Source organism: Elaeis guineensis, chromosome 8, assembly GCF_000442705.2.
Source record: "Elaeis guineensis isolate ETL-2024a chromosome 8, EG11, whole genome shotgun sequence".
NCBI classification, from domain to species: domain Eukaryota; kingdom Viridiplantae; phylum Streptophyta; class Magnoliopsida; order Arecales; family Arecaceae; genus Elaeis; species Elaeis guineensis.
The window spans coordinates 132241796-132313884 of NC_026000.2; the positions used below are offsets into that span (position 1 = coordinate 132241796).

Sequence of the window (72089 nt, forward strand, 5' to 3'; positions counted from 1 at the left end):
TGGATTGTGTTACAAAAATAAGAATGACAAATGCTATTGCCTCGCCTAGGACAGTGGTGCCTCAGTATGAATTGGCTTAGGTGGGAGTGTAGGTCATATGTCTTTTAGTTTCATGGTTAACAGTTGGATGAGGTCTCCTGGTCTTCTGTTGGGTCCTTATTCTGTTTGTTGGTTTGGTGTTTTTTATTTAATGAGACTTTAGAGTTTGTGTGGTTGGATGTACCTTTCTGCAGGTGGTTATGATGGTTTAATCCCTGTTGTGTCATGTTAGTTTGGAACTGGTAGAGGTATTCCATGTGGTTTAAAGCTTTTGCTGTCTCATGGTGGTGATTTGGGGTGTAGAGGTGTGTTTGCAGCATCAGCTTGGTGATTCTCTTGTCATGGATTGTTAGAGGCCTGGATACACTCATGTAGGGGGTTTGATGGCCCATATATGTATGGGCTTGGTGAGGGGATATTGTACTTGGATCTAATGATTAGAGTTTCGTATTTCTGAAGTGTTGTCTTTCTTTTGGTTTCTTTCCCTTGCTTTGTTATTTCACTACCTCAATCAAATACTTAAGCCTTTGGACCTAACACACACACACACACACACTCTCTCTCTCTCTCTGAAAAAAAAAAAAAGAAAATAAAAAGACCAACACTGGGGATATTATTTAGGACTTTAGGACTTTCAGATCCACTTTTTACCAAAAATATGAAGAATCATTGGAGTACATTCTCACTCACTATGCATGAATCTAGCATTTTGATATTAACATGATAATTTGAGTTTCTTGTAGGGAAGGTTGTTAGAAATAAAGATTGCTTCAAGGGAAAGTTGTTTACAAGTAAAACAGAGGAGCTTTCACCTTGTGCAAATATATCCTCAATTTTTAGTTAGCAGTCATGTTCAATCATACTGGCATGGATTCTTTATAGACATGTTTTTGCAGCTGCATTTCCCATAGATGGTGGGATGTTTGGTAGACCTACTATTTTCATGTCTACATTGTTAAAAGGTCCTTCCCTTTCCACTTTTGGATAATTTTTGTTTTACGTTAACGTGCTCTCTTACTATTTCCCTTATTTGTTAGGTTTTTGGTGGACTTGGTTAATCCTGCAACTGGGCCTCCTTGTTGTAATCAGTTGAGGCTTTGGGTCATGACCTCTGATTGGGCTCCATCTCTCCTCCAAGTAACTCTTTGCAGGGGAAATTCTTTGTGCACCATGGGTGGTGTAGAAAATCTGACGTCAAGTATACCATCTTGCCCGATTGGTCTACACAGACACTGCTTTTTAACGTATATTTAATATCTACAGTTCTGCTTTTTTATTTGAAATTTTGAATGATGAAATGCCCATCTTTTTGAAAAAAATTATGATCCTATGGTATATTATAACATCTTGCGTCAAATTATGACTTCTTGCATGCAGGATATATTATAATATAATGCAGAATATCATAATATGAGAAGGATATTTTTGTGTAACCACTTTTTAAAACGTATTTAATGTCTGCAGTTTTGCTTTTTCGTTTAAAAATTTTGAATGACGAAAATGCCCCATTTTTTGGAAAAAATTATGACATCTTATATCAAATTATGACTTCTTGTATGCAGGATGTCATAATATGGACATAAAATATCATAAATTTTTTTAAAAAATGAAGATATTTTTATCATTCAAAATTTTATACGAAAAAGTAAAACTGTAGGTATTAAATACGCATTGAAAAATGATGGTTATGTGGACTAATCAGATAAGATGGTGTGCTTCACATCGAATTTTCTACACCATCTCCCATGGTGCACAAAGAATTCCTCCTCGTTGCAGTTGTCTTTTTTTCTTCACCATTTCATAATGTAAATTGTGGCAACCTCTGGGCACTATTTTCTTGTTGAAGAAAAAAAAAAAGAAAAAGGAAATCTACATAGCAATCATTGCATTAGAAAAAGCTCTAGGTTCTAAGAATAATGGTGAAGCACCACCAGTCATTTAAAATAAAATGATGGGAGAATTGTCCCAATCAAACTCTTGGGGAAACACTTCCCTTGTTTGGTTGAAGAAGAAAAAAAATGGAAAACAAGAAAATATAGATAGCAACCATTGCATTAAAATCTCCAGGTTGTAAGAATAATGTTGAAGCACCACTAGTCATTTGAAAAACAATGAAGGGAGAATTATCCCAATCAAACATTTGGGGAAACACTTTCCCAATTTGAATATAGAACATCCTCTAATTGCAAAAAGGGTGCACTTGCTAGGCTATCACCTAATTTTCCAACCATTTTCATAAAGGAATGGCTGATAGCAGTATTGATCTATATAGAACTTGCATATAGCTTTGTCACGCTCCAAATCCGGGACATAACACGGCCATGCTACCGAAGGATGGATCCACGATAATACGAAGCTAAAATTTATCTTCTTAATATAATAACAGGTGTATCACAAATAAATGTAATAATAAAGTTTAATTCAAATATTTAATTAAACCAAAACTGGTTCAGAGCATCTAAATCCAAAGATGAATTAATCCAAGCCTAAAAATTCATAATGACTACAATCCATAAACATAAACTGAATTTCTAGTGCAAAATTTCCAAGTTTGCTTTGCTGATCTCGAAGCCTGGATTCTTTTTCCATCAGTCCTAGCCTTGTTTCTCTGTACATGAAAAAAAAATAAAAAGAATATGAGCTACACCAGCTCAGTAAGTAGACTTCCATTTTCTTACCGGATCAAGCATAAGTTTTCTATGATAATGCATCATTTAGCAAATAACAATTATTGTAAAAATAAATATTTCATAGAGCATATAATAAAACAAGTTATAAGCTCATCATGTGCTGTCTTGAGTCTTCTCTTGATTAGATAAATTTTATCTCTAGCATCTTGAACTAACTCGGACCATTAATTCTTTCACCTACTTCATCCCAATACAGAGGGAATCTACACTTCTTCCATATAAGGCTCATAGGATGCCATTCGGATACTAGAATGAAAACTGTGTTATATGCAAATTCAATCAATTCACATGATTATCCCAATGTCCTCCGAAATCAAAAGCACAGCTCTTAACATGTCCTCAAGAGTTTGAATTGTCCTTTCAGATTGGGCATCGGTCTGGGGATGGATGCAGTACTAAGCCTCAATCTGTCTCCAAAGCATCTTGAAAATTTTCAAAAATCTAGATACGAATCGTGATCTCGATCAGACACAATACTTATTGGAACACCGTGCAGGCGTACGATTCCATCAATATACATCGGGCTAACTTATCAAGTGGGAGTGCCAACTCGAAAAGGTAGAAAGTGACTGATTAGGTAAGTCGATCAACAATCACCCACACTGCATCATTTTTTCTTGTTGTCCTTGAAAGTCTAGTAACGAAATCCATCGTGATATGCCCCATTTCCATTCTGGTATCTCTAATGGTCTTAACAAACCAGCGGATCTTTGATGTTCGGCTTTCACTGCTGACATACCAAGCATTGAGATACAAACCGAGCTATCTCCTGCTTCATTCCATTCCACCAGAAGATTGTTTTAAATCTCTATACATCTTTTACTACCGGGATGAAAGAGAACAAGATTATGGGCTTTTCCAAAATTTCTTTTTAAGTTCAGGATCTCCTGTATACATAATCTGTTCCCAAAATAAAGAGTTCTATCTGTAGTAGCCTAAACTCAGTTCGTAGCCCTTTCTCCATGTCCTTCTTAAACTGACAAAATGAATATCACTTTGTTGGCCGCTTTTATCTGTTCGATCAATGCTGGTTGTACCATTAAATTTGCAACACATTCTTAACATCAGACAAGTCACTTCAATTGTAAATCTTCAAGATCCCTCAGAATTTGTTGCTGAAAGATAGCAGAGTCATCATATCACTGAAGATTTTCTGCTAAGTGCATCTGCCACCTCATTAGCTTTTCAAGTGATATTTAATATTTAAATCATAATCTTTTAATAGTTCAAGCCACCTTCTTTGCCTCATGTTCAGCTCTTTTTGAGTAATAATATTTCAAGCTTTTATGATCAGTAAAGATTCACATGATTCTCCATATAAATAGTGTTGCCAAATCTTAAAGTAAAAATAATAGCTGCTAACTCCAAATCATGTATCGGATAATTCTGCTCATAGATTTTAGTTGTCAAAAAGCATAAGCTATATCTTATCGTTCTGCATCATACACAACCTAATCCCTTCTTGAAGCATCACTATAAATGGACAAATCCTCCTTATTAGATGGTAAAGTAAGAACTAGGGCAGATATCAATTGTTGCTTCAGATCTTGAAAACTCTGCTCACATTCATTGCTCCATTCAAATTTATTCGTTTCTGAATAAGCGAGTTAGAGAAATTACAATTTGAGAAATCCCTCGACGAATCTTCTATAATAACCAGCCAAACCTAAGAAGCTTCTGACTTCCGTCACATTAGTCAACGAGGCCAATTCACCACGGCTTCTATCTTCTTTGGATCGACTGAGATTCCTTCCTTAGATATTACATGTCGAGGAAGACGACACTATCCAACTAGAACTCACACTTGCTAAGCTTGGTGAAGAGCTTCTCTTTCTAAAGTCTGAAACACGATCCTCAAATGTCTCTCATGTTTCTCTATATTTTAGAATAAACTAGATATCATCAATAAAAACAACAACGAATTGATCCAGATACAGCTTGAAAATCCTGTTCATCATATCCATAAAAGTAGCCGGTGTATTGGTTAGTCCAAAAGACATTACTAAAAATTCATAATGGCCATACCTGGTTCTAAATGCAGTCTTAGGTATATCTTTATTTTAATTCTTAGTTATGATAGTCTGATCATAAATCAATTTTGAAGAAAAACTGTGCACCCTGAAGTTGATCAAATAAGTAATCTATTCGAGGAAGAGGATATTATTCTTATTTATCTTGTCAACTCCGATAGCAATGCATAATCGCATGCTCCCATCTTTCTTTTCACAAATAACACAGGAGCTCTCCAAGGTGATGTACTTGATCGGACAAACTTTTATTCAAAAGTTCTTGCAGTTGGTCCTTTAATTCTCGTAATTCTACGAGACCATCCGATAAGAGGTTTTGAAATAGGTCCGGTTCCTGGTGATATCAATTTTAAATTCAACCTCACGCTCTGGGGCAGTCCGGGTAGTTCATCTGGAAAAATATCAAAAAATTCTTGACAATTGGATATCATCCAACTTTATTTTTTCCTTCTCGACGTCTACTACATGGGCCAAAAATACTTTGCATCCTTTCCTTAAAGCTTTCTTGCGTTCATGATTGAGATAATACCCAAAGATTGTTAGGTTCCGTATTATGAACTTCGCCTTGAAAGAAGAATTACGGTTCATCCGAAATTTGAAATACTATTCTTTTTTCAAAACAATCAATATGTGCATGTACGAAGATAACCAGTTCATCCCAAGAATAACGTCAAAATCATATATATTTAGCTGAATCAAATCTGCTGCTAATTCTTTTTCTTCTATTTGGATTATGCAATTCTTGAAAATAATGTTAGCAACAACAATATTTTAAAAGATGTGCTAACATATAATGGTTTATTTAGTTTTTCAAGCACACAATTCAAAAAGTAGCAAACTTGAGAGATATAAAAGAGTGAGAAGATCGGAATCGAATAACACACGAGCATGAATAGAATTGACTGAGATAATACCTGTCACCATTTGATCATTTGTATTGCCTCCTGGTGGTTTAAAGTAAACACTCGTGCATTTTCCTTCTGTTTTTGATCAACTGGTTTGTTAGGTCTAGAGTCATCTCTTTTCTTATTTGGGCAATCACGAGCCATATGTCCTTTCTCACCACATAAGAAGCATGCTCCTATCTTCTTGAGACAAGATCCATTGTGATTTTTTCCATAATAGGAGTAGGATGAAGATTCTTTCTCTTATCAGAGTTATTATTTTTGAAATTTTTCTGCTGATCCTTTAAATTCTGCTGATCTCGATCTCTTCTTATCTCCTCTATCTAATCTGCTCTTTTCAATTCAGACTCCACTTTCAAAGCTTGCTCCAGTACATCCTTGTAGTTATTGAAAATATGATAAGACAGACGGGATCGAATTCCATATCTTAGACTTGTTCGAATCTGTTAGCTTTACTCCTTTCGAACTCCATAAGCTGGGGGCAGAAGCGGCCTAGCTCATTAAATTTGTTAGCATATTCTAATACCGTCATATCATCCTTTGCTTTAAGGCTAGAAACTCATTTTCTTTTACCAATCTCATTGTCCCCGAAAAGTACTGATCATAAAATATCTCTTTGAATTCTTCCCAAGTGAGCTAATCATCATTGTTCCCATAGGCAGCTTTTATGCAGTCCACCAGAACTCGGCATTCCCTTTTAACATAGGAACGGCTAATTGGACCTTCACATTCTCAGGTATTGCAGGGCATCAAACATCTTTTCCATCTCTCGAATCCATGTCTCTGTAGCCATAAGATCAGATCCACCCTCAAATAGAGATGGGTTGAGCCTTCTGAATCTCTCGTAGTATGACTCCATGATAATGTCGGTCGAGGAGCAGTTTGTGCCTGCTGCTGGATAAGTTGAGCCACCACTTGACATACACCAGCAATGTCCGTCTGAGTGGCTGGTGCGTCAGGAGCCCGCCCAACTGGTTGATTGGCAGCTCTCCCTGCAATGTCAATCTTGCTCCTCTTGCTCCTCTTGTCCTGGCAGCCATATTTGCCAAGGTCTCACCCTCCCTATCGCTCATCGCTTCCTATTCAAATGCCAACATTATTACATTATTTTATAACAAAGTTGCAGTACAGTTAATAATTTAAGTCAGAGTCTAACTATGCGTAACCTAACTACCCACTGTTAGTTTTAAGTTCTACTCTTGATTAAACCTATCGCTCTGATACCATAAAATGTCATGCTCCAAATCCGAAACATAACACGGCCATGCTACCGAGGGATGGACCCACGATAACACGAAGCCAAAATTCATCTTCTTAATATAATAACAGGTGTATCACAAATAAATGTAATAATAAAGTTCAATTCAAATATTTAATTAAACCAAAACTGGTTCAGAGCATCTAAAATCAAAGATGAATTAATCCAAGTCTAAAAATTTATAATGACTACAATCCATAAACATAAACTGAATTCCTAGTGCAAAATTTTCAAGCTTGCTTTGCTGATCCCCAAGCCTGGATTCCTTTTCATTAGTTCTAGCCTTGTTTCTCTATGCATGAAAAAGAAAATAAAAAGAATATGAGCTACACCAGCTCAGTAAGTAGACTTCCGCTTCCTTACTGGATCAAGCATAAGTTTTCTATGATAATGCATCATTTAGCAAATAACAATTATTATAAAATAAATATTTCATAGAGCATATAATAAAATAAATTATAAGCTCATCATGTATGCATAAATCATGTATATTCACAATTATGAATCGTAAATCATTTTAATCATGTATTTATGTCATGTTTCAAAATATTGCTCACAGATATTCGTGCTAAGGTCACTATTATACCCATGACAGGGCCATGTTTCTTAATCGACAGAGTTCTTAATTCATGTGCTAACTTTATACCCGTTGGCAGGGTCATGTTTCGTGTGGATGCTAGCTCCGGATATCGACCTTCCCGAAGAAATTCATTCATAGCCATCTGAGAGCCTTTGAAATCATTATATCTTTTTCTTAAAGCATACATATACATAGATGGAAAAATAATAAAATTAATGCTTCATAATCATGCTATTTTCATAAGACATATTCATGAAATCAATGCTCATAATAAAACATGCTTTTTCATATCACATATGCTGATCCTTATTTTATGAAAAATTATGATTTCATCAATAGCAATTCTTTGCATAAAAACATGATCATTTAAAAATAAATAAGGAACATAAAATCTACTTACCTCGATCGTCCTGGACTTTTTAATCTTCCTTAAAAGAATCGGACAGTCCTATTTAAAATATTAAATCATCAATAAATTTTATTTCATATATTTAATAAAATTACATAATATAAGAAAATCTCTCTTCGGCTCTAAATCGATTTAAGATCATAGGTCCCTAGGAGTAGAGAAGATGGCCTAATAGGAGATTCATAGGGCTTCTTAGAGAGAGAAATTTTTTAGAGAGAGAAAATAGATAGAGAAAGTAGAGAGAGAAAGAGTCCAATTCTAGAGAGAGAAAGACTTTAGAGAGAGATGAGAGAAACTTCCTTTCATGTGTATTATTATTATTATTTTTATTAATAATAATAATAATAATATTATTATTATATAAATATATATATATTTTCTTTTCTTTTTCTTTTTTTTTCCTTTTCTTTTCTTTTTCCTTTTCTTTTCTTTTCCTCTTCTTTTTCCTTTTCTTTTCTTTTTCCGTGGCCTTCTTTGGCCGAAACAGGGGACCTAGAGGTCCCCGTACCTTAGATCGGCCGTTCACGACCGTACTTTACCCGGCGGTGGCCGGCGGTAAGGGACGATCTTCCCCCGAGTTCGGAGAGGCCAGAGCCGGCGGTCGGCGTGGCCGTCGGCGCCTTAAAAATCAGAAAAAGAGAGAGGCCGAACAGGACTTCCTTTTTCGACGAAATCCGGTGACTCCTGTCGCCGGCAGTCATGCCCACAGGCACGGAAAAGAGGGGAGAGAAGGGAGGAAGAGGAGGAGGGACTTACCACAGCCTCCGATGACCCCCACCGGCGTGAAATCACGGCGAGCATGAGTCGAGAGGCCGCGGCTTCAATCGGAAAAATCGGAGAACTCCGGCGATCGTCGGTGACTGATGTATCTACTCTTAGAGGAGAGGAGGGGGGTTCTTATAGAGCTCGTCCTAGGGTCTTTTAATAGCCCTAGGACTCCGATTTCTGATCGGAACCGGGAAGGGGAAGACTCCGATCGGTAGTCTTTCTCCCTATTTTTTTTTTTTGTTTTTTTGGGCTTAGTGGGCTTTTGGCCCATCGGGCCGGGTTATCACAAGCTTTATATCTGCAAGGACATGCATAACATGTTTATGCGAAATCCTTCGAGACAAGGGAAGAAATTTCAGATGTGTTATGCATCAATGCACTATTACGAGAAAACTATTGAAGATTTTGAAAAGAGGAGCATAGGAAGCAAATGACATCAACTTGAATAGTGTGTGACATGTGATGAGTAGAAAAAATATTAGAAATCTCTGACTTCGTTGAGTTTTATGATGCAAGTCATTTATACTATGTATTTTTATTCATTTAATGCCTCTAACCATTTCCAGAGTCATTATTCATCCATAGACAATACCTACATGCCCTGCCTACCATTCATAGTCATCTCTTGTTTTTTATTTTATTTCTGATTTTTTTTTATTCTCGTTCTTGATTTTTTTTCCCCTTTTGTCAATGTCACAATTTCTGACTGTTTGAAGGACATCAACCAAAATCCATCTAAAGAGTTTGCATTGACTTCACTGCAGGATCCTACATGCTGTCACAGGAGAATGCTGAATTTTAAGAAAGTTATCCACAACACCACATACAAAATGGGTGTTGAATCTGTTACTAAAAACAGTATCAAGAACATGAGTTGATTAACATACACTCTTCTTCGCCTTCTTCATTTCATAGAGATTCTTCAAGGTCAGGTGTGATGAAAAGTTGAAGAGAATTGTACCATCAGGGACATCTTTGATCTATATACAGAATTCTCTTGCTGTTTGTTTCATGGCTTATTTGAATGCTCCCACCATTCACTGAGAATCTCACATCAAAACAAATGCTAGATGAGGGCGACGACGCAATTTTAAAGGTGAACCAACTTAAGTCAATTATTTCAAACATGATTCACCTTCAGGACTATTGAAGGCAATGACAAATTTCAATAATCTATGCTTAGAAAATCCTCTTTGGAAAATGAAAACAATCGAGAAGGAAGCCATGACATTGCATTAGAGTCCATTGCATTTGACAGTATGTATGAAGGATAACAAAGATGGTAATATTTTTGGACAAAAAGAGAGGGAATAGCTAAAGGATGTATATTTTGCGATATAGTTCTCTACCTAATTCCAATCTGACACTCATTTTTATCAAACACAACAAACCACCCAAACCAAGCATCAGACAAACAGCTTCATTAACATGAAGGCACTGTTTTGGCATGCGGAACCTATCATCATTTCCATCATCTGACTTTAAATGGTTCCATTTACTTGATTCCTTTATATTCTTGACTGGCAACTTATGAGTAAAATTTGTAGGTCTTCGCATCGAGTATGATTTGCCTTAATCCACCAATGGGTGCTAAAATCATCAGTAGGAACCCGAGTATGATGCAGACCTGAAGACCATGAAGGCAAAATAAGGTCAGCTTGATGTCCCTAAAGCAGGTGAAAATGAAACTGGCTAAAGTAAGTTAGCTTACCCAATTAGTGATCCAAGATAAGCTACCCACTTTAGGCTTGTAGATGGCAAGCCACATGACACAGGGGAGCTGCGTAAAAAGATTATAGGTCAAAATCAATAATTCTCCTGTGATAATGGAACATTAAAAACTTATTGTAATTTCTGCATTTGAAACACTCCTTGTGCTACCTTACTAGTTCAATGGTTCATAAAAAGTTATGTTCTGTTTCATGAGAAATATTCTACTACTTCACAGAGTTTTAGGGGCTTACAAAGTATGTAGTTGGGGCATATACCAATCCTCCAAAGAATCCAAGTAGCCCACTAAAGAAGGGGAAGGTAATAGCAATGAACATTGTCAATGCTGCACATGATGTATCACAATAAAAAATCAGTAAACATCCATCAAAAGAAAAAAAAAATGCTCATAGAAAAAAAAAATGCTGTAAGTATGAGCAGCGTAAAGGAAAGGGCCATTACCAACATATACACTACGCGCAATTAAGCGAAGCATAAGACCTGGAGGAAAATGAAGTCTCTTCACCAACATAGTTTCTAGCATGTCGAAGACAGGCATGGCATAAATCTGCATGATTAGATCAAACAGTAGTCAAACTACAAACCATTGTAGAGGATTATAAAAAAGAATGTAGGAGAGAAACAGCAAAATGTATACATGCAGATCCCCATAAAATGCTACCATTTTTTGCCGAGACTGTTCTTTAAATCTATTTCTGGAAAACATGATGAATAATAAGACATCAACAAAAAAGGATCATATATGATCACTGATCAAAAGGTATCCGGCGAAGAAAATATTTTTTCCCCTTATTTCCTTCGAGGGAGAAGAAGGATAACTTCTACTCGATATAATGACAACCATTTAGAGTTGTAGGTGACATACTAATACTTCCTTTTGAAAGACAGTGATTTTTATCATGTTAAAGATCATGTTAACATTGAAATGCATTAAATCACTCTCCTTTTCTCTTTTTTTCTTTCTTTCTTCTTTTTTTTTTTTTTGTGAAATTTATGGATTAAACAATTGTTTCTCAGGTTTTACTAAGATGTGACTCATTTGATTCTCTTATAAAGGCATTGAAAGTTCTTCCATCTCAAAGAATGCAATAGAAGCCAAATTTCCTTGATCAATAGAAGCCAAATTTCCTAGATCGTTTAATGTGAATCAAGTCTCTACAATATCCATTGCAAGCAGTCATACCTGATAGCTCCCAATGACATGGACGACGACCATCATGTTGGCCATGGCAATCAGCCACGTTGGCTTCTCCAGTGAAAGGAGGATGTTGTCCTGGACCGAATTGCCAAAGGCCCAGTAACCAATGAGAGCAACAGGGAAGTAGCAAAGAGCAACAATGATGTAGGCAACAACTACACCCTTCCACATAGGCTTCTTTGATGGCTTCTCAGGAGTGGAAGGAATGGTTGCTTGGATTTCCAAGACCACATTGTGACCGGCATATGCGAAAGCAACTTCTCCCAGTGCACTGAGGAAACCGAAGACGGTTCCTGCAGTGCTTGAAGATGGGTATCCATATTCAACATTTTCTTGCTTTCCTTTCTCCACAGAAGCGCTCCAAGCAATGGTGGAATAACTGATAAACAAATAGATGAATCAGTTATAAAGACAGTAATCCAATTGCAGATATTAATTGCACCCAAAACAAGAAAGAGTTGCAGATAACAAAGCTTTGGAAAAGCTAAAATTTTGCTCATTCATGCTATATTTCTCGGTTGTTTTGTCTTTGGTAAACCTCAAATGTTAAAGCAAATATTACTTTGGCTTTGATCTTTTTTATGTATTTTTGATTGCATATCCTTTTGTGTAAAATCTTAGGCTTCTTGAATTTAAATTACATGGAAATTAACATCAGGAATCTATAGGAATGCATACTTGCAAGCAAAAAAAAAAAAAAAAAAGAAGAAGAAGATGAAATGTCATGAACTTTGAAATTTCAAAAGGCAGACACATGTCTTTGTATGAGATCGTTCATGCCTTCTCTAAAAACATGAAGAAGCATATAATAATACATCTTTATTTTGATGTACAAAAACATAATCTTTGTTACTCAGAAGAAAAGAGAAAAAACTAGTAAACTTGCATTATCTAGTCATAATGCTTTCTAAGTTAATGCTACATAACTGGCAGCAATATAGGATACAGAGTGACACCAAAAAGAAGATTGTGTACCTGAGAGACATGACAGCAGCTGCCAAGGAGACACCTGAAATGGAGTTAAAGTTGGGCAGTTGCGAGAGCACGAAGTGCACCGAGGCAAAGATCATGATGAAATATGTTTGTTTGATGTGTTTGCAGTCAGGGCAGACAAGATCATGGAACTTCTTTAGAGATTGTCCACCTGTAACCATGTAGACAATGTTGACGCTCACCTCGACGACAAGCTGCTGAGGCACCACAATCCAAAGACCAAGCTTCTCTCCAAAGGCCTCCTGCCCCAGTTCATGGTACCGATTGAACCGCTTTCCGGGCACCATCTCATGCATCTCCACCATTTGCCAGAGAGTGTATAAGGTGATGATCCATGATAGAATTAGGATTGCAATGCCTGGGCCCCTGTTCAATTGCATGAAAGGAGCTCTTAAGCCATGAAGCTTGCACAGTGAACAAAGCTGCAGTTATGTAATTAGATACATCTAGCGGGTTAGGAAGATATGCAAGTATTGTTAGATCCTGTTTTAATAACATTGGATTGGCTGCAGAGGAGTCAAATAATTGCAACAATCATAGAGGCTGCAATGCTTTTCAACAGATTTAAATTTAACTCCTCCCCCTATTAAAGAAAATATTAGCAAGCAGATTTATCAGATTCTTTGTCTCATCAAGAGAGAGGTTATTGATGATTACCTTATTTTTGTAGGTAAAACTAGAAGGTGAAAAATGAAGCTGCTAGCAAAATATGCAAAAATTCTCAGCTGACAACTGGAACTGTCTTAATACGAGCCAAGAAATAGATTCTACTGAAAATTATTTTGATTTATGTTCTGTATTATTAAGGAAAAGTTTAAACACTTCTTTTAGCAAGACAAGGTCCATTGGCTTGAAAACTATTATTATCTCTCAACTGTAAGCCAATACAATTAACTTCTTCAAATTGAATAGCATACAACTTTCATCCTTTGTGTATGGAAGATATAAATCTCCTTCTATCAGAGACATTAGCTATATGGTAAATCATAACAGAAAGTTATGATACTTGAAAATTACAACAATCACAAATTTAAGAAAAAAGGGAGAAAGGAAAAGAAGGCCACAATATTAGCACTATAATAGAGAAAATTAAATATATATTATAAAAAGCCATTATCAAGCAGAACAAGAAAAAAAGGGAAAAGAAAATAAGATAGTAACTTAAAGCTACAGACTCACATACCTCAAATCATAATCCGAATGTCTAAAGCAAATTACTCATTCGAGAAGATTGCCAAAATTTTATATGATCACCAATAGTATGATCTTGTTCAGTATTCATAACCAAAGGAAATGAACCCCTTTTTATTGCAACATGAAAAATTGAGTTAGTACCCGAAAAAATTATGATCACCCATTAGGAAAAACTCTGAAACAGCCAATAGGTATTGGTTTGAGGATACCATTATATTATCCAAAATATCCCCGGAAAGACAATAATGTAACAAAATTAAAACATGAGAACCACAAAATAACAATCAAACATCAAAGTTTTAACACTATGATTTCAAGATAGCGCTTTGTTTTTTTTTTTTTTTCTTTTGTTCTTCTCACCATCCAAGTTCTGACATAGCATATGGCAAGCTGAGGACACCGGCTCCGACCATGGCCGTGACATTGTGGAATGTTGAGTACCACCACTTGGCATTCCGAGATGAGGTGATCGGAAGCCAATCATCGATGTTCTTCTCCTTCTCGGACTGCACGTTATTGCGTACAGTTGCATTCATCATGCCAAATTCAACAGTAAAATAAAAAATCAGAGGCCAGAGAAAAAGAGACTCAAATATACAAACACAATATGTAAACCAAGCAACCCTTTATGTTATTATTACTACCCTTCCTTTATGCCTGCATTAGGACGTATAAAAATCTTACCAAAAATAATGCAACAAAGAATGGTTTTCATATACTTTCAGTTACTGTTTATATGTATGGTTATTAATGGTTAGCTTTAATGTGAAGGTTTAGGAGGAGATGGATATGGATGAAATCTTTGGTGTGGATCTAAGCGAATTGGAGGAGGATAGAAGATTCAGTGAACCTGCTATGTTGCATGCCAAAGGCTATTGAAAGTAGAAGGTTTTCTTTCAATAAATCAGACATATGCATGTATAGATGCATCCATCAGAATTAGAAAATAAAATATTCAAAAATTGAGCTGGAAGATCACTTGTGGAACTTATGATATAATGTCGAAGGTTTCAACAAATTGGCCATCTTGGTGGATATGGGTGACTTATGATGGGATGAAATTGATCTCATTTTATCTCCCTCGGCCAACATTGAAAATGTAAATATCTTTAGAAAGAAATCATATTATTATCTCAAATCCTTTTTGATAATTTGATATAACATAACTTATATATCAAAATAATGGTCATAAAACAAAATTAAGAAAAAAAAATTGATTGATATATTGATACTTTATTAACTGGTATCCTATAGACATCCAAGATTTTACGCATATTGTATAACTAGCTATAGTTGATATGACTTGATATCTCACTTAAATGATAGTGCTTCTATCACTGATCAATACCTATCTGGCGAAAACATACATAATAATATTCTTAAAATACAAGATTCATTGTGCAATATTGTTTTGATTGGTGAAGAAAGATACAAAGGTCATCAAATACATTCTGGTACATATCTGGACCGGTACAAAGAGATAAAAGATCATGAGATGCATCTTAAAGAGAAGCAGAGGGTAAGATGTGTGAAGTGGATTGTTGACAGAGGAGAGAATAACATATGATATAGGTAGAGATATATTTCAGTTTCAGAAAAAGATACAAAAAGTAAACAAATAATGGAATGGATAGGACAAGGAGAGAGAACATGAGTGAGAATGGAGTTTTCTCTACATATTTTTTTTCTTTATTTCAAATTGACATGCATATATAGAAAGACAAGACCATTGGATTTTATGGAGATACATAGAGTAGTATATGGAGATGTTTCTAACCTTTTTATTTTATCAAAACATACAAAACTTCGGTAGATAGAATAAATTTGATAAACATTTTTAAACTTTTTGAACTAAGAACAGAAAAGAGGCTAATTATAGGAAGGGGAGGAGAAGATGCTAAATTTGGGAAGAAAAGAGAATTCATAAATTCATAATCCTAATTTTATATATCATTCTTTATCATTTTTAAAATTTATATATCATTCTTTTTTCTGAGAAATTGCTTACTCTTCTATTACATAAATAAATATTTATAATTGTATTATCCCTCCTGCTCATTACGCAGGTGTCATACATGTTTCAGCTATTCATCTGGTAACAAGCATTTCCAGCTATTATTTGATTACAGTAGCTGTTATATAATGGAAATAACAGCTACCATTTGATGTTTCCATTATTTATCTGATGAAGGTTTTAAGGATAAAGTTGGTAATGATGAAGGTTTTAATGATGAAGGTTTTAAGGATAAAGTTGGTAAAGTTCCTGCTTTTTTTTTCTTTTCTTTTCTTAGTATTTTTTTTTTTCCTGCCAATTCCTTCAACTATAACTACTCCATTGGATGTCATATAATTTAACCGTTTAATAGTAAAAATTTCGATCCAATTCCTTCCTTTGTATAATTAATATTATTTTGAATCCATCTCATAGTTTTACATATTATTTTAAATTGTAATATTTAAATTTTGTTTGAAGCTATAGAATCAATGCGGCCACGAAGTCAAGCTGAGGACCACGACATGCCATCAAGTCCTGGATCTTGACTTTTCAAGTCAAGAATGGCAGCAATAATGCTTGCAAGACGTTCATCATTTATCCATCCCTATGCAAGTATGATAAGCTGTTTCTTTAAAAAAATGGCAAGACCTAATAATCCACCTAAAAAGAAAAAAAAAAGCTAAAAGTTTTTTTACCGCACCTAAATTAATGATCACAATTCAATATTAAATTTCTCATATTACCAAAAAAAATTATATATCTCTCTAATTTTTATTCTAGGTCTTTGAATTTCCTTACCAAAGTTAACTAATTAATATGCATGTTACATGTACATATACTATCCATATATACAAGAATTATGAAATAATTTAGCAATGCAATTTAGGGTTATATCAAAGTTTTAGTAAAATATACTTGTCTTGAAAATATCTGAGAATAAAGTAATAATTGCTATAACCATTAAGCCAAAATTAATTATAAGTTGATAACCATATTATTTGCTGAAGTCACTATTTGCTATTTTTTAAAAAAAAAATCTGCCAATTAGTGGAACTTAAAAATTATTTTATTTAGATAAGATGAAGAAATCAAAAGGTAACCAGCTTATCATAACTATTAATTTAAATTTGGAGGGCAATTAATTAACTAGTACATACAAGTGGATAGCTTCTGCAATTTGCTAATTAATTATCTGAATAACTAATTGCTGAATCTGAGAGCATAGATCCAACTCCTCCCTATTGATTGGCACATGGCCGCGGCGGACCCTCCAAATACTTGGCCCCCCTCCATTGAAGCCCGGCCTTTAGAATTCTACTCTCTCTCTCTCTCTCTCTCTCTCTCTCTCTCTCTCTCTCTCTAAATCTGCTTTTTGTAAAGATAGGCCCCTTTGGAGCACTAAAAAGAGAAGACTAAAATAACTGAAGCACAAGATCTCAATACAAAGCTGAGTCCTGAACTCCTAATTGTAAGAGATGGACTTTTCTATTCTTCTCAAGAACCAGAAGAGAGACAGGAAGAGAGAAAGAGAGACAGAAAGAGAAAACGAGAGAAAGATTATGTGATTGTACATACCTTGCTTCTGATATCATATGATTCTGGGGGAGTAGGAGGAGCTTGCGTTCCCATGGCTGCAGAAATAATATCTAATTACAAGTTACGGTGACCAAAAGCTAGCACTAGGAATATTAGAGTGGAAGGAAAAAAGGGAGGGAGGAGAAATGAACAAGTGTTGGGAAGGGATGGTGGAGAGGAGAATGGATTTATAGAAAAGATGAGAGAGTGGAGGAGAGAATTTGATATATACAGAGAGAGGGGAGAAGAAGCCAGGAGGAAGATGCAGTTTGAACGCCACGTCTTTCCGTGAAAACATAGTTTTGGTTGTAATAACCCAGATTTAAAAAAAAAAAAAAAATAGAGGAGGAGGAAGACTCCTAATCGGAGTCTTCTTCCTCTCCGTTTTCGATGAAATCGGAATGATAGAGTCCGGCACGGGTTAAGAAAACTCCTCTATAAAACCTCCTTCCCCTCCCTTTAGGTCTTTATCATGGGATTTTGAGAGATTATTAAGAGTTTAGAGGGATTTTTTTTCAAGATTTTCTGCGAGTTCTTTGAACAGGAAGAAATGATTGCCGGAGTTTTTCTCGGCTGCCGGAGCTCGAGGTAAGCCCCTCCCATTCTTCCTCTCCCTCTTCCCTTTCTCCCCTGGCCCAAAGCCTCACCGCCGGCCACCGTCTTTGCTGAAAATCAGTCGCAAAAGAATCCTCTGTTTTCTGAATCTTCCTTTGATTTTGCCGGCCGAACCTTACCACCGGCCGTCCATTGCCCACCGCCGCCTCCACCTGCTGCCGGACATTCGACGAAGCCGCCGCCTTCGTCGGAGTCAAGCCTCTGAACCTTTTCCGGTCTTCCCCTGTTTCAGCCAAGGGAGGCCGTGGGAAGAAAAGAAAAGAAGAAGGAAGAAGAAGAAAAGAAAAAGGAAAAAGAAAAAGAAAAGAAAAAGGAAAAAGAAAAAGAAAAGAAAAAGGAAAAAGAAAAAGAAAAAAAAAGAAAAGAAAAGAAAAAGAGAAAGAGAAAAATAAAAATAAAAATAAAATAAAATAAAATAAAAAAAAAAGAGGAGAGAGAATTTTCCTCTCTCTCCTTTTTCTCTCCTTTCTCTCTCTTTTCTACCTTCTCTCTCTACATTTTCTCTCTCTGAATTCTCTCTCTAGACTTTTTTTCTTTTTATGGATTTTATCTCTCTAGAGTCTTTCTCTCTCTCTGATTTCATCACGGACCCTAGGATAAAATTGAGATGAAAATAAGATGATCTGGGTTGCTCCGAAATTCATGTGGTAGATCTGATCCCAGTTCGATCCTATTCGAAATTTGTAACACTTGATTCATATTGAGTCACCCTGATAGGATCTCTGATGATCTCGATTATGAGTGCCTCATCGAAAAGATACGAAGGTTTCTCTCTCCACTTTTCTCTCTCTATTTTCTCTCTCTAAAATTTTCTCTCTCTTCATGGATTTTTTTTCTCTAGAAGTCTTATGGATCAGTGGAGGATCCAGATACTTAGATCTTAATTTTGATTAATCCTAAGAGAGATACTCGATTTGTGTTATTAGGATCGATTATCGGTAATTTCTTCATATATGATTTTTATATTTGATCAGGGTCATGAAGAGATGATGGTCTGCATATGATATCGAGTGAAATATTTTGGTTAGAGAAATTCATAAATCAAAGAAGAACATTGATTTCTGTGCTTGGATCAGTCATCGGTAAAGGTAAGAATCTCTGTACATGATCACTATTATATATATGCTATTTTACTGTTGGTGTTGCATCATTAATTTTGTATCGTCGGATTTGAGATCGATGAATTTATTATATCTGAGATATTGTTATTTGATTTTGATCATGAGTATGTTATGTCAATATATATGTATCAGAGATTGATGGCATGATTATATGGATATGACACATATGAATTGATTGTAATGCAAGACAGAATTAATTTGATGAAATCAACACATACTGATTAAATGAAAAGAAAGAGATATATGGTATGGACTAGCCTTGTCATATGGATCAGCCCGCCAGGAGCTTATGCCTGGGACAGCCCCCACTGGCTTACAGGTGGATCAGCCAGCCAGAAGCTCATGCCTGGGACAGCCCGCCAGGAGCTTATGCTTGGGATAGCCTCTCACGGGCTTCCATACGTGGGACAGCCGGCCAGGAGCTCATCTTGGGACAGTCTTGAAAGACTTTTTAAGTGGATTCGATCTGGATGATGATTGAGGTATAAACTTGGATAGTCTAGAGCCAGAAAGAAAAGGTTAAAAATCATGTGATTATGAAAGGAGAAATGAAAGATAAGACATGAAATAATTTTTGAACAAAAATATTTTACCTGTTAACATATGATGATGCATCTATTTTAACAAGACAGAAAATTTATGAATATTTGTATTATTCTGGACATTGAACATGAGATTTTATCCTTATTTTCAGACTATAGTACTATATCAGTGTGATATGAAAATTCTTACTGGGCTGTAAAGCTCACACCCCTTCATCTTTCTTTTTCTTCTCAGAGTTACAGGATGCTTATGATTGGCTAAGGCTTGGATTTACGGATGAACAGAAGGATAAATAGAGTGTCATAGTATCTGATCAGAGAATTGAAGAAATTTAAATTTATAATTATGCAAGGTTTTATGAATTATATTTGAAATTAATTGTTATGGATGTTAAGGTTGTAATATTTATTTTGGCCTTGCATATTCTTTAGGACTTGCTCTGAGGAGTGTGCAGCCATCACGTATCCGACCCGGGTGTTGGGTTCGGGGCGTGACAGAATGGTATCAGAGCTCAGGTTATGATCATTAAGGATTATAATATAAGTGATTTAAATATTACAGAGTAATAATAGAGCTTAGGTTATGATCATTGGAGATTACGATATAAATAATTAGGATGTGATAGAATAATATCAGAGCTTAGGTTTAAGATCACTAAGATTATGAAGTGATATCAAAACTTTATGTAAGATCAATAGGATGTGACAGAGTGATATCTGAGCTTAGAGCTTAGGTTATGTTCATTTGGAGACAATGATACAAGTGATTAGGATATGACAGAACAGTACTAGAGCCCAAGTTTAAGGTCACTAGGGATTGTCATATAAGTGATATCAAAACTTTGGGATTATAATCACTAGAGTATGATTGATAATATCGGAGTTTAAGATTTTGATCATTAAAGGTATGATAGAATGATATTAGAGTTTAGGTTATGATCACTAGGAAATATGATTTAAGTGGTATTTGAGTTTAAGGTTATAATTATTCAGAATTGTAATTCTAGTAATATCTGAACTTAGGTTATGATCATGAGGAACATGATAGATATAAAAGAGAAGATTCAATATTTAGATTTCGAATCAATAGATATTAAGATAAAATTTATGTATAAGTGGCATATGATATCTATAATAGAATTGACGAGTTATATCTTAGATTTCAATTGGTAAGGTTGACCTAAGTATGAAAAGAGTTGACCTTGGAATGAAGTGGGCGGTATTGATAAGTTATGTTGAGTATACTAGAAGATTTTGGAATGTAAAACTTATATGATTGAAGATCATGATATTTTTTTTTAATCTTGATGATAATTGTCTGAGCATTATGAATTTTGGACTTATCAAAGAAAGTTAATTAGGATATGGTCCAAGAAGAAATTTCATCATATGAGAGAGAAATATTTTTGAGCATTGAACCTATAAGAGGATCATATATGAAACTCAATCTTAGAAAAAAAAATACTTGAATTTTATTATGAGAATATGAGATACACATTTTGGTGAAATCTTTGGTTACTCAAAATATCATATTTTGAATATGATTCCTTAATCTTTCAAGTTGTATTGAATTTCAAGTCAAAAGCTTACCTTTCTAAGTGGATCAAAAGTATTTTGATATTGTTGTTAAATTTAAAAAAAAAATTTATTTTATCAGAGTATGATATACAGGTTATGATGAAATCTTTAAATAATTTGTATTACTATCTTGGGATTAGATTTTTTTTAATTTTTCTTGTGATTGTTGAAGATGGTGAAGTGTATTAATTATTCAAGTCAAAGTTTGGATTTTTAAATTGAACTAAGACATCTTGCTAGTGCTAAATTTTGAATGACTTATACAAGAGACAAAATTTTGTATAGATTTATTGATTAATATTAAGGGTTGTGATGAAGAGAGCTCTATAAGAAATAATCAAGTTGATTCTACTCATAAGGATGTTGGCTTGAGTTCTTTTAGTTGTCAAGTTAGAATTAATTCTTTTAAAAAGGAAGATTGATTTAGAAATTATCTAAATGATTGTAAGGTAAATTTAAGATTAACTCCAATTAATTCTAGACATGTCGGATTTTTGAAGAGTGATGAAACTTATGGAATGATTTCAAACATAGAAAGTGGATCAAGATTTAATTTTTATATGCTATACCCGAAGGTAGTAAAGATAAAGAAACTTAAAATTTTGCCCTAAGTCTTATATAAAATTTGAAGGTTGGATCTATCTTGGATTGATCTAACATATAAGGATATTTTATCTTTGATAGACTTATATAATTTGGTAAGTTGAGATCAGAGTGCGTAGCAAAAGCGTGATGCTCTGAATTGATTAGAAATATTAATCCTTTAAATCAAAAGTTATGATGGAATACATTAGTTGCAAATAAGGAAAGATTTTATTGATAATGAAAGGATGCTATAAATTTTGATCTAATCTGATCATAGCCTGATAATTTTTGTCAGTAGGTTGTTTCATTGTAGATAATGCCAAGAAATTTTAGATATTTCAAGTTTATTAACAGCTTGATAATTCTGGTATTAGTTCAAACTTAGAATGTTTTGACATAGATCTCATAATTTTTTTTTAAAATTTAATATTGTTACTTGAACTGATATAGAAGATTGAGATTTTTCTTAAGATGAGAGTCTATATATAAAATTTGTTGGAAGATCAAGTGAAGAAAGAAATTGATGATTGTGAGGAGTGCCGATGTTTGATCTTTATTTATTTTCTATCAAGGGTAGTCTGAGATAATTATGAATTTTGAGTGAAATGTATTAGACAAATAAGGGTGGTATATTAATACAAGTCCAAAATATTACAGTTCTTCAAAAAAGTTGAGAAATCAATAAGAAAGGATGAGTTTGAAATTTCAAATAATTTTGTTATAACAAGATCATGAGAAATAAATAATATATATATGATATTATTGTAAGCTTGAGAATGATATGAAGAATGTATACTTTGAAAATAGGTATCTTGAACGACATAACTTAATTTCGAGGATGAAATTATTTTAAGGAGGGGAGAATGTAATAACCTAGATTTTTAAAAAAAAAAAATAGAGGAGGAGGAAGACTCCTAACCGGAGTCTTCTTCCTCTCCGTTTCCGACGAAATCGGAGTGATAGAGTCCGGCACGGATTAAGAAAACTCCTCTATAAAACCCCCTTCCCCTCCCTTTAGGTCTTTATCATGGGATTTTGAGAGATTATTAAGAGTTTAGAGGGATTTTTTTCCAAGATTTTCTGTGAGTTCTTTGAACAGGAAGAAAGGATTGCCAAAGTTCTTCTCGGCTGCCGGAGCTCATGGTAAGCCCCTCTCCTTCTTCCTCTCTCTCTTCCCTTTCTTCCCTGGCCCAAAGCCTCACCGCCGGCCACCATCTTTGTCGAAAATCAGTCGCAAAAGAATCCCCTGTTTTCTGAATCTTCCTTTGATTTTGCCGGCCGAACCTTGCCGCCGGCCGTCCATTGCCCACCGCCGCCTCCACCTGTTGCCGGACATCCGACGAAGCTGCCGCCTTCGTCGGAGTCAAGCCTCTGAACCCTTTCCGGTCTTCCCCTGTTTCAGCCAAGGGAGGCCACGGGAAGAAAAGAAAAGAAGAAGGAAGAAGAAGAAAAGAAAAAGGAAAAAGAAAAAGAAAAGAAAAAGGAAAAAGAAAAAGAAAAAGAAAAGAAAAGAAAAGAAAAAGAGAAAGAGAAAAATAAAAATAAAATAAAATAAAAAGAAGAAGAAGAGAGAGAATTTTCCTCTCTCTCCTTTTTCTCTCCTTTCTCTCTCTTTTCTACCTTCTCGCTCTATATTTTCTCTCTCTAGATTCTCTCTCAAGACTTTTTTCTCTTTTTATGGATTTTGTCTCTCTAGATTCTTCCTCTCTCTCTGATTTCATCACGGACCCTAGGATAAAATTGAGATGAAAATAAGATGATCTGAGGTTGCTTCGAAATTCGTGCGGTAGATCTGATCCCAATTCGATCCTATTCAAAATTTGTAACACTTGATTCATATTGAGTCACCCTGATAGGACCTCTGATGATCTCGATCATGAGTGCCTCATCGGAAGGATATGAAAGTTTCTCTCTCCACTTTTCTCTCTCTACTTTCTCTCTCTAGAATTTTCTCTCTCTTCATGGATTTTCTCTCTCTAGAAGTCTTATGGATCAGTGGAGGATCCAAATACTTAGATCCTAATTTTGATTAATCCTAAGAGAGATACTCATTTGTGTTATTACGATCGATTATCGATAATTTCTCCATATATGATTTTTATATTTGATCAGGATCATGAAGAGATGATGGTCTGCATATGATATCGAGTGGAATATTTTGGTTAGAGAAATTCATAAATCAAAGAAGAACATTGATTTCTATGCTTGGATCAGTCATCGGTAAAGGTAAGAATCCTTGTACATGATCACTATTATATATATGCTATTTTACTGTTGGTCTTGCATCATTGGTTTTGTATCGTCGGATTTGAGATCGATGAATTTATTATATCTGAGATATTATTATTTGATTTTGATTATGAGTATGTTATGTCAATATATATGTATCAGAGATTGATGGTATGATTATATGGATATGACATATCTGAATTGATCGTAATGCAAGACCGAATTGATTCGATGAAATCAATATATACTGATTAAATGAAAAGAAAGAGATATATGGTATGGACTAGCCTTGTCATATGGATCAGCCCGCCAGGAGCTTATGCCTGGGACAGCCCCCACTGGCTTACAGGTGGATCAGCCGGCCAGGAGCTCATGCCTGGGACAGCCCGCCAGGAGCTTATGCCTGGGACAGCCTCTTACGGGCTTCCGTACGTGGGACAGCTGGCCAGGAGCTCATCCTGGGACAGTTTTGAAAGACTTTTTAAGTGGATTCGATCCGGATGATGACTGAGGTATAAACTTGGATAGTCCAGAGCCAGAAAGAAAATGTTAAAAATCATGTGATTATGAAAGGAGAAATAAAAGATAAGACATGAAATAATTTTTGAACAAAAATATTTTACCTGTTAACATATGATGATGTATCTATTTTAACAAGACAGAAAATTTATGAATGTTTGCATTATTCTGGACATTGAACATGAGATTTTATCCTTATTTTTAGACTATAGTACTATATCAGTGTGATATGAAAATTTTTACTGGGCTGTAAAGCTCACACCCCTTCATCTTTCTTTTTCTTCTCAGAGTTACAGGATGCTTATGATTGGCTAAGGCTTGGATTTACGGATGAGCAGAAGGATAAATAGAGTGTCATAGTATCTGATCAGAGAATTGAAGAAATTTAAATTTGTAATTATGCAAGGTTTTATGAATTATATTTGAAATTAATTGTTATGGATGTTAAGATTGTAATATTTATTTTGGCTTTGCATATTCTTTAGGGCTTGCTCTAAGGAGTGTGCGGCCATCACGTATCCGACCCGGGTGTTGGGTTCGGAGCATGACATTGGTTGTCTCCGGACTCTAAAACTGATAAAAAACTCCTCGTACCATATGTCACAACTCTTATCAAAAAAATACTATATATCACAATATTTTTGTGAACCATATTTTTCTTGTTTTCAAATTTTTAATTTATCATATTTTTTTTTAGTCGATCAACTCTGTCATTAGCAGGATTAATTTTTTGGATTTCTAATTTATTTTTTTTTTAAAAATTATTATCTTTTATCTTTATTTGGTTGACAAAAAATATTTTTATTTTTTTTTAATCTAATATATGAAGTTTATCTTTATCCCATTAACGGTGTATCTTTTGCATGGTTGTCTTTTAGGGACATTTTGGGAAATCAAGCAGGGTTGAGTTGGATGGAATGGTATCCCGCTGGATTTGTCGTTGCATCATGGATAACATGGTGAATTTAAATAAGGCTGACATCAATACAATCCTTCCCAAACCTAAATCCTATGGGAACAAAAAAATAAAAAAAGATTTTTATAGATTTTTTTTATCCTATAATCCAACGTACCTATAGATGGGATGTAGGCCAAGACTAGGTTGGACTTTTAGGGGGCAAACTAACTGTTTTCTTTTAGATGTAATAAAAGTTTTCTTTCAGCTTCTCCTTCTTTGTAGTTTGCTTTCCATGTATTCGTGTGTTCATCCCAGTATCAATTATATTTCATAGAGTTTTATAAATGTAATTAAAAGTCAAAATAAGTTGTGTCCACATATTTAGGGGATTTTTTTTTTTTTTTTTTATCTTTAGCCAACTGCAAGACATAAGAGGCTCCGATGTGTATTTGTATTCATATGTATTTTGGGTGGGAGAAATTTAGAGAAATTAAGAAAGCATGAAAATGACTTTGAAGCTTTTAAGTGGCGGGGACCTTGGAATTCACGAGAGCAGCATGGTTGGTGGTAAGAATCATGAAGGATTGTAAAAAGAAAAGGTGAGTACTTGGCTGGAGATTCAAGGAATCCCAACCAACCAACTTTTCCGGAATTCCCAACCTTTATTAATTAGCAGTATCATACAAATAAAGAGAATCCAGAAAAGAAACTGGGTTCATGCTTGCTTATTTATGCTCGTATTATTAAATAAGATAGAAGTATGTCATAAATATTCCTACTACCAAAATTATTATCCATATTATTTTTTATTTTATTAAAAAAATCAATATATAATTTAAATTATTAAAAATATTTATATATTTCTATTTGTCAAATCACACCTACATATTATCCAACAAATTCTCACATGAATTCAAAATATTTTCTCCTAATTTGTTGCCCTTCACTTCTTCCCGCCTCTCCTCTCTACCATTTCTCATACACCCTTTTATCTATAAAATTCACATATAAATTTTATTTTTTGAAAATTTTTATATAATTTTTTGATGATATTTTGATATATCTTTTATATATCTTAAATCTTATTTTATTATATTTATATTTTATTTTTATTATTCTCATCTTATATTTTTGATATTTTAGTTTAATATTTACTTTTTAATATTTTTCATTATATGTCAATTCTATTTATGTCATATCATCTCTTGCAATTCTTTACATTTTTGATCTCATCATATTGTTATTTTATCATTTTATTTGTTTTATAATAATTACATATGCAATTGTAAGTTCTATATTTTTTTATTCAATTTTTTTATTTAATTTAGATTTTATTTTATTTTAATATTTCTTGCTTGAATCATTATCTTTTTATTATTGCCGCTCCACATTGGGTGTAGGTGTGGGTGCATGAGGGTGCTTAGTTAGGCGCCAATCCTTTCTCGTTTAGGACTCCTTTGATGAGTTATGGATTAATTCAAAGTCTGTTTGAATTAGAAATCCTAGTCTTATGGGTCATGGAGAATCATCTATAAATAGGAAGGACCTCTAACTATCATGGCATAACTATTAGATTGTGTGCAAAAGAGAGAAAGAGAGAGAGAGAGAGGAGGCGTGAAGGAGGAGTGGGCATCACCCTTCCTCTTGGGTGTTCCCCCTTGGGCATCCCATCTTCTCCAAGGCGTGGAGGCTCTTTGGACATCCCCTCTTGCTAGTGTGAGGCATCACATCAGAGATTCTCTCTCCTCTCTTATTGTCTTGTGAAGGTGCTTCAATCCGAGACTTCATCCTCCTTTCTTGTAAAGTTTGACGTGTATGCGAAGTAGAAAATTTATCGATTCAGACTTACGCGAGGCTTTGGATTCAGAATTTTTTGGGATTTGATCCCAATTTCATTGTGAATCAGGTAAAGATCCAATCTTTATCAAGTTGTTATAGAAAATTTTTAGATGCATCCTGGCTATTCATCTCATTCTCCCAAAGAAACATGTTTCTTTCCTTTCAGGCCACCACTAGGAATCTTCGTCAGAACATAGCCACTATCCATGATTAATAATTTCTAATTTATAGATTCTCTATCCTAACAGCCTAATAGATCATAATTTGGCCTATCGGCCTACGTAACGGCCTAAAACTCCAGTTCTATATAAAGAGGTGGTGAGAAAACCCTCGAGATATGCAACAGAACACTATCCTAAGCTCATACTTTCTTCTTCTACTGTTCTCAAGCTCCGACTATCTTAAACATTGGAGAGTCTCCCACCAGAGAACTCTGGTGAGTGTGAACTTCTCTTACAGATTCCTATTGGCATTTTGATGCTTGGATCGTCCATCATCCTCAGTCACATCAGCATTCGCCGAAGCCTTGATGCTAGGGCTGAGCACGGATCGGGTTCGATCAAATTAAGAGAAAAATTACATCCGACTAAATCCAATCGAATTGAAGAAAATTCAATCTGTTGCCGACCGTTTATCATGTATAAATCATTTGAAATTGAAATGAACGATTTGTAGCAGGTTCGAATGGGTTGTGTCGGTTGGCTTCAATGTCGACCTAATGTTGAATTTAAGTCCAATACGGCCAACTTAAGCTTATCTATTTTTTTATCAATTTAATGCAAAAAAAATCTAATCTTTATAAGTTATAAATTTTGAACTTATTTTTGAATATGTACAAAATAAAATAGAAAAAAAAAATTTATTCATTTGAAAGCAACTATATTTGAAAACTTTCACTTTAGAATTATCTCAAATTGATATACTTCTATCAACAATTCAATATTAATATTCCTATGAATTCAAATGGATGATGGGATATTTTTTAAAATAAAATATTGAAGTTTAAATGACGCCATCTTAGAATGAAAGTGAGTTTTTGAAATACTATTTCAGTTAGGTTCGATTTTATATGGGTTAAAAATATAGAAATTGAATCCGATCGTAAATAATCGATTTTTTATAAATCTCAATCTAATTTTATCTGATTTATGTCTTCCAACCGATCGAAAGCAATGTTTATTGGATCGCATTGGATGAATTTCTTCGGATTTTGATTATTTGGTTAGCCTTACTTGACACAACAAAGATGAAGTTAAAAGATCCATTTCTAAAAGTCCTAAGAGAAACCTTAAGTTTAGATCCTTCAACAAAATTTTCTTTTAAAAAGATATTCTCAAAAGATCGGTATCAAGAACCTATCTTGGATATGGAAACTGCAAATTGCCCCTCGGGTCCAACTATTTTGGAGGATGGTTTGCTGGGGGTGTCTCCCGAGCAAGGTTCTTTTGCATGAATGGGGCTTCCTCCCTTATCAACAACCTCTGTGTGCTCCTTGCCAAGATGCCATTGAGGGTTTTGAGCACTGCTTACTTTTCTATCCTCGTATTACAGGGATCTGGGAGATCTTACAGGCTGAGCACTTATCTGATCTTTATTTCAACACTTTGGAGGATCTTATTAAGCTAACCGTTGATTCCAGAATCCCTCATCTATAGAAATCAATTATTTGTGACACGGCGTGGATGATTTCTTCTTCGAGGAATGACTTCGTCTTCAATCATGTCGAACATAGAGCCTGTGAGATTCATTGCTCAGCTCTCAGGTATGCTCAGGAGTTTCTCCAAGCTGGTGACATTTCTTCCTTGACTAATGGATCATAGCGCTGGGATGCCGGTGGCTTAGTGAGCCCTTTATCTCTATCTCCAATGGTCTTGTGGGTACCCCCCTCCTTGTGATCGCGTCAAGATGAATTTTGATGCCTCTTGGTCTAATGGCAGAGTAGGTCTGGGATATATCATCAGGGATCATCTCAGAACAGTCCTGTTTGCTGAAACATTCAGGTCGGTGGCGCAGTGGGTTTCGAAGGCTGAGCTTATGGCAGCGTGGAAGGTTCTCACAACCGCAGTTTTCTGCCTAGGTCTCACTAGAATTTGCTGGAAGGCGATTCATCAACCGTAGTTAACTAGATCTCTAAACACCTCAAAACCTTCGCTCTGACGAATGTTCTCTCTTCCTTTCATCCGCAGTTGGTTGATATCACTCTCTGTGCATCATCTTTAGATTTATTTCAGGCATCGCACGCTTTCCAAAAAGCCAACCAACTGGCTGACAGCTTGGCTGGGAGAACCGCTAATGGGCCCTTCATGTCTTTCTGTACTCTTCCTTTTACCACTAGTTTGCTGGTATTGGTAGACCTGGCGGGTGTGTCTTTTTTCGGTCATTAGTCTTCATTGCTTCACGGGGTTGTCCCCTATCTTATGTACTAAAAAAAAAAAAAAAAGAAAAAAAGATCGGTAGTGTTGTGGACGGGTAAGCAGTTAATGTTTATGCCTATGGGTGTTTCGTTTTGGTTTTTGGCTAGCAATGGGTCAGGTAGGAAGAGGCATGAGGGTGTCTATAGGGTGCTGAAGATCGGGGCAACAGAAGGGTTTAATGTTGTTGTCGTCCATGTAATGTTACATTTGGATTGTGTTACAAAAATAAGAATGACAAATGCTATTGCCTCGCCTAGGACAGTGGTGCCTCAGTATGAATTGGCTTAGGTGGGAGTGTAGGTCATATGTCTTTTAGTTTCATGGTTAATAGTTGGATGAGGTCTCCTGGTGTCACGCCCCGAACCCAACACCCGGGTCGGATACGTGATGGCCGCACACTCCTTAGAGCAAGCCCTAAAGAATATGCAAGGTCAAATTAAATCATTACAATCTTATCAACCATAATATTTAATTTCAACAATAATTCATAAAACTTGCATAATTACAATTAACATTCCTTCAATTCTCTGATCAGATACTATGACACTCTATTTATCCTTCTGCTCACCCGTAAATCCAAGCCATAGCCAATCTAAGTCATCCTGCAACTCTGAGAAGAAAAAGAAAGATGAAGGGGTGTGAGCTTTACAGCCCAGTAAGAATTTCCATATCACACTGATATAGTAATATAGTCTGAAAATAAGGATAAGCAATAAAATATAAAATCTCATGTTCAATGTCCAGAATAATGCAAACATTCATAAATTTTCTGTCTTGTCAAAATAGATGTATCATCATATGTTAACCGGTGAAACACTTTTGTTCAACAATTATTTCATATCTTATCTTTCATTTCTCCTTTCATAATCATATGATTTTAACATTTTCTTTCTGGCTCTGGACTATCCAAGTCTATACCTCAGTCATCATCCGGATCGAATCCACTTTAAAAAGTCTTTCAAGACTGTCCCAGGATGAGCTCCTGACCGGCTGTCCCACGTACCAAAGCCCGTGAGAGGCTGTCCCAGGCATAAGCTCCTGGCGGGCTGTCCCAGGCATGAGCTCCTGACCGGCTGATCCACCTGTAAGCCAGTGGGGGCTGTCCCAGGCATAAGCTCCTGGCGGGCTGTCCCAGGCATAAGCTCCTGGCCGGCTGTTCCACATGACAAGGCTAGTCCATACCATATATCTCTTTCTTTTCATTTAATCATTATGTGTTGATTTCATCAATAAATTTTGTCTTGCATTATGATCAACTCAGATATGTCATATCCATATAATCATGCTATAAATCTCTGATACATATATATTGACATAACATACTCATGCTCAAAATCAAATAACAGTATCTCAGGTATAATAAATTCATCAATCTCAAATCCGACGATGCAAAACTAACGATGCAAGACCAATAGTAAAATAGCATATATAATAGTGATCATGTACAGGGATTCTTACCTTTACCGGTGACTGATCCAAACACAGAAATCAATGTTCTTCTTTGATTTATGAATTTCTTTAACAAAATATTCCACTCGATATTATTTGCAGACAATCATCTCTTCGTAACCCTGATCAAATATAAAGATCATATATGGAGAAAATTACCGATAATCGATCCTAATAATACAGATCGAGGATCTCTCTTAGGATTAATCAAAATTAGGATTTATCTAAGTATCTGGATCCTCCACTGATCCATAAGACTTCTAGAGAGAGAAAATTCATGAAGAGAGAGAAAATTCTAGAGAGAGAAAGTAGAGAGAGAAAGTGGAGAGAGAATCTTCGTATCCTTTCGATGAGGCAATCATGGTCGAGATCATCAGAGGTCCTATCATGGTGACTCAATATGAATCAAGTGTTACAATTTCGAATAGGATCGGACTAGGATCAGATCTACCGCATGAATTTCGAAGCAACCTCAGATCATCTTATTTTTATTTCAAATTTATCCTAGGGTTTGTGATGTAATCAGAGAGAGAGTAGAAAGATTCTAGAGAGATAAAATTCACAAAAAGAGAGAAAGATCTAGAGAGAGAAAATAGAGAGAGAATCTAGAGAGAGAAATTGGAGAGAGAAGGTAGAGAGAGAGAAAAGAGAGAGAAAGAAGAGAGAAAGGAGAGAGAGAAAAATTCTCTCCTTCTTCTTCTTTTTATTTTATTTTATTTTATTTTTATTTTTATTTTTCTCTTTCTCTTTTTTCCTTTTTTTTTCTTTTCTTTTTCCTTTTTCTTTTCTTTTTCTTTTCTTCTTCTTCTTCCTTCTTCTTTTCTTTTCCCGTGGGTTCCGTTGGGCCAAAACAGGGGATCGTGAGGTCCCCTCGTTAGTTGGCCGGGCTCCGACGAGAGGGTGACTTGGCCGGAGGTCCAGCAACGGTGGCCGACCATGCAAGCTGGCCGGCGACTAGGTTTGGCCGGCGAGCTTTCTCCCTTTCTTTCTTTTTTTTTTTTCGAAAAACAGGGGATCCGTCCCCTTTCTTCATGATTTTCGGCCATTGGCCGATCGCCGGCGGTCGAGATTTTCAGGGAAGGAAGAGAGGGAGATGGGGGTTCGGTCTCGGGGATGGGACGCCGCAACCGGCGGCGCCGGTGGCCGAAAAAGAGAAGAGAGGATCCGGCCGAAACAGAGCAAAACAGGGATTACCTTGTTCATGGATTTTCCGACGATCCTGACGGCCGGCGAGGAGTTTAAAAACATGGGAAGAAAGGGAAGAGGGAGAGGAAGAAAGATTGAACCCTTACCTGAACTCCGGTGACCTCTTCGACCTTCAATTTCCGACGAACACGAGAAGAGGTTGCCGCAGCCTCTACGGAGAAAAGGAGAGAAATCGGGCTCGAAGATCACCGGTGGAGGGTCTTGAGAGAGGGAGAGGCTTATTTATAGGGGTTCCTAGGGCTCGGGTGATCCTAGGACTCCCCTTCCATCTGGGATTCACTAGAGAAGAAGACTCCCTTCGGGAGTCTCCTTCCGCTCTGTTTTTTTTTTTTTTTTTGTTTGGGTTTTGGGCTTGGTCCTGGGCCGGGATGTTACATTCTCCCCCCTTCAAATAATTTCGTCCTTAAAATTAAGTTATATTGTTTAAAATATATTTTGAAGTATAAATTCTTCATGTCATTCTCAAGCTTACGATAATGTCATATATATTATTTATTTCTCATGATCTTGTTATAAAAAAAAAATATGAGATCTATGTCAGGACATTCTAAGTTTGAACTAATATCAGAACTATCAAGCTATTAATAAACTTGAGATATCTAAACTTTCTTGACATTATCTATAATGAAGCAACCTACTAACAAAAATTATCCGACTATGATCAGATTAAAAATCATTCTTTATTTACAACTAATGTATTCCATAATATCTTCAGAATCAAAGAATTAATATTTCTAATCAATTTAACCCACCATGCTTTTGCTACGCACTCTGATCTTAATTTATCAAATTATATAATTATATCAAAGATAAAAATATCCTTATATGTTAGATCAATCCAGAATAGATCCAACCTTCAAATTTCAGATAAAACTTAGGGCAAAATTTTAAGTTTCTTCATCTTTACTACCTTTGGGCATAGCATATAAAAATTAAATCTTGATCTACTTCCTATATTTGAAATTATTGTATAAGTTTCATCACTCTTCAAGAATCTAACATATCTAGAATCAATTGGAGTTAACCTTAGATTTACCTTACAATCATTTAGATATATATATATATATATTTTTAAATTTAACAACAATATCAAAATACTTTTGATCCACTTAGAAAAGTAAACTTTTGACTTGAAATTCAATGCAACTTGAAAGATCAAGGAATCATATTCAGAATATGATATTTGAGTAACCAAATATTTCACCAAGATGTGTATCTCATATTCTCATAATAAAATTCAAGTATATTTTTCATTTAAAATTGAGTTTCATATATGACCTCTTATGGGTTCAGTGTTCAAAAATATTTCTCTCTCATATGATGTAATTTCTTCTTAGACCATACCCTAATTAACTCTCTTTGATAAGTCCAGAATTCATAATGCTTAGACAATTATCATCGAAATTAAAAAAAATATCATGATCTTCAATCATATAAGTTTTACATTCCAAAATCCTCTAGTATATTCAACATAACTTATCAATACCTCCCACTTCATTTCAAGATCAACTCTTTCATACTTAGGTCAACCTTACTAATTGAAATCTAAGATATAACTCGTCAATTCTATTATAGATATCATATGCCACTTATACATAATTTTTATCTTAATATCTATTGATTCGAATTCTAAATATTGAATCTTCTCTTTTATATCTATCATGTTCCTCATGATCATAAACTAAGTTCAGATATCACTAGAATTACAATTCTGAATAATTATAACCTTAAACTCAAATACCACTTAAATCATATTTTCTAGTGATCATAACCTAAACTCTAATATCATTCTATCATACCTTTAATGATCAAAATCTTAAACTCCGATATTATCAATCATACTCTAGTGATTATAATCCCAAAGTTTTGATGTCACTTATATAACAATCCCTAGTGACCTTAAACTTGGGCTCTAGTACTGTTCTGTCATATCCTAATCACTTGTATCATTGTCTCCAAATGAACATAACCTAAGCTCTAAGCTTAGATATCACTCTGTCACATCCTATTGATCTTACATAAAGTTTTGATATCACTTCATAATCTTAGTGATCTTAAACCTAAACTTTGATATTATTCTATCACATCCAAATCATTTATATCGTAATCTCCAATGATCATAATCTAAGCTCTGATATCACTCTATAATATTCTAATCACTTATATCATAATCCCTAATGATCATAACCTATGCTCTGATACCATTCTATCACGCCCCGAACCCAACACCTGGGTCGGATACGTGATGACCGCACACTCCTTAGAGCAAGCCCTAAAGAATATGCAAGGCTAAATTAAATCATTACAATCTTATCAACTATAATATTTAATTTCAACAATAATTCATAAAACTTGCATAATTACAATTAACATTCCTTCAATTCTCTGATCAGATACTATGATACTCTATTTATCCTTCTGCTCACCCGTAAATCCAAGCCATAGCCAATCTAAGTCATCCTGCAACTCTGAGAAGAAAAAGAAAGATGAAGGGGTGTGAGCTTTACAGCCCAGTAAGAATTTCCATATCACACTGATATAGTAATATAGTCTGAAAATAAGGATAAGCAATAAAATATAAAATCTCATGTTCAATGTCCAGAATAATGCAAATATTCATAAATTTTCTGTCTTGTCAAAATAGATGCATCATCATATGTTAACCGGTGAAACACTTTTGTTCAACAATTGTTTCATATCTTATCTTTCATTTCTCCTTTCATAATCATATGATTTTAACATTTTCTTTCTGACTCTGGACTATCCAAGTCTATACCTCAGTCATCATCCGGATCGAATTCACTTTAAAAAGTCTTTCAAGACTGTCCCAAGATGAGCTCCTGGCCGGCTGTCCCACGTACCAAAGCCCGTGAGAGGCTGTCCCAGGCATAAGCTCCTGGCGGGCTGTCCCAAGCATGAGCTCTTGGCCGGCTGATCCACCTGTAAGCCAATGGGGGCTGTCCCAGGCATAAGCTCCTGGCGGGCTGTCCCAGGCATAAGCTCCTGGCCGGCTGTTCCACATGACAAGGCTAGTCCATACCATATATCTTTTTCTTTTCATTTAATCATTATGTGTTGATTTCATCAATAAATTTTGTCTTGCATTATGATCAACTCAGATATGTCATATCCATATAATCATGCTATAAATCTCTGATACATATATATTGACATAACATACTCATGCTCAAAATCAAATAACAGTATCTCAGGTATAATAAATTCATCGATCTCAAATCTGACGATGCAAAACCAACGATGCAAGACCAATAGTAAAATAGCATATATAATAGTGATCATGTACAGAGATTCTTACCTTTACCGGTGACTGATCCAAACACAGAAATCAATGTTCTTCTTTGATTTATGAATTTCTTTAACAAAATATTTCACTCGATATCATTTGCAGACAATCATCTCTTCGTAACCCTGATCAAATATAAAGATCATATATGGAAAAAATTACCGATAATCGATCCTAATAATACAGATCGAGGATCTCTCATAGGATTAATCAAAATTAGGATTTATCTAAGTATCTGGATCCTCCACTGATCCATAAGACTTATAGAGAGAGAAAATCCATGAAGAGAGAGAAAATTCTAGAGAGTGAAAGTAGAGAGAGAAAGTGGAGAGAGAATCTTCGTATCCTTTCGATGAGGCAATCATGGTCGAGATCATCAGAGGTCCTATCATGGTGACTCAATATGAATCAAGTGTTACAATTTCGAATAGGATCGGACTAGGATCAGATCTACCGCACGAATTTTGGAGCAACCTCAGATCATCTTATTTTTATTTCAAATTTATCCTAGGATTTGTGATGTAATCAGAGAGAGAGAGTAGAAAGATTCTAGAGAGATAAAATTCACAAAAAGAGAGAAAGATCTAGAGAGAGAAAATAGAGAGAGAATCTAGAGAGAGAAACTGGAGAGAGAAGGTAGAGAGAGAGAAAAGAGAGAGAAAGAAGAGAGAAAGGAGAGAGAGAAAAATTCTCTCCTTATTCTTCTTTTTATTTTATTTTATTTTATTTTTATTTTTATTTTTCTCTTTCTCTTTTTTCCTTTTTTTTTTCTTTTCTTTTTCCTTTTTCTTTTCTTTTTCTTTTCTTCTTCTTCTTCCTTCTTCTTTTCTTTTCCCGTGGGTTCCGTTGGGCCAAAACAGGGGACCGTGAGGTCCCCTCGTTGGTTGGCCGGGCTCCGACGAGAGGGTGACTTGGCCGGAGGTCCAGCAACGGCGGCCGACCATGCAAGCTGGCCGGCGACTAGGTTTGGCCGGCGAGCTTTCTCCCTTTCTTTCTTTTTTTTTTTTTTTTTTCGAAAAACAGGGGATCCGTCTCCTTTCTTCATGATTTCCGGCCATTGACCGATCGCCGGCGATCGAGATTTTCAGGGAAGGAAGAGAGGGAGATGGGGGTTCGGTCTCGGGGATGGGACGCCGCAACCGACGGCGCCGGTGGCCGAAAAAGAGAAGAGAGGATCCGACCGAAACAGAGCAAAACAGGGATTACCTTGTTCATGGATTTTTCGATGATCCTGATGGCCGGCGAGGAGTTTAAAAATATGGGAAGAAAGGGAAGAGGGAGAGGAAGAAAGATTGAACCCTTACCTGAACTCCGGTGACCTCTTCGACCTTCAATTTTCGACGAACACGAGAAGAGGTTGCCGCAGCCTCTACGGAGAAAAGGAGAGAAATCGGGCTCGAAGATCACCGGTGGAGGGTCTTGAGAGAGGGAGAGGCTTATTTATAGGGGTCCCTAGGGCTCGGGTGATCCTAGGACTCCCCTTCCATCTGGGATTCACTGGAGAAGAAGACTCCCTTCGGGAGTCTCCTTCCGCTCTATTTTTTTTTTTTTTTTGTTTGGGTTTTGGGTTTGGTCCTGGGCCGGGATGTTACACCTGGTCTTTTATTGGGTCCTTATTCTGTTTGTTGGTTTGGTGTTTTTTATTTAATGAGACTTTAGAGTTTGTGTGGTTGGATGTACCTTTCTGCAGGTGGTTATGATGGTTTAATCCCTGTTGTGTCATGTTAGTTTGGAACTGGTAGAGGTATTCCATGTGGTTTAAAGCTTTTGCTGTCTCATGGTGGTGATTTGGTGTGTAGAGGTGTGTTTGCAGCATCAGCTTGGTGATTCTCTTGTCATGGATTGTTAGAGGCCTGGATACACTCATGCAGGGGGTTTGATGGCCCATATATGTATGGGCTTGTTGAGGGGATATTGTGCTTGGATCTAATGATTAGAGTTTCGTATTTCTGAAGTGTTGTCTTTCTTTTGGTTTCTTTCCCTTGCTTTGTTATTTCACTACCTCAATCAAATACTATTAAGCCTTTGGACCTAACACACACACACACACACACGCACTCTCTCTCTCTCTCTCTGGAAAAAAAAAAATAAAATAAAAAGACCAACATTGGGGATATTATTTAGGACTTTTGGACTTTCAGATCCACTTTTTACCAAAAACATGAAGTGTCACGCCCCAAATCCGGGACATAACACGACCATGCTACCGAGAGATGGAGCCCACGATAACACGAAGCCAATCCATCATAATCATCTAAAATCCATCAAATAAAAAGATTCAATTCCATTATTCATCAAATAATCGAACCAATATTGGTTCAGAATATCTAAATCCAAAAGCAAGTACCAACCCGAATCTCAATAGTTATAAATAACTACAAATTCGTGATTATAAAATAACTAAACTTCTGCTATCAAATTTTCAAGCTTGCTATGCAGATCTTCAAGCTTGGATTCCTTTTGCCGATCCTACCTTATTCCTCTGTTCAAATAAAAAGAAAACAAAAGGATTATGAGCTACACTAGCCCAGTAAGTAGAACTTATCTTCCTTATCGGATCAAGCATAAATTTTTCATGATAATGCAATATTTAAAAAATAACAGATAATACAAAATAAAGCATTTCATAGAGCATATAACAAAACAAGTTATAAATTCATCATGCATGCATAAATCATGTATATTTCACAATCATGAATCGTAAATTATTTTCATCATGCATTCATATCATGTTTCAAAATATTGCTCACAAATATTCATGCTAAGGTCACTATTATACCCGTGACAGGGCTATATTTCTTAATCGACAGAGTTCTTCATTCATATGCCAACTTTATACCCGCTGGCAGGGCCATGTTTCGTGTGGATGCTAGCTCCGGATGTCGACCTTCCTAAAGAGATTCATTCATAGCCATCTGAGAGCCTTTGAAATCATTATATCTTTTTCTTAAAGCATACATATACATAGACGGAAAAACAATAAAATTCATGCTTCATAATCATGTTATTTTCATAAGACATATTCATGAAATCAACGCTCATAATAAAACATGCTTTTTCATATCACATATGCTGATCCTTATTTTATGAAAAATTATGATTTCATCAATAGTAATTCTTTGCATAAAAACATGATCATTTAAAAATAAATAAGGAGCATAAGATCTACTTACCTCATTCATCTTAGATCTTCAAACTTTGTTAGAAGAATCAGCTAATCCTATTTAAAATATCAAATCATTATCAAATTTTATTCCATAAATATAACAAGATTAAATCATAAGGAAAGAGGACTGTTGACCGGATGTGTCGGACCATCCAGATACTAGGATAATTCAGGATCTTTGATCTGAGGGTCAGATTCAAGTGACTTGATCAAAAAATTGTGAAGCACAGATTAGATCAAGATCAATCAATAGAGTTCATTAATAATGAATTTGAAAGATACTAGATATGATCAAATGAGGTTGACATACAGCATGGATATCAAAGCAATTTTGGATCATCTTGTTAGAGTCAACATGAGTCCCTAAAAGATGAAGGTATGACTTGGTACAGGATTCATAGACCTTCTTAGAGAGAGAAAGTCAATCATGAGAGAGAAAATAGAGAGAAAAAATGGAGAAAGAATCTTCGTATCCTTCAAAAGTGGCAATCATGATTGAGATCATCAGTGATCATATCAGGGTGACTTAATATGGATTAACCATGATCGATGTTATCAATTTCGAATAAGGATCAGATCGAGATCAGATCTACTACACGAATTTTGGAGTAGTCTCAGATTATCATATTTTCATCTCAAGTTTATCCTAGAGTTTGTGATACAATCAGAGAGAGAGAATGATCCTAGAGAGACAAAATCCATAAAAAGAGATAAAAGGGTCTAGAGAGAGAAAATAAAAAAAAATTAGAGAGAGAAAATAGAGAGAGAAGGTAGAGAGAGGAGGGAGGAAAGAGAGAGAAAGGAGAGAGAGAAAATTTCTCTCTCTTCTTCTTCTTCTTTTTCTATTTTTCTCTTTTTTTTTCTTTTCTTTTCTTTTCTTCTTCTTCTTCCTTCTTCTTTTCTTTTCTTCCCGCGGCCTCCCTTGGCTGAAACAGGGGAAGACCGTGAGGTCCCCCCCTTGGTGGCCCAGGCTTCGGCGAGATGGTGGCTTGGTCGGAGGTCCGACAACGACGGCCGACCATGCGAAGTCGGCCGGCGATGGGGTTCGGCCGGCAAGCTTTCTTTCTTCTTTTTTTTTCTCGAAAAATAGGGGATCCGTCCCCTTTCTTCATGATTTCCGACCATTGGCCGATCGTCGGTGGCTAAGCGCTCAAGAGAAGAGAGAGAGATGAGGGTTCGGTCTCGGGGATGAGATGCCGCAACCAGCGGCGCCGGTGGTCGGAAAAGAGAGGAAAAAAAGTTTCGGCTAAACAGGGGTTTCATGTTTTATGGAGTTTTCGACGATCCTGACGACCGGCGAGGAGTCTAAAACCATGAAAAGAAAGAAAAGAGGGAGAGGAAGAAAGATTGAACCTTACCTGAACTCCGGTGGCCTCTTCGACCTTTGATTTCTGACGAATACAAGAAGAGGGTGCTACGGCTTCCAAGGGAAAAAGAGAGGAATTTGACCTCAACGATCGCCGGTGGAGGATCGAGAAGGAGAGGGGAGGCTTATTGATAGAGGGCGGTCGTAGAACCCTTCTCCGGTCAGGATTCATCGGAGAAGAAGACTCCCAAAGGGAGTCTTCTTCCGTTCCCTTTTTTTTTTGATTGTGGGCTGATTCTGGGCTTTGTGGGTTGGTTTTGGGCCCAATTGGGCCGGGTTATCACATGAAGAATCATTGGAGTACATTCTCTCTCACTATGCATGAATCTAGCATTTTGATATTAACATGATAATTTGAGTTTCTTGAAGGGAAGGTTGTTAGAAATAAAGATTGCTTCAAGGGAAAGTTGTTTACAAGTAAAACAGAGGAGCTTTCACCTTGAGCAAATATATCCTCAATTTTTAGTGAGCAGTCATGTTCAATCATACTGGCATGGATTCTTTATAGACATCTTTTTGCAGCTGCATTTCCCATAGATGGTGGGATGTTTGGTAGACCTACTATTTTCGTGCCTACATTGTTAAAAGGTCCTTCCCTTTCCACTTTTGGATAATTTTTGTTTTACATCAAGGTGCTCTCTTACTATTTCCCTTATTTGTTAGGTTTTTGGTGGACTTGGTTTATCCTGCAACTGGGCCTCCTTGTTGTAATCAGTTGAGGCTTTGGGTCATGACCTCTGATTGGGCTCCATCTATCCTCCAAGTAACTCTTTGCAGGGGAAATTCTTTGTGCACCGTCGGCGGTGTAGAAAATTTGACGTCAAGTATATCATCTTGCCCGATTGGTCTACACAGACACTGCTTTTCAACATATATTTAATATCTACAGTTCTGCTTTTTTATTTAAAATTTTGAATAATGAAATGCCCATCTTTTTTGAAAAAAATTATGATATCCTATGGTATATTATAACATCTTGCGTCAAATTATGACTTCTTGCATGCAGTATATTATAATATGATCCAGAATATCATAATATGAGAAGAATATTTTTGTCTAACAACTTTTTAAAACGTATTTAATGTCTGCAGTTTCGCTTTTTCGTTTGAAAATTTTGAATAACGAAAATACCCCCATTCTTTGAAAAAAATTATGACATCTTATGTCAAATTATGACTTTCTGTATGCAGGATGTCATAATATGGACATAAAATATCATAAATTTTTTTAAAGAATGGGGGTATTTTTGTCATTTAAAATTTTATACGAAAAAATAAAACGGTAGGCATTAAATATGCAATGAAAAATGATGGCTATGTGAACTAATCATATAAGATGGTGTGCTTCACGTCGGATTTTCTACACCGTCTCCCATGGTGCACAAAGAATTGCTCCTCATTGCCGTTGTCTTTTTTCTTCACCATTTCATAATGTAAATTGTGGCAACCTCTAGGCACTATTTTCTTGTTGAAGAAAAAAAAAGAAAAGAAAAAGGAAATCTACATAGCAATCATTGCATTAGAAAAAGTTCCAGGTTCTAAGAATAATGGTGAAGCATCACCAGTCATTTAAAATAAAATGATGGGAGAATTGTCCCAATCAAACTCGTGGGGAAACACTTCCCTTGTTTGGTTGAAGAAGAAAAAAAATGGAAAACAAGAAAATATAGATAGCAACCATTGCATTAAAATCTCCAGGTTGTAAGAATAATGTTGAAGCACCACTAGTCATTTGAAAAATAATGAAGGGAGAATTATCCCAATCAAACATTTGGGCAAACACTTTCCCAATTTGAATGTAGAACATCCTCTAATTGCAAAAAGGGTGCACTTGCTAGGCTATCACCTAATTTTCCAACCACTTTCATAAAGGAATGGCTGATAGCAGCATTGATCTCTATAGAACTTGCATATAGCTTTATATTTGCAAGGACATGCATAACATGTTTATGCAAAATCCTTCGAGACGAGGGAAGAAATTTCAGGTGTGTTATGCATCAATGCACCATTACGAGAAAACTATTGAAGATTTTGAAAAGAGGAGCATAGGAAGCAAATGACATCAACTTGAATAGTGTGTGACATGTGATGAGTAGAAAAAATATTAGAAATCTCTGACTTCATTGAGTTTTATGATGCAAGTCATTTATACTATGTATTTTTATTCATTTAATGCCTCTAACCATTTCCAGAGTCATTATTCATCCATAGACAATACCTACATGCCCTGCCTACCATTCATAGTCATCTCTTGTTTTTTATTTTATTTCTGATTTTTTTTATTCTCGTTCTTGATTTTTTTTCCCCTTTTGTCAATGTCACAATTTCTGACTGTTTGAAGGACATCAACCAAAATCCATCCGAAGAGTTTGCATTGACTTCACTGCAGGATCCTACATGCTGTCACAGGAGAATGCTGTATTTTAAGAAAGTCATCCACAACACCACATACAAAATGGGTGTTGAATCTGTTACTAAAAACAGTATCAAGAACATGAATTGATTATGTAATAACCCAGAAAAAAAAAAAAAAAAAAGAAAACAGAGGATATCGGGAGGAAGAAGACTCCTATTGAGAGTCTTCTTCCCATCGTGAAAAGGAGTGGGGAATCCGAGTAAAAAATGGATTCCTCCTCTATAAAACCCCCTTTCCCCTCCCTTTAGGTCTTTAACATGGGATTTTGAGAGATTATTAAGAGTTTAGAGGGATTTTTCCAAGATTTTTCTGCAAGTTCTTTGAACAGGAAGAAAAGGGGTTCGCCGGAGCTCTTCTCAACCGCCGGAGCAAGGTAAGCCCCTCCCCTTCTTCCTCTCCCTCTTCCTTTTCTCCTCTGGCCCAAAGCCTCGCCGCCGGCCACCGTCTTCGCCGAAAAATCCATGAACAAGAAATCCCCTGTTTTTCGATCTCTTTTTGATTCTCGCCGGCCGAACCTTGCCACCGGCTATCCATTGCCCACCGCTGCCTCCACCTGTTGCCGGATCTCCGGCCAAGCTGCCGGAGCTCGAGCCACCGAGGGGGGGACCTCACGGTCTTCCCCTGTTTCAGCCAAGGGTGGCCGCGGGAAGAAAAGAAGAAAGGAAGAAGAAGAAGAAAAGAAAAAGAAAAGAAAAAGGAAAAAAAGAAAAAGAAAAGAAAAAGGAAAAAGAAAAAGAAAAGAAAAAAAAGGAAAAAGAGAAAGAGAAAAATAAAAATAAAAATAAAATAAAATAAAATAAAAAGAAGAAGAAGGAGAGAATTTTCCTCTCTCTCCTTTCTCTCTTCTTTCTCTCTCTTTTCTCTCTCCTCTCTCTACCTTCTCTCTCTACATTTTCTCTCTCTAGATTCTCTCTCTAGACTTTTCTCTCTCTTTACGGATTTTGTCTCTCTAGAATCTTTTCTTCCTCTCTGATTGCATCATGAACCCTAGAATAAACTTGAAGATGAAAATAAGATGATTTGAGATTGCTCCGAAATTCGTGCGGTAGATCTGATCCCAGTCCGATTCTATTCAAAATTGTAACACTTGATTCATATTGAGTCACCCTGATAGGACCTCTGATGATCTCGATCATGAGTGCCTCATCGGAAAGATACGAAGATTTTTCTCTCCACTTTCTCTCTCTACTTTCTCTCTCTAGAATTTTCTCTCTCTTCATGGATTTTCTCTCTCTAGAAGTCTTATGGATCAGTGGAGGATCCAGATACTTAGGTAAATCCTAATTTTGGTTAATTGTAAGAGAGATCCTAGATTTGTGTTATCAGGTCGATTATCGGTAATTTTCTCCATATGTGATTTTTATATTGATCAGGATTACGAAGAGATGATCATCTGCAAATAATATCGAGTGGAATATTTTTTTAAAGAAATTCATAAATCAAAGAAGAACATCGATTTCTGTGTTTGGATCAGTCACCGGTGAAGGTAAGAATCCCTGTACATGATCACTATTATATATATGCTATTTTACTGTTGGTCTTGCATCGTTGGTTTTGTATCGTCGGATTTGAGATCGATGAATTTATTATACCTGAGATACTGTTATTTGATTTTGAGCATGAGTATGTTATGTCAATATATATGTATCAGAGATTGATGGCATGATTATATGGATATGACATATCTGAATTGATCATAATGCAAGACAGAATTGATTTGATGAAATCAACACATAATGATTAAATGAAAAGAAAGAGATATATGGTATGGACTAGCCTTGTCATGTGGAACAACCGGCCAGGAGCTTATGCCTGGGACAACCCGCCAGGAGCTTATGCCTGGGACAGCCCCCACTTGCTTACTGGTGGATCAGCTGGCCAGGAGCTCATGCCTGGGACAGCCCGCCAGGAGCTTATGCCTAGGACAGCCTTTCACGGGCTTTGGTACGTGGGACAGCCGGCCAAGAGCTCATCCTGGGACAGTCTTGAAAGACTTTTTAAATGGATTCGATTCGGATGATGACTGAGGTATAGAATTGGATAGTCCAGAACCAGAAAGAAAAGGTTAAAAATCATGTGATTATGAAAGGGGAAATAAAAGATAAGACATGAAATAATTGTTGAATAAAAGGGGTTTCACCTGTTAACATATGATGATGCATCTATTTTAACAAGACAGAAAAGTTATGAATGTTTGCATTATTCTGGACGTTGAACATGAGTTTTATATTTTATTGCTTATTCTTATTTTCAGACTATATTACTATGTCAGTGTGATATGGGAATTCTTACTGGACTGTAAAGCTCACATCCCTTCATCTTTCTTTTTCTTCTCAGAGTTACAGGATGACTTAGATTGGCTATGGCTTGGATTTACGGGTGAGCAGAAGGATAAATAGAGTGTCATAGTATCTGATCAGAGAATTGAAGAAATTTAAATTGTAATTATGCAAGGTTTTATGAATTATATTTGAAATTAATTGTTATGGATGTTAAGATTGTGATGATTTATTTTGGCCTTGCATATTCTTTAGGGCATGCTCTAAGGAATGTGCGGCCATCACGTATCCGATCCGGGTGTTGGGTTCGGAGCGTGACAGATTAACATACACTCTTCTTCGCCTTCTTCATTTCATAGAGATTCTTCAAGGTCAGGTGTGATGAAAAGTTGAAGAGAATTGTACCATCAGGGACATCTTTGATCTGTATACAGAATTCTCTTGCTGTTTGTTTCATGGCTTATTTGAATGCTCCCACCATTCACTGAGAATCTCACATCAAAACAAATGCTAGATGAGGGCGACGACGCAATTTTAAAGGTGAACCAACTTAAGTCAATTATTTCAAACATGATTCACCTTCAGGACTATTGAAGGCAATGACAAATTTCAAGAATCTATGCTTAGAAAAATCCTCTTTGGAAAATGAAAACAATCGAGAAGGAAGCCATGACATTGCATTAGAGTCCATTGCATTTGACAGTATGTATGAAGGATAACAAAGATGGTAATATTTTTGGACAAAAAGAGAGGAAATAGCTAGAGGATGTATATTTTGCGATATAGTTCTCTACCTAATTCCAATCTGACACTCATTTTTATCAAACACAACAAACCACCCAAATCAAGCATCAGACAAACAGCTTCATTAACATGAAGGCACTGTTTTGGCATGCGGAGCCTATCATCATTTGCATCATCTGACTTTAAATGGTTCCATTTACTTGATTCCTTTATATTCTTGACTGGCAGCTTATGAGTAAAATTTGTAGGTCTTCGCATCGAGTATGATTTGCCTTAATCCACCAATGGGTGCTAAAATCATCAGTAGGAACCCGAGTATGATGCAGACCTGAAGACCATGAAGGCAAAATAAGGTCAGCTTGATGTCCCTAAAGCAGGTGAAAATGAAACTGGCTAAAGTAAGTTAGCTCACCCAATTAGTGAACCAAGATAAGCTACCCACTTTAGGCTTGTAGATGGCAAGCCACATGACACAGGGGAGCTGCGTAAAAAGATTATAGGTCAGAATCAATAATTCTCCTGTGATAATGGAACATTAAAAACTTATTGTAATTTCTGCATTTGAAACACTCCTTGTGCTACCTTACTACTTCAATGGTTCATAAAAAGTTATGTTCTGTTTCATGAGAAATATTCTACTACTTCACAGGGTTATAGGGGCTTACAAAGTATGTAGTCGGGGCAAATACCAATCCTCCAAAGAATCCAAGTAGCCCACTAAAGAAGGGGAAGGTAATAGCAATGAACATTGTCAATGCTGCACACGATGTATCACAATAAAAAATCAGTAAACATCCATCACAAGAAAAAAAAAATGCTCACAGAAAAAAAAAATGCTGTAAGTATGAGCAGCGTAAAGGAAAGGGCCATTACCAACATATACACTACGCGCAATTAAGCGAAGCATAAGACCTGGAGGAAAATGAAGTCTCTTCACCAGCATAGTTTCTAGCATGTCGAAGACAGGCATGGCATAAATCTGCATGATTAGATCAAACAGTAGTCAGACTACAAACCATTGTAGGGGATTATAAAAAAGAATGTAGGAGAGAAACAGCAAAATGTATACATGCAGATCCCCACAAAATGCTACCATTTTTTGCCGAGACTGTTCTTTAAATCTATTTCTGGAAAACATGACGACGAATAATAAGACATCAACAAAAAAGGATTATATATGATCACTGATCAAAAGGTATCCGGCGAAGAAAATATTTTTTCCCCTTATTTCCTTCGAGGGAGAAGAAGGATAACTTCTACTTGATATAATGACAACCATTTAGAGTTGTAGGTGACATACTAATACTTCCTTTTGAAAGACAGTGATTTTTATCATGTTAAAGATCATGTTAACATTGAAATGCATTAAATCACTCTCCTTTTCTCTTTTTTTCTTTCTTTCTTCTTTTTTTTTTTTGTGAAATTTATGGATTAAACAATTGTTTCTCAGGTTTTACTAAGATGTGACTCATTTGATTCTCTTATAAAGGCATTGGAAGTTCTTCCATCTCAAAGAATGCAATAGAAGCCAAATTTCCTTGATCAATAGAAGCCAAATTTCCTTGATCATTTAATGTGAATCAAGTCTCTACAATATCCATTGCAAGCAGTCATACCTGATAGCTCCCAATGACATGGACGACGACCATCATGTTGGCCATGGCAATCAGCCACGTTGGCTTCTCCAGTGAAAGGAGGATGTTGTCCTTGACCGAATTGCCGAAGGCCCAGTAACCAATGAGAGCAACAGGGAAGTAGCAAAGAGCAACAATGATGTAGGCAACAACTACACCCTTCCACATAGGCTTCTTTGATGGCTTCTCAGGAGTGGAAGGAATGGTTGCTTGGATTTCCAAGACCACATTGTGACCGGCATATGCGAAAGCAACGTCTCCCAGTGCACTGAGGAAACCGAAGACGGTTCCTGCGGTGCTTGACGATGGGTATCCATATTCAACATTTTCTTGCTTCCCTTTCTCCACAGAAGCGCCCCAAGCAATGGTGGAATAACTGATAAACAAATAGATGAATCAGTTATAAAGATAGTAATCCAATTGCAGATATTAATTGCACCCAAAAATAAGAAAGAGTTGCAGATAACAAAGCTTTGGAAAAGCTAAAATTTTGCTCATTCATGCTATATTTCTCGGTTGTTTTGTCTTTGGTAAACCTCAAATGTTAAAGCAAATATTACTTTGGCTTTGATCTTTTTTATGTATTTTTGATTTCATATCCTTTTGTGTAAAATCTTAGGCTTCTTGAATTTAAATTACATGGAAGTTAACATCAGGAATCTATAGGATTGCATACTTGCAAGCAAAAAAAAAAAAAAAGAAGAAGATGAAATGTCATGAACTTTAAAATTTCAAAAGGCAGACACATGTCTTTGTATGAGATCGTTCATGCCTTCTCTAAAAACATGAAGAAGCATATAATAATACTTTTTTTTTTTGATGTACAAAAACATAATCTTTGTTACTCAGAAGAAAAGAGAAAAAACTAGTAAACTTGCATTATCTAGTCATAATGCTTTCTAAGTTAATGCTACATAACTGGCAGCAATATAGGATACAGAGTGACACCAAAAAGAAGATTGTGTACCTGAGAGACATGACAGCAGCTGCCAAGGAGACACCTGAAATGGAGTTAAAGTTGGGCAGTTGCGAGAGCACGAAGTGCACCGAGGCAAAGATCATGATGAAATATGTTTGTTTGATGTGTTTGCAGTCAGGGCAGACAAGATCATGGAACTTCTTTAGAGATTGTCCACCTGTAACCATGTAGACAATGTTGACGCTCACCTCGACGACAAGCTGCTGAGGCACCACAATCCAAAGACCAAGCTTCTCTCCAAAGGCCTCCTGCCCCAGTTCATGGTACCGATCGAACCGCTTTCCGGGCACCATCTCATGCATCTCCACCATTTGCCAGAGAGTATATAAGGTGATGATCCATGATAGAATTAGGATTGCAATGCCTGGGCCCCTGTTCAATTGCATGAAAGGAGCTCTTAAGCCATTAAGCTTGCACAGTGAACAAAGCTGCAGTTATGTAATTAGATACATCTAGCGGGTTAGGAAGATATGCAAGTATTGTTAGATCCTGTTTTAATAACATTGGATTGGCTGCAGAGGAGTCAAATAATTGCAACAATCATAGAGGCTGCAAAGCTTTTCAACAGATTTAAATTTAACTCCTCCCCCTATTAAAGAAAATATTAGCAAGCAGATTTATCAGATTCTTTGTCTCATCAAGAGAGAGGTTATTGATGATTACCTTATTTTTGTAGGTAAAACTAGAAGGTGAAAAATGAAGCTGCTAGCAAAATATGCAAAAATTCTAAGCTGACAACTGGAACTGTCTTAATACGAGCCAAGAAATAGATTCTACTGAAAATTATTTTGATTTATATTCTGTATTATTAAGGAAAAGTTTAAACACTTCTTTTAGCAAGACAAGGTCCATTGGCTTGAAAACTATTATTATCTCTCAACTGTAAGCCAATACAATTAACTTCTTCAAATTGAATAGCATACAACTTTTATCCTTTGTGTATGGAAGATATAAATCTCCTTCTATCAGAGACATTAGCTATATGGTAAATCATAACAGAAAGTTATGATACTTGAAAATTACAACAATCACAAATTTAAGAAAAAAGGGAGAAAGGAAAAGAAGGCCACAATATTAGCACTATAATAGACAAAATTAAATATATATTATAAAAAGCCATTATCAAGCAGAACAAGAAAAAAAAGGGAAAAGAAAATAAGATAGTAACTTAAAGCTACAGACTCACATACCTCAAATCATAATCCGAATGTCTAAAGCAAATTACTCATTCGAGAAGATTGCCAAAATTTTATATGATCACCAATAGTATGATCTTGTTCAGTATTCATAACCAAGGGAAATGAACCCCTTTTTTATTGCAACATGAAAAATTGAGTTAGTACCCGAAAAAATTATGATCACCCATTAGGAAAAACTCTGAAACAGCCAATAGGTATTGGTTTGAGGATACCATTCTATTATCCAAAATATCACCAGAATGAAATAATGTAACAAAATTAAAACATGAGAACCCCAAAATAACAATCAAACATCAAAGTTTTAACACTATGATTTCAAGATAGCGCTTTATTTTTTTTTTTTTCTTTTGTTCTTCTCACCATCCAAGTTCTGACATAGCATATGGCAAGCTGAGGACACCGGCTCCGACCATGGCCGTGACATTGTGGAATGTTGAGTACCACCACTTGGCATTCCGGGATGAGGTGATCGGAAGCCAATCATCGACGATCTTCTCCTTCTCAGACTGCACGTTATTGCATACAGTTGCATTCATCATGCCAAATTCAACAGCAAAATCAAAAATCAGAGGCCAGAGAAAAAGAGACTCAAATATACAAACACAATACGTAAACTAAGCAACCCTTTATGTTATTATTACTACCCTTCCTTTATGCCTGCATTAGGACGTATAAAAATCTTACCAAAAACAATGCAACAAAGAATGGTTTTCATATACTTTCAGTTATTGTTTATATATTATATATGGTTATTAATGGTTAGCTTTAATGTGAAGGTTTAGGAGGAGATGGATATGGATGAAATCTTTGGTGCGGATCTAAGCGAATTGGAGGAGGATAGAAGATTCAGTGAACCTGCTATGTTGCATGCTAAAGGCTATTGAAAGTGGAAGATTTTCTTTTAATAAATCAGGCATATGCATATATAGATGCATCTATCAGAATTAGAAAATAAAATATTCAAAAATTGAGCTGGAAGATCACTTGTGGAACTTATGATATAATGCCGAAGGTTTCAACAAATTGGCCATCTTGGTGGATATGGGTGACTTATGATGGGATGAAATTGATCTCATTTTATCTCCCTTGGCCAACATTGAACATGTAAATATCTTTAGAAAGAAATCACATTATTATCTCAAATCCTTTTTGATAATTTGATATAACATAACTTATATATCAAAATAGTGGTCATAAAACAAAATTAAGAAAAAAAAATTGATTGATATATTGATACTGTATTAACTGGTATCCTATAGACATCCAAGATTTTACGCATATTGTATAACTAGCTATAGTTGATATGACTTGATATCTCACTTAAATGATAGTGCTTCTATCACTGATCAATACCTATCTAGCGAAAACATACATAATAATATTCTTAAAGTACAAGATTCATTGTGCAATATTGTTTTGATTGGTGAAGAAAGATACAAAGGTCATCAAATACATTCTGGTACATATCTGGACCGGTACAAAGAGATAAAAGATCATGAGATGCATCTTAAAGAGAAGCAGAGGGTAAGATGTGTGAAGTGGATTGTTGACAGAGGAGAGAATAACATATGATATAGGTAGAGATATATTTCAGTTTCAGAAAAAGATACAAAAAGTAAACAAATAATGGAATGGATAGGACAAGGAGAGAGAACATGAGTGAGAATGGAGTTTTCTCTACATATTTTTTTTCTTTATTTCAAATTGACATGCATATATAGAAAGACAAGACCATCGGATTTTATGGAGATACATAGAGTAGTATATGGAGATGTTTCTAACCTTTTTATTTTATCAAAACATACAAAACTTCGGTAGATAGAATAAATTTGATAAACATTTTTAAACTTTTTGAACTAAGAACAAAAAAGAGGCTAATTATAGGAAGGGGAGGAGAAGATGCTAAATTTGGGAAGAAAAGAGAATTCATAAATTCATAATCCTAATTTTATATATCATTCTTTATCATTTTTAAAATTTATATATCATTCTTTTTTCTGAGAAATTGCTTACTCTTCTATTACATAAATAAATATTTATAATTGTATTATCCCTCCTGCTCATTATGTAGGTGTCATACATGTTTCAGCTATTCATCTGGTAACAAGCATTTCCAGCTATTATTTGATTACAGTAGCTGTTATATAATGGAAATAACAGCTACCATTTGATGTTTCCATTATTTATCTGATGAAGGTTTTAAGGATAAAGTTGGTAATGATGAAGGTTTTAAGGATAAAGTTGGTAAAGTTCCTGCTTTTTTTTTTCTTTTCTTTTCTTAGTTTTTTTTTTCCTGCCAATTCCTTCAACTATAACTACTCCATTGGATGTCATATAATTTAACCGTTTAATAGTAAAAATTTCGATCCAATTCCTGCCTTTGTATAATTAATATTATTTTGAATCCATCTCATAGTTTTAGATATTATTTTAAATTGTAATATTTAAATTTTGTTTGAAGCTATGGAATCAATGCGGCCACGAAGTCAAGCTGAGGACCACGACGTGCCATCAAGTCCTGGATCTTGACTTTTCAAGTCAAGAATGGCAGCAATAATGCTTGCAAGACGTTCATCATTTATCCATCCCTATGCAAGTATGATAAGCTGTTTCTTTAAAAAAATGGCAAGACCTAATAATCCACCTAAAAAGAAAAAAAAAAAGCTAAAAGTTTTTTTTATCGCACCTAAATTAATGATCACAATCGAATATTAAATTTCTCATATTACCAAAAAAAACTATATCTCTCTCTAATTCTTATTCTAGGTCTTTGAATTTCCTTACCAAATTTAACTAATTAATATGCATGTTACATGTACATATACTATCCATATATACAAGAATTATGAAATAATTTAGCAATGCAATTTAGGGTTATATCAAAGTTTTAGTAAAATATACTTGTCTTGAAAATATATGAGAATAAAATAATAATTGCTATAACCATTAAGCCAAAATTAATTATAAGTTGATAACAATATTATTTGCTGAAGTCACTATTTGCTATTTTTTAAAAAAAAAATCTGTCAATTAGTGGAACTTAAAAATTATTTTATTTAGATAAGATGAAGAAATCAAAAGGTAGTCAGCTTATCATAACTATTAATTTAAATTTGGAGGGCAATTAATTAACTAGTACATACAAGTGGATAGCTTCTGCAATTTGCTAATTAATTATCTGAATAACTAATTGCTGAATCTGAGAGCACAGATCCAACTCCTCCCTATTGATCGGCACATGGCCACGGCGGACCCCCCAAATACTTGGTCCCCCTCCATTGAAGCCCGGCCTTTAGAATTCTACTCTCTCTCTCTCTCTCTCTCTAAATCTGCTTTTTGTAAAGATAGGCCCTTTGGAGCACTAAAAAGAGAAGACTAAAATAACTGAAGCATAAGATCTCAATACAGAGCTGAGTCCTGAACTCCTAATTGTAAGAGATGGACTTTTCTATTCTTCCCAAGAACCAGAAGAGAGACAGAAAGTGAGAAAAAGATACAGAAAGAGAAAACGAGAGAAAGATTATGTGATTGTACGTACCTTGCTTCCGATATCATATGATTCTGGGGGTGTAGGAGGAGCTTGCGTTCCCATGGCTGCAGAAATAATATCTAATTACAAGTTACTGTGACCAAAAGCTAGCACTAGGAATATTAGAGTGGAAGGGAAAAAGGGAGGGAGGAGAAATGAACAAGTGTTGGGAAGGGATGGTGGAGAGGAGAATGGATTTATAGAAAAGATGAGAAAGTGGGGCAGAGAATTTGATATATATAGAGAGAGGGGAGAAGAAGCCAGGAGGAAGATGCAGTTTGAACGCCACGTTTTTCCGTGAAAACATAGTTTTGGTTGTCTCAGACTCTAAAACTGATAAAAAAACTCCTCGTACCATATGTCACAACTCTTGTCAAAAAAATACTATATGTCACAATATTTTTGTGAACCATATTTTTCTTGTTTTCAAATTTTTAATTTATCATAATTTTTTTTTAGTCGATCAACAGTCATTAGGAGGATTAATTTTTTGGATTTCTAATTTATTTTTTTATAAAAAAATTATTATCTTTTATCTTTATTTGGTTGATAAAAAATATTTTTATCTTTTTTTTAATCTAATATATGAAGTTTATCTTTATCCCACGAACGGTGTATCTTTTGCATGGTTGTCTTTTAGGGATATTTTGGGAAATCAAGCAGGTTGAGTTGGATTGAATGGGATCGCGCTGGATTTGTCGTTGCATCATGGATAACATGGTGAATTTAAATAAGGCTGACATCAATACAATCCTTTCAAAACCTAAATCCTATGGAAACAAAAAAATAAAAAAAAAATTCTATAGATTTTTTTTATCCTATAATCCAACGTATCTATGGATGGGATGTAGGCTAAGACTAGGTTGGACTTTTAGGGGGCAAACTAACTGTTTTCTTTTAGATGTAATAAAAATTTTCTTTCAGCTTCTCCTTTTTGTAGTTTGCTTTCCATGTATTTGTGAGTTCATCCCAATATCAATTATATTTCAAAGAATTTTATAAATATAATTAAAAGTCAAAATAAATTGTGTCCACATATTTAGGGGATTTTTTTTTTGTCTTTAGCCCACTGCAAGACATAAGAGGCTCCGACGTGTATTTGTATTCACATGTATTTTGGGTGGGAGAAATTTAGAGAAATTAAGAAAGCATGAAAGTGACCTTGAAGCTTTTAAGTGGCGGGGACCTTGGAATTCACGAGAGCAGCATGGTTGGTGGTAAGAATCATGAAGGATTGTAAAAAGAAAAGGTGAGTACTTGGCTGGAGATTCAAGGAATCCCAACCACCCAACTTTTCCAGAATTCCCAACCTTTATTAATTGGCAGTATCATACAAATAAAGAGAATCCGGAAAAGAAACTGAGTTCTTGCTTATTTATGCTCATATTATTAAATAAGATAGGAGTATGTCATAAATATTCCAACTACCAAAATTATTATCCATATTATTCTTTTATTTTATTAAAAAAATTAATATATAATTTAAATTATTAAAAAATATTTATATATTTCTATTTGTCAAATTGCACCTACATATTATCCAACAAATTCTCACGCAAAACATTCTCTCTTAATTTGTTGCTCTTCATTTCTTCCCGCCTCTCCTCTCTACCATTTCGCTTACACACTTTTATCTATAAAATTCACATATAAATTTTATTTTTTAAAAATTTTTATATAATTTTTTGATGATATTTTGGTATATCTTTTATGTATCTTTAATCTTATTTTATTATATTTATATTTTATTTTATTATTCTCATCTTATATTTTTGATATTTTAGTTTAATATTTACTTTTTAATATTTTTCATTATATGTCAATTCTATTTATGTCATATCATCTCTTGCAATTCTTTACATTTTTTATCTCATCATATTGTTATTTTATCATTTTATTTGTTTTGTAATAATTACATATGCAATTGTAAGTTCTATGTTTTTTTTTAAATTTTTTTATTTAATTTAGATTTTATTTTATTTTAATATTCCTTGATTGAATTATTATCTTTTTATTATTTTTTTATTTATCTATTTTCTTCATTTTACTGTAAGTTTTTTTAATATAATTTTTTGTTATATATATTTTTATATAATACTCTTTATTCTTATTGAGGCCAACTCCCTATCATCTATCATCGGAAATGAACACCTACAAGACAGCGTTCACACAGATCAGATTTGTGTCCGGCAGAGACCCTCCGATGCCTAAGTCAGAGAGAAAAGTTAGTGAATAAGAGTTGAATGTAAGAAGAGTAGCAGAGTTTTGACCCAAAGTTGACTTACCAGCCCTGTTTTCCTTACCTCCTTTTATAGATGAGGTTCTCGTAACTGTCGGATATGGTCCCGTATTTTATTGTGCTAAATCATCAGGCTATAATCGCTTAGTGAATCATTAATTCTCACTGATTGCGCTATGATATACAGTCGGTAACCATTCATGACGGTTATAGTATGTCTGAGTTGACTAGCCGACCATATGTCGGTGGAATTTGTGAGCGACTGTCGGCTATTAGTTCTGTTATGCCGACGGTCAAGTCTTCTGTCGTTGGTCGGTAGTTGGTAGTCGAATATTAGTCGATCAAGCGATCTTAATCGACCAACCGATAATAGGTCAGCGCAATTAGTTCGATCGATCAATAAAGAATCAGAACTGTCTATTCGGTCGATGCATAGTCGGAGTCATAGAGACCAAGTCGGGGTCGGTCAGTTTACCCCAACAGTTACCCCCCACTCATAAGTCTAAAGTGATCCAACGTATAAATTATCATGTGGTTTATCACGTTGGATGAAGAGAGTTCTGTCACATCGAGCTCCAATTTTGATGCTGTTTTCTTCGAGATATGGGTGATCAGCTATTTTATCGTATTAACAGGTACAGTCATCTGTCACATTGATCGAACGATTCGGTATCAGCAGTCAATGTCAAACATCATTTCGAAAAGTCGATTCGATATCGGAGATATGATTCTGACAAGTAGATTTGTTCCATGTGTCCGAATATTATTGGGTCGGAATTGTTCATGTGTATAGGGATGATGTGCATCAATCTGTGGCAGGTACGTCGAACCGTCCGATCAATGGTCGGTCCAGATGTTGCCACATGTCGTCATCTGATAGATCTTCGATTTGACCACCTTCATCTCGATCGTTGAGGGATCCTATATATAGGGTTATTCTTAGCCAAATTTTTATTTTTCACTATTTTTGATGTTGGGACTTTACCGGATTGTTGCCCCAACGCCCAAGGTTATCGCTCCCAACTTTCAGGTTAACTTTGTCTTTCTTTTGAGTCATTTCCTCTAAAGTCTTTGTCTTCTTCAGAGTCATTCTCATGGCTAGAGCTTCTCCTTCTCGGGAAGATCGATTGGAGAATCCGGCTGATGAATCCCAGTTGAGTCCGGATGTGGAGGCCTTTTTACTTTCGGAATCGAATATTAAGTGGCTCCAGGAGCAGTTTCAACTTTTTGCCCCTAGAGCCGATGGTCGGGTGAATAACCCTCCTTCAGGCCAGGTGGCCTTCTATATCGAAGATCTTCGGATGGATCTTCGATTTTCGATCTCAAAATTTATCTGAAATATTTTGAATTATTACGGACTTTATCCGGCTCAGCTGGCATCGAACTCGATCCGACTAATAATTAGTTTTGCTTTGTTGTGTCGAATGTTGCCGACCATGCCTCATCCTTCTCTTTTTCGAGCCTTCTTTATCCTCCGACCTCATCCAAAGGTCCGAGGGTAGCGGTTTTTCACCCCCCAAAAAGGTCTATCCTTTATTACTGATCTTCCATCATCCATTCATGGATGGAAGAACCAGTTCTTCTTTGCTTCTTCTTCCCTTCCTTAGGATTTTCCTTCTCGTTGGGGCGATCCATGAATCGGTCCCAACGACAACAGCCAAGTAGAGGTCGACGACTAGGAAGACTTTCACCGGCTGAAAGACATATCGGTGCCGAAACAGAAAGAGCTTGTAATCGAACAGGCCCTTTATGATGCCGGTCTTAGTTCGATTTCTCATCTAGGTATAGTATAGTTGGTCGTTATTTCTGACTTTCCTTTTACTTGTTGAATTGTACTGACCTTCGTTGTAATTACAGCCATACAGCAGAGGGTGCGAGTGTCAAATATCGATATTCGTTAGCACGCTGCCAAGAAGAGGATAGCATCTGAGGTCGGGCCTTCACGACCGTCAAAAAGGCATCAAGAACCAGCTCCAGTTGGTGTTTCAACGTTGGCTGTGGAACCTGATGCCCCATCGGCATCGATTCCTGAACCAGTCTTGGCATTGTCAGCTCTGATAGTGCTCCCTCCTGCATTGTCTGAGGAAAGGGTGGCAAGAAAAACTATCGAAATGACATCGGTAGTCCCACCACCTAAGGAGGTTCAGGTCAAGGCAAGAGAGCCCGAACAATCTGCAGCTGCGCTAGTTGCTCCTTTAGTTGGGACATAGTCAAGCTTAAGCATCCCCTCGCTTTCAAACATGTGGCCACCGACAAGAGATCGAGGGAAAGCTCCGATGATGTCGGTGGAAGAAGTCGCATCGGAGGGCCATACGGTTCATTTCGACCTTCAAGTGCCTGTCGATGAATCGGCCTTGATTAATTCTATACTGGTCAAGTGACTGTGCCAGGCTACTCTTCTTCCGACTGATTGGGAGTGCTGGAGGAAATAGTCGGTGGTCGAGATATTTTCAGCCTTTTATCTGACAATCATCGGAGTAAGTTTTTTTTTTTTTTTATGTTTTAACCCGATTTATCTTCTGTCTGTAGTTGATCCACGATATGTCTGACTTGGAGGCCAGCTACATGAAGTTCACTGATATCCGTAGTACGTGGAAGAATAAAGTGGCAACCGCCAATGCTGAGAAAGTAGTTGCACTTGAACAACTCAAGTCGGCAGCAGAGTGGGAAGCTAAACTTCAGGAGGAGATTTTTTGAATAACTGACGACTTGACTGTTGGGAATAGTGTCCCAAAGCCAATCGTCAGCCTGTTGACAGTTGTGCTCCTTTTGTATTAGTACATAAATTATAAATAAATAAAAGTTATTTTGGTATTTTTTCATCACAAATATTTCATCTTCTAATGAACTCCTGTATTGTGGTGAAGTCCTTAGGACTATTTAGACTCGACAAAGGAGGATTTGTCGCTTAGTCCTTAAACTTGTTCGCGACCAAATGATACGTTGTTACCAAGGACGACAACGTTTATCGAGCATAGGTCGTTGTGTGCCATATGGGTTGGTTGTCCTCATAACCAAGGAGTGTGGAGACACTGGTATGGCATGCAGGTGAGATGTAATGGTACATCTGCACTGAATGTGACCGACTTCGGAGTTATTTCTACTCTCAAGATTTGCTCCGATGGGATATGGGTATAAATGTCCCTCCGACCTGAGACCACCACGGTGACTTGCAAGCAACTCACTGCACTTAGGCACTGGACTACCTGAATTTCTAATTCAGTGACGGAAGGCTGCTGGGTGTAGTCAAGTACTTGACTTGTCGGTGCGTGTGTCAAGATGGGATTGACCACTCTAGTTTAGGAGCTGTGTACAGTCGTGTTTCAATTTAGCAAAACCTTGGCCAGAGTAGTCCTAGTGAGGAGTCACAGGACTAATTGAGTTGAGCACGATTCGGATGATCTCATCAAGGTTGACAGTTTAACCCTGAGGCGTCCTAAACACAGGGGTCAAAAGGGATGAATTATACGGTAACCATATTCACGTAGGTTCTGAATGTTGCGATTACGACTATTCGACCTATCCGATCATCGGGTACTATTGCTAGATGGTCACTTCGATTAGTACAGGAATTGGTTCTTGTACTACCGGCTTAGGTTCGAACCTGCGGGGTCACACACATTAGAGGTTCCTTTCTGATCTGATGGCTGATTATGAGTCTTATGTGTCTGAGACTCTATGATTGAGAATTAGAATTCTCTGATCATGAGTTTCACACATTTTGGATACCGGAGTCAAAATTTTGAATTTCAAATTTTGAATTTGAAATTTAAACTCTTCGATCAAGGTTTCATATTGATGGACTTTGATACCCGATTGCCCATCGGATTTGGACTCAATAATTATGAGAGCTTTTATTAGTGATTTGATCGCTAATTAACTCAATTTGATTGAGTAATTATTTTTGGATCAAGTCCAATTGAATTGGATTCAGTTGGGTTTGACCCGATTAGGTTAAGAGTTGACCTAATCGTCGAGATGGTTTGGTCCCTGATTTGATCAGGGGTTAGACTTAGTCAATTTCTGATTTGATTAGGATTTTATTGAAACTAATTAAGCCTAATTAAGTTAGATTTAATTTAGTCTAATTTTTCTTAACCTATTTTGATTAGGTTGGTTCAATTAAGATCAAACCACCATTTGAATTTGAATCCCTGTACCACCTTAAATCTCTGCGCCCATTTGAATTCACGAGAAGAAACTTCTCGTGAATTTTTTCTCACGCAAAGCCCTTCTCACACCCACTCTTGTGCGCCAATATTTGGATAAAGATGATTAGTTAGCCATTCAAATTCAAAGCGTGTTTGAATTTGAATGGATAACTTATCTCTTGCGCATACATGACATTATCTACTTTAGCGCCCTACATCTCACACGAGAAAGAGTTTCTCGTGAAACCTTTCCACGCACAAAGCAGAATCACACCTTCTCTTCTCACGCCCAAGTGGATAGGGATGAGTTGGTTTTAGTTTGAATTCAAATTTGATTTGAATTCAAATGTGTAACCACTTGTCTTTATCCTCTCACGCGGATAAGATACGTTTTGAACTATTTTAAAAGAGAAAGGGAGCTGGGGCGTGCGTAAAAAAAATTTTGAGAAAGAAAGTGGGGCGTGAGGAAGCCTTGTGCGTGAGGTGAAGGTCCAAAACCTTCTGAGAGAAAAGGAAAGAAAAGAAAGAAAATTGGGCACAGGATTTTTGGTGTGTACCCTAGGGTTTCTACTTAGGGTTCGAGAAGTGAGATTTGTGTGCCACGAGTATCGTGAGTCCACCAAATTTCAGAGAGAGATCCATCAGCCTCTCAACCAATCATACAGATGATTCAGAGTGTTCGAAGAGTCGGCACATATCGATCGAAGGAGTTCGATCAACATCAGCCATCAAAAGGGTGAAATCACGAACTAGCATTCGTGAGGAGCCGATCAGACGGGAGCTTCGTGTGGATGATCCGCAGAGGCCAGACACTAGTGTGGCTACGATGTGATGATCAGAGCCCTCTGACAGTGATCAGATTACGGTGATCGACTACCCGCAAAAGGTGATGTGTTCTGAACACAGTACAGTAAAAAGTTTACTGTTTCAAATTTGAATTTCAAATTTAAATGCATGATGTTGTATCATATTTAGATCCTAGTGTAGGATTAATTAGTATTAATTAATGAGATTAATTAATAATTTCACTGTAAAATAGTAATTTTGAAAAAAATTTAAAATTACCATTTTGCCCCTGCACTAAATTTTCGCTTCAAATGGTATCAGAGCATGGTTCTAGAATATGATATACATATGCATGTGTAGATTAAAGTATAATCTATAAGTTCAAATTTGAAATTCAAAATTTGAAATTTAAAATTTGAATTTTGAATTTTGAAATTTAAAATTTGTTTGAAATTTGAAATTTGAAATTTAAAATTTAAAATTTAAAATTCAAAATTTAAAATTCAAAATTTAAAATTCAAAGATTGGAAATTTGAAATTTAAAATTTGGTTGAAATCTCAAATTTAAAATTTAAAATTTGAAATTTGAAATTTAAAATTTGAAATTCAAAATTTAAAATTTAAAATTCAAAGATTGGAAATTCAAAATTTGAAATTTGGTTGAAATCTCAAATTTGAAATTTAAAATTTGAAATTTAAAATTTAAATTTTGAAATTGGTATATTTAGATATACTTGATCCAAGTAGCAAGTAATCTAATTGGGTTGGTTGCCATGGCCGTCCGGTCATAGGAGAAAAGTAGGATTTAAAGGCCCTCTCTTCCTATTCGATGGGGTCTCCTATGACGGTAGGGATGCCGATGCAATTATATCCCATGCCGATGAAGCAGCGAAATGACTTAATTATAAAATTTATCATGAATGTGTTAGATTAGATCTAAAAAAAAATTCATGATTTATTTTGAGTTATTTTCTGTTATGAAATGAGTAATAGGATTGTTGTTTATGAATTGTGCTGATCCGTTTGTGAAATGAGTCAATACATTTGGTGAACAGAAAATAAAATCTTTCAAAATTTAAAAATTATTTTCGAAATGCCAAACCCTGACCCATCAGTCCAAGTACTTAATTAAAAGAATTAAGTATTGTCTAGTAGGTCTAGAATTGTGAATTAAGACCTAAGATAATTGCATAAATTTGTGGGTCAATGGGTTAGATGAATTAGGTCCATAATTGGGTTAGACCTAAGGTTAGCTTAAAAAATGGACTAAATGGAGTAATTGGTCAAATCTAATCAAAAGTTGAATTAGATTAAGTCAAGGATACTCTAGACTCAACTTCAATAGTTGTAGTTGAATGGGTCCATGTCTTTAACTAGACCAAGATAGACTTAATTCATAGCTACGCAGTGGAGCCCTATTTACTAAGTTGATCAAAATTAAAACTAATGAACCGATTGGTGTCTAAGGTAAGTTCGGCAGTTTTGACCAATGGTTCTTAAGCGGGAGCTACTCGGATTGATTCGATCATTGACGAGTTAATAACAAATCTCCACCACTGATCTCACTTACCTGGCCAATCTGGTAAGTTAGATTTTGATTAGATCACTTGGTGATTAGAGCTCACCCATGTCATTAGGTAAATCAGTGTGACTGATTTAGGTGCTCCTAATGTCAGCTTTAATTAAATCTTTTTTAATCTGACTTGGTGAAGTCAGTGGGAGGATTGAAATTGGCTGGATGATTTTTTCTCTACTATCCTTTAATAAAATCCTCAAAAATTATTAGGTCCCTAAAATGATTAAGTTATAATGATAACTAAGTCAAAGCCTCCCATTAAGTGAGTGATAATGAGTCAATTAGTTCAATAATCATTGGAGGCCCAAAGGCCTGGTGCTCATTAGCTAATGGAATTATCATTCATAATATGATAATTTGGTTGAGTCTTTCTGATAGTGGTGAGGTTGGCCGGCCAAAGTCGGGCCTGATCATTTATTGGTCTGATTCATCAAATTAAGTCATGTTAATGGTTGGACCTAACCAGATCTTTTCAGTGGAGGCCAAAGCCTACTGATTAGGTTCTGGGGCAAAATCAATTACTAGAAGTTGTTTAGAGAAACAACTGGTTAAGAACCTACCCATAGATGTACATGGGTTGACCAACCAAAGTTGGGCTCGTGTGTAGTCTGTGTGGATTCTAGTACCCATTAAGAAATTAAAGTAATTTCTCGAATTGGAGGTTGAGGCTACCAGTTCGTAAAAATATTGGAAAAAATTTTAGACTAAAGTCCAAGTCTTTAGTATTAATTTATGTACTAATAGAGGTCTGGTTTTCTTTTATACAGCTATGGCCACTACCCTGTCGCTCCGGTCATTATTAGATAATGACAAGCTCATGGGACCTAATTTCGATAGCTGGTATCGAAAATTGAAAATCGTCCTTGAGCATGAGTGGATCCTTTATGTAGTAACGGATCCAGCACCTGAGGAGCCAGCTCCGAACGCTAGTAAGGCGATCCGAGACACTTACCAGAAGTGGCTCAATGACCGCACTACCGTCCGATGTATTATGCTGGCAGCAATGAATGATGAGTTTAGCCGCAGGTTTGAGAATGCCCAACCACAGGAGATGCTTCAAATGTTGAACGACTCCTTTGGCACGCCTGACGACGTTGAAAGACATAAAACTAGTTGTGCGATTTTCAATGCTCAGATAAGGGATGGGGCCTTAGTCACTGATCATGTACTGTACATGATCGAGATGATTGAGCGCCTAAGCAAATTGAGTTTTCCTCTGCACAAGCAGCTCGGTAAGGATGTGATCCTTAATTCTTTGCCCAAGTTCTTCCTCCCATTCCTTACTCATTTTTGAATGACAAAGCCTACAGTAAACTACCACGGGTTGTTGGGGTTGCTGCAGAACTTTGAGAAGGATCATCAACTCCATAAGGAGTCGGTGAATGTAGTGGGAGGGTCTTCTTCTCATCGTCGACCCTTTGGAAAGAGGAAGAAGAACAAGAAGAAGAAGAACAAGAAGGTGCAGCCTCATGCTGGGACGGTTGCACAGGGTCAGACCAAGAAGTGCAAGCCCGACCAGAGCCAGGCAGAGTGCTTCTTTTGCAAGAAGCAGGGGCATTGGAAGATGAACTGTCCTCAATACATTGCCTCCCTGGACCCGAACAGGCCGAAGAAGAAGCAAGGTAATTATATGATAACTCCTTGCAACTTTTTCATTTGTGATACTACTGCCTGGGTATTGGATACCGGAAGCCCTTATCATATTTGTAATTCGATGCAGGGTCTGCAGGTCAGTAGGAGATTTGATGAAGACGAGAGGTTCCTGAACGTTGGAGATGGAAGCAAAGTTCCAGTTCTAGCTTTAGGAATCATGAGTCTTGTAATCAATTCTCGTAATGTAATTCTCAGTAAATGTCACTATTGTCCAAGCTTTTTATTAAATATTATTTCTGTAGGCCTTTTGGCCATGTACGGTTATGATTTTTTAATAAAAAAAATATTTGCAATATCATTTTGAATGGTGTTACAATGTTTGTTGGATAATTAAATAATAAAATTTACTTACTATCACAGCCTGTTAATGTGGTTCAAAACTTCGGTAAACGTCCTAGAATAGATAATATGTCAGAAGTCTACCTTTGGCATTGTAGACTAGGTCATATCAATAAGAACAAGATAAACAGGTTGGCTCAAGAAGAAATTCTTGAACTTGGTGATTGTGAAACACTTCCAACCTGTGAGTCTTATCTTCTTGAAAAGATGACCAAGTCACCTTTTACTGGAAAAGGTGAGCGAGCCAGTGAACTCTTGGGTATGGTACATTCTGATATATGTGGACCTATGAGCTCAAGTGCAAGAGATGGATATTTCTACTTCATAACCTTCACAGACGACCTATCGAGATATGGGTATGTCTACTTAATGAAGCATAAGTCGGAGTCGTTTGAAATGTTCAAACTATTCCGAAATGAGGTAGAAAAATAAACTGAAAAGTATATTAAAATTCTTCGATCTGATCGAGGAGGTGAATACCTTTTCAATGAGTTTCTGACGTATCTAGGGGAGAATGGGATTCTCTCTCAGTGGACTCCTCCTGGAATACCACAGCATAATGATGTGTCTGAAAGGAAGAATCGGATCTTATTGGACATGGTTCGATCCATGATGGGGTTTGCTGGTCTGTCGATCTTCCTCTGGGGATATGCACTCGAATCGGCTTGTTACCTTCTAAATAGAGTTTCGAGTAAGTTTGTAGCCAAAACATCATATGAGATATGGATAGGACGTAAGCCAGTACTCTTGCACCTTAGGGTTTGGGGGTGTCCGGCTTATGTTAAACGTTTAATTACAGATAAGCTTGGACCTAGGTCTGACAAGTGTAATTTTATAGGGTATCCAAAAGAGACCAAAGGGTATTATTTCTACCTTGCTGATGAGCAAAAGGTGTTTGTCAGCCTTAAGGCAATCTTTTAAGAAAAGGAGTTCCTTAGTGAAGGAACTGTTGCCTCTAAGGTCGAACTTGACGAAGTTCGACAGGTGGAAAAACCGACACATGTTACTGAACCTGAACCGAATTTGATTAGATCAGATTCGGAGCCCATTGATTATGCACCCTTAAGGCGGTCTGGTAGAGTACCACATCAACCGGACAGATACTATGGTTTCTTGGTCCGGGATGGCGATCCTGTCGAACTTGATGAAAATGATGAGGATCCGATCACCTACATGGATGCAATGCAGAGACCTGACTCTGAGAAATGGCTAGAGGCCATGAAATCCGAAATGGAGTCCATGAAGGTCAACGATGTGTGGACATTGGTTGACTCACCCGAAGGAGTGAAACCCATAGGGTGTAAGTGGGTCTTCAAGAGGAAGAGGGGCGCAGACGGAAAGGTGGAGACCTATAAAGTCCGTCTGGTTGCCAAGGGATATCATCAACGTTATGGTATAGACTATGATGAGACATTTTCTCCTATGGCAATGCTCAAATCCATTCGAATTATGCTTGCGATAGCTGTCCATCTAGACTATGAAATCTGACAGATGGATGTGAAGACAGCTTTTCTAAACGGAGAGCTGGACGAAGAGGTGTATATGATACAACCTGAAGGGTTCACATCCACAGATGAGTCTAAGGTATGCAAGCTACAAAGGTCTATTTATGGACTTAAGCAGGCATCTCAGAGTTGGAACATACGTTTTGATAGGACGATCAAAACGTATGGCTTCGTTAAGAACGGAGAAGAGTCCTGCATTTATAAGTGGGCTAATGGTCCAGTAGTAGTATTTCTTGTATTGTATGTGGATGACATTCTCTTAATCGAGAATGATGTCCCTGCATTACAGGGAATCAAGATTTGGCTGTCCTCACAGTTCTCCATGAAGGATCTGGGAGAAGCTTTCTACATCCTAAGGATGAAGATCTATAGGGATAGATCCAAAAGGTTGCTTGGCTTATCCTAGTCCACGTACATTGATACTATGTTGAAAAGGTTCAGCATGGAGAATTCCAAGAAAGGCTATCTACCGATAGGCCAAAAAATTTCTCTCTCGAAAAGAGATTGTCCGACAATACCTCAAGAGAGAGAGCGTATGGGTAGGATTCCATATGCTTCGACAGTGGGATCTATCATGTATGCCATGATATATACACGATCAGATGTGGCATACTCACTAGGGGTAGTGAGTAGATACCAATCTGATCCAGGAGAGAATCACTAGAAGGTTGTTAAAACCATCCTGAAGTATTTAAGAAATACTAAGGACCAGTGGCTTGTATATGGTGAATCAGACTTGAGACTTATAGGGTTTACAGACTCTAGTTTCCAGTCTGATCGTGATGACAGCAAGAGTGTGTCAGGATTTATTTTTACCCTTAATGGTGGGGCTGTCTGCTGGAAGAGTTCCAAGCAGCACACTGTGGCTGATTCAGTATGTGAGGCAGAGTATATTGCTACATCAGATGCTGCCAAAGAAGTGGTGTGGCTGAGAAAATTCATCACCGAGCTCAGAGTAGCACCCTCCCTTGTTGGTCCAGTTTTGCTCTACTGTGACAGCTCTGGAGCCATTGCTCAGAAGAAGGAACCGAAGGCACACCAGCGGACGAAGCATATTCTGTGCCGCTACCATTTCATCTGGAAGATCGTGGATCGAGGTGACGTCGACTTTCAGAAGATCGACGGAAAGGAGAACCTGACCGACCCATTCACTAAAGCCATTGCGGTGAAGGAGTTCAACGACTACAAGTCAAAGATGGGTATTAGATACTGCACCGATTGGCTTTAGGTCAAGTGGGAGATTGTTGGGAATAGTGTCCCAAAGCCAATCGTTAGCCTGTTGACGGTTGTGCTCCTTTTGTATTAATACATGAATTATAAATAAATAAAAGTTATTTTGGCATTTTTTCATCACAAATGTTTCATCTTCTAATGAACTCCTGTGTTGTGGTGAAATCTTTAGGACTATTTAGACTCGACAAAGGAGGATTTGTCGCTTAGTCCTTAAACCTGTTCGCGACCAAATGATACGTTGTTACCAAGGACGACAACGTTTATCGAGCATAAGTCGTTGTGTGCCATATGGGTTGGTTGTCCTCATAACCAAGGAGTATGGAGATACTGTTATGGCATACAGATGAGATATAATGGTACATCTGCACTGAACGTGACCGACTCCGGAGCTATTTCTGCTGTCAAGATTTGCTCCGATGGGATATGGGTATAAATGTCCCTCCGACCTGAGACCGCCACAGTGACTTGCAAGCAACTCATTGCACTTAGGCACTGGACTACCTGAATTTCTAATTCAGTGACGGAAGGCTGCTGGGTGTAGTCAAGTACTTGACTTGTCAATGCGTGTGTCAAGATGGGATTGACCACTCTAGTTTAGGAGCTGTGTACAGTCGTGTTTCAATTTAGCAAAATCTTGGCCAGGGTAGTCCTAGTGAGGAGTCACAGGACTAATTGAGTTGAGCACGATTCGGATGATCTCATCAGGGTTGACAGTTTAATCCTGAGGCATCCTAAACACAGGGGTCAAAAGGGATGAATTATACGGTAACCATATTCACGTAGGTTCTGAATGTTGCGATTACGACTATTCGACCTATCCGATCGTCAGGTACCATTGCTAGATGGTCACTTCGATTAGTACAGGAATTGGTTCCTGTACTATCGATTTAGGTTTGAACCTGCGGGGTCACACACATTAGAGGTTCCTTTCTGATCTGATGGCTGATTATGAGTCTTATGTGTCTGGGACTCTATGATTGAGAATTAGAATTCTCTGATCATGAGTTCCACATATTTTGAGTAATTATTTTTGGATCAAGTCCAATTGAATTGGATTCAGTTGGGTTTGACCCGATTAGGTTAAGAGTTGACCTAATCGTCGAGATGGTTTGGTCCCTGATTTGATCAGGGGTTGGACTTAGTCAATTTTTGATTTGATTAAGATTTTATTGAGCCTAATTAAACCTAATTAGGTTGGGTTTAATTTAGTCTAATTGTGCTTAACCTATTTTGATTAGGTTGGTCAATTAAGATCAAACCACCATTTGAATTTGAATCCCTGCACCACCTTAAATCTCTACGCCCATTTGAATTCACGAGAAGAAACTTCTCGTGAATTTTTTCTCACGCAAAGCCCTTCTCACGCCCACTCTTGTGTGCCAATATTTGGATAAAGATGATTAGTTAGCCATTCAAATTCAAAGCGTGTTTAAATTTGAATGGATAACTTATCTCTTGCGCATACATGATATTATCCACTTTAGCACCCCACATCTCACTCGAGAAAGAGTTTCTCATGAAACCTTTCCATGCACAAAGTAGACTCGCACCTTCTCTTCTCACGCCCAAGTGGATAGGGATGAGTTGGTTTTAGTTTGAATTCAAATTTGATTTGAATTCCAATGTGTAACCACTTGTCTTTATCCTCTCACGCGGATAAGATACGTTTTGAACTATTTTAAAAGAGAAAGGGAGCTGGGGCGTGCGTAAAAAAAAATTTGAGAAAGAAAGTGGGGCGTGAGGAAGCCTTGTGCGTGAGGTGAAGGTCCAAAACCTTCCGAGAGAAAAAGAAAGAAAAAAAAGAAAATTGGGCGCAGGATTTTTGGTGTGTACCCTAGGATTTCTACCTAGGGTTCGGGAAGTGAGATTTGTGTGCCACGAGTGTCGTGAGTCTTCCAAATTTCAGAGAGAGATCTATCAACCTCTCAACCAATCGTGCAGATGATCCGAAACATCTGAAGAGTCGGCACATATCGATCGAAGGAGTTCGATTAACATCAGCCATCAAAAGGGTGAAATCATGAACTAGCATTCGTGAGGAGCCGATCAGTCGGGAGCTTCGTGTGGATGATCCACAGAGGCCAGACACTAGTATGGCTATGACGTGATAATCAGAGCCCTCCGACGATGATCAGATTACGGTGATCGACTACCCACAAAAGGTGATGTGTTCTGAACACAGTACAGTAAAAAGTTTTCTGTTTCAAATTTAAATTTTAAATTTAAATGCATGATGTTGTATCATATTTAGATCCTATTGTAGGGTTAATTAGTATTAATTAATGAGATTAATTAATAATTTTGCAGTAAAATAATAATTTTGAAAAAATTTTAAAATTACCATTTTGCCCATGCACTAAATTTTCGCTTCATTGACATCCTCGGGGGATGAACTTAAGTCGGCTCACGAGATTATTTCAGCTCTTATGTCACAGTTCAAGAGCAAAAAATACTCTATCCACCGGCTTCGACGAGAGCAAGACAGATGCATCGAAGAACTCGAAGCCGAACGTGAATGTCATCAGGCCAGCCTGAAATGATTGGCACTGGCCGAAGAAGAATTATCCTCTACTCAAGCAGATGTTGATTTGGCAAAGATGGAAGCAGAGTCGGCAAGGGAAGCACTGAGTCAGATAGTCGAAGATTTTTGAGGTTCAAAAGAATTCAAAGAAGAGATCCTCGAAAGTGGCTTCACCTTGTACTGCGTCGGATATGAAGACGATTGAGATATGGTCGAAAAATTATATCCGAGCCTCGATTTGAGCAGCATCATCCCTCCAGGATCGAAAAATGGAGTTGTTGAAGAAGAAGCCGCTCCGACACAAGAAGAAGCACCGACCAGGCCCAAAATCGTTCAAGTCGATGATGCTAACCCCGAACAAAGGAACAATAATGGTGATGAAGCTTAGTCGGTGTATTTTATCCTTTTTTTTGTAGTCTGATACTTGTAGTCGGCCTTCGATCCAATTTTGTAACTTTTTGTTGATAATGAATGAAAATATTTCTAAGTTTGAACTCTTTTTTTTTGGAATGTCTACAATATTTGCAATGTAAGATAACCATCGAACATTGATCGATAATTGATAAACACTTAATTTAAGTATTTTAAATTAAGAAATTATATTTAATTTATCTTATTTATTAAGAATTTGATGTTTCTTTCGATGTTTTACAGGAAAGGTGATCGCCGATACAAAGAGTCCGATTCATAGATCAAAAAGATTCAAGTTTGAAGAAAATTGGACTTAAAATAAAATTAAAATAAAAGAAAGACGCATCCGGTATTATAGAAAATGAAGATACTATGCAAGGAATCCAAAAAGGATATAGATGTCATTATGAAGGAATTTTTGTTTCTTTTTGGAATATAAAAAAAAAGGAAAAGGTTCCACGTGAATTTTTTTGGCTCCTGTGCGCTTGAATCCTTTGGCGCGTGAATCCTTTGGCGCGTGAACATGGGAAGCTGGCGCGTGGACGCGGTTTGGACGCGGGGCGCGGGATGGCGCGTGGACGCGCGGGGACAGGCGCGGGATGCGGGCAGGACGCGGAACGCGTGAGGCAGGACGCGGGCTAGCGTGCATCGCAGACACAGTAACGAGCAAATTAAAGAAAAAATTTTTATTTGGAAATATTTCAAGTGGAAAGATTTATATTTTTTTTTAGTCCCACATCGGAAAACCATGTAAAACTCCTCCCCCCTAATATCTATAAAAAGGCTTTTGTACTCCCATTAGAGGGAGCCCAGAAATTCTTCTAAAGCCTTGCATAGAGGAACAGAAAGGGACTACTTCATGAGCAGCTAGGCTAGCAGTCTCGGGAGTGGAGAAGAAAGTTTGTAACGACACAGAGATGGTTTATTGTTCTAAACTTTTCTGTATTTTTTTATATGCAATAAAGATTATGCTTTTTATTTAAATTGTCATGAGTTCTTTATTTGCTCCCTATCATATGCTTTTATTTATGCTTTCTTGTTAGATTAATATTAGGAACAACTTTTACTTTCCGGAGACGCGTCGTGATCTACGGATACGGAGCGTGCCGAGGAAAGAAGAGTTGTGTACCTAGTCTTTCCGGAGACGCGCCGTGATCTACGGGTACGGAGCGTGCCGAGGAAAGATAGGTATTTTTTCTAAGATTAATCACATCTATTTAGTTAAAAAAGAGATACAACTCTGCTAGTGCAAATTAATTCAAAACTCCCGAGCTCTTTTTATTTTTTTATTACCTCAATTTTATGATAATTTATTTTCTAAATCAAAAACAACGCTTCTTTCTTTTACCTTGCAATTTCAATTTAGCCCAAGATCCCTGAGGATACGATCTCGACTCATCATACCTACATAGTGAGTAGAGTTACTTTTGGTGCTATCAACGACTACGCATCAAATTTTGGCGCCGTTGCCGGGGATCTTGGCACGGTTGAATTAAAGAAAAAAAAATTTTGAAAAAAATTTTTTTTTTTTAATTTTTTTTTTTAAAAAAAAATTCTTTTCAGTTTTTATTTCTCGTTTTAAATTTTTTTTTTTTTTAGTACTTTCTAGCTAAATAATCTTATTTGCATAATTACAGAATTACCTTGCATAACTAATTTACTATTTAGAATTTTGCTGCTTAGAATAATTTGCTACTTTTCATAGCCCAGTAATTTATTGCTTTTCAGATTTAATCACTTAAATTTATTTTCTTGCAAAACTAAAAAAAAAATTAAAAAAAAATATATAAAAAGATAAAATTATATATATATATAAAAAAAAAAACCACTGACATTTCATAACACTTAACTAAAATAGCGTAACCTCAAATATAAAAATTTTTAACCTGATTGGACACCTTGTTTCCTTGCATTGCATCTCCATAATTAATCTTAAGGGCAATAACCCATTAACCAGATAAGGTGGGGATTTGATCACCCTTCCTTGGCCCACAAATCACTCCCTTGCATTTGCATAACCTAGACCTTAATTTAAAATCAACTAGACGTCAACCCTAGGAATTTCGAGCTCAATAGGATAAGAAAGCTCTAGAGTTGAACCGAGTGCGGATTGGTTAATTGCTCGGTGTCTAAGGCAAGTGGTTTTCAATTGGTTCCGTTGACTGACCTGGCCAACTTAGTTGGTGTCTAAGGAAAGCAACGAGCAGGGAACCTCCCACATCTTACGCTTACCTGGCCGAGTCAGTTAGTCAGTCTTGAGCTTGGAGTGCTCAAAAGCAATCTTGAAAGTTAGGAGCTGTCTAGATCTAAGTTAACCCTAGGATAGAGAGTATATGATTGTTTAAGTTGATTGCAATTAACATCTAAACATTAATTAATTTCTCCCTTTTCATAGATTTAAGGTTCTTAGGTTCTTCTCTTTAGATTTTCTTCATTCTTTTCTCACTTTATTATAAAAATATATATTAAAAAAAAAAAAAAAATTTCTGTGTGTGCTCTACAGTATAATTGTAAGGTGTATGCTTGGCCGTAGATCGTTACGACCAGAAATTCAACCTTTTGATCCAGAAATAGAAAGAACCTTTAGAGCCTACAGACATAAAAAGATGGACCGAAATCAGGAGAATGATCCACCCAAGCAATTGAAGGAGTACTTTACTCCTTCCACATATACCTACTCTCCTTGTATTCAAGTACCTCCT

General features: G+C 36.3%; 2 protein-coding genes and 1 long non-coding RNA gene across 3 annotated transcripts; 1 reads left to right on the plus strand and 2 right to left on the minus strand.

Annotated features, from left to right (window-relative positions):
• Window positions 1–9889: 9889 nt before the first annotated feature.
• Window positions 9890–17616, minus strand: LOC140859721 (lysine histidine transporter 1-like). Its single transcript, XM_073262093.1, has 8 exons — window positions 17364–17616; window positions 14153–14298; window positions 12581–12964; window positions 11591–11984; window positions 10849–10954; window positions 10641–10732; window positions 10388–10456; window positions 9890–10303 (listed from the first exon to the last, which is right to left on the minus strand). Exons 1-8 carry the CDS (start codon window positions 17415–17417, stop codon window positions 10205–10207), a joined length of 1344 nt encoding a protein of 447 aa, XP_073118194.1. The 5' UTR covers window positions 17418–17616; the 3' UTR covers window positions 9890–10204.
• Window positions 17617–17831: 215 nt separating this feature from the next.
• LOC140859722 (uncharacterized) lies at window positions 17832–25259 on the plus strand. The gene is made up of 4 exons (XR_012143441.1): window positions 17832–17951; window positions 18953–19066; window positions 23917–24030; window positions 24841–25259. It is a non-coding gene; the product is annotated as an uncharacterized lncRNA (long non-coding RNA).
• A 20287-nt stretch (window positions 25260–45546) lies between these two features.
• On the minus strand, window positions 45547–53226 carry LOC140859664 (lysine histidine transporter 1-like). Its single transcript, XM_073261871.1, has 8 exons — window positions 52983–53226; window positions 49805–49950; window positions 48234–48617; window positions 47249–47642; window positions 46506–46611; window positions 46298–46389; window positions 46045–46113; window positions 45547–45960 (listed from the first exon to the last, which is right to left on the minus strand). Exons 1-8 carry the CDS (start codon window positions 53034–53036, stop codon window positions 45862–45864), a joined length of 1344 nt encoding a protein of 447 aa, XP_073117972.1. The 5' UTR covers window positions 53037–53226; the 3' UTR covers window positions 45547–45861.
• Window positions 53227–72089: the final 18863 nt, after the last annotated feature.

Excerpts from the sequence above, each read along its gene's own strand:
- LOC140859721 (XM_073262093.1), bottom strand. The coding sequence starts at position 17,417 with ATGGGAACGCAAGCTCCTCCTACTCCCCCAGAATCATATGATATCAGA. Across the intron at positions 10,733-10,848 it reads TGCGCGTAGTGTATATGTTG|CATTGACAATGTTCATTGCT; the intron begins GTAATGGCCCTT and ends CATCATGTGCAG. Across the intron at positions 10,457-10,640 it reads ATGCCCCAACTACATACTTT|CTCCCCTGTGTCATGTGGCT; the intron begins GTAAGCCCCTAA and ends CTTTTTACGCAG.
- LOC140859664 (XM_073261871.1), bottom strand. The coding sequence starts at position 53,036 with ATGGGAACGCAAGCTCCTCCTACACCCCCAGAATCATATGATATCGGA. Across the intron at positions 46,114-46,297 it reads TTGCCCCGACTACATACTTT|CTCCCCTGTGTCATGTGGCT; the intron begins GTAAGCCCCTAT and ends CTTTTTACGCAG. Across the intron at positions 45,961-46,044 it reads TATCTTGGTTCACTAATTGG|GTCTGCATCATACTCGGGTT; the intron begins GTGAGCTAACTT and ends CATGGTCTTCAG.